The sequence below is a fragment of the Leucoraja erinacea genome, chromosome 10 (assembly GCF_028641065.1).
Source record: "Leucoraja erinacea ecotype New England chromosome 10, Leri_hhj_1, whole genome shotgun sequence".
Classification (NCBI taxonomy): Eukaryota; Metazoa; Chordata; class Chondrichthyes; order Rajiformes; family Rajidae; genus Leucoraja; species Leucoraja erinaceus.
Genome location: NC_073386.1, coordinates 5,167,685 through 5,239,773, shown reverse-complemented (window position 1 = coordinate 5,239,773; position 72,089 = coordinate 5,167,685). Strand labels below are relative to the sequence as shown.

Here is a 72,089-nt window from a genome sequence, read left to right as displayed (position 1 = left end):
TGTCGCATGCTCACCAGTCAGCAGAAAGACAATACATGTTTACAATCGAGTCATCCACGGTGTGCAGATACATGATAAAGGGAATAACATGAATAATGTTTAGTGCAAGACAAAGTCCAATTAAAGATAGTCCAAGGTTCTCCAATGAGCAAGATAGTTGTTCAGGACTGCTCTCTGGTTGTTGGTAGGATGGTTCAGTTGCCTGATAATAGCTGGGGCTATCTCCAAACTAAACAAAAAAAGTGGACTCACCCACTATGCCAGATGAACAGAGTTCTAGTTCAGTTTAGTTTATTGTCAAGTGTACTGAGGTACAGTGAAAAGCTTTGTCTTGACAAGAGCTGTACCAGGGTACAGCACAAGAGCTTATCAGGATAGTCATAGAAATTGCTGTTGATATCTTGCGTTTATTTTGGCCTGAATCAGTCTTGAGGTGATAGGTGGTGGAGAGCAGGACATGCCCGGCATGTGTGGAGATCTCATCATCCATCATCAGGCTGCTGCCAGCAGTGGTGGGACCCCCCACAGGAACAGAGGATAGATTCACTAACGTTCGGAAGAATGGCAGGGGATCTAGTTGAAATTCTGACAACTCAGCAGACTGTATGTGGATCCAGTCTCCAGATAGTCAAGAGACATTATTCTCATATGTCCCAAGAAGGGACAATTAAATTCTAACTTGCAGGAGCACAACAGACATGGAAACATAGTTATATGTTTGGTGGACAGGTAAACATTCTGTAAACATTATAAAAAGCAACAAAAATCGATGGGTGGATGGACAGAGATGGAAAAACAAACAATAATAGTGCAAAGACTAAAACAACACCCCCAGGTCTATGTAGTTTAGAACTTATTTGGAGGTTGTAGTGTTTAATAGCCTGATGGTGTAGTAGATATTATTCTCTGTATTAAATGTATTTAATATCTGTATTTAAAAGTAGTTTGGTAATGTGGCCATTCTCAGGTTACAGGCCATTTGGTCACAGACCACATGCTTTTTCATGAGGACACATTCCTCAGCTCTTCTGTAACACAAAGGGCTCAGCGTTTACGACTGACAACTGTTTATATTAGTCTTAGATAGCAAGGCGTCTCAGGATCTGTGAACTACGTTTAATTATACTTATGTTGAGATAAGAGGAAAGACAGATAAGATGGGTAGAAGTTCATTGGGTGGGGGGTATGTGGATTTCTTTTGTTTATACAAACTGAGGGGACTAAGATGTTGGGAAAGAGATGGGGGTCTGGAAATGTAACAATCCTTTGAATAATGTTGTCAGTATGATGGCAAAGTCGTAAAGAGGCCCAAGAATGAAGCTGGAATGCCAACCCCTAGAGATAACGGGAAGGGGGGAGGGAGTGTAAACTGGCAAGGGACCATTATCATTTGTCACCTGGGACATTTATATGATCCTTGCTATGCTGGCGAAATAGGAGATGTGAGTTTGCAAAGAGTAAATTTCTATTTTAAAGCGTGTAACGTAAGATAAATTAGTTTAAATATGATTTATAAAGAAGATCATCTGGGATATATATATTGTCTTTTAATTAGGGAAATATATATGGTATTTTCATTTTACATTAGATCTTTGTGTTTGGATCTGTGATTGGCTGGTAATAAGGGAATGTTAGCAAATGATTCGATATGGAAATGTAACGGGGTGGGGCATGCTGATTTGAAAATGGTATAGAAAGCGATGATCCTTTGTCTTGGGGGAGAGCGCGGGAGAGAGCTCCATGTGGTTTGATGATGTGGAGAACTCCAGCTTTTATTTGCAAATAAAGTTTGAACTTCTTGAAGAATTATCCATGTGCTCTGAATTAATTTGAGCATTGGAAACCACAACAATGGTTGTTGGAAAGAAGCTGCTCCTGAACCTGGACGTTACAGGTACCTTCTTCCCGATGGCAGGAGTGAAATGAGTGTGTGGCCAAGGTGGGTGGGTCTCCGATGATGCTGGCTGCCTTTTTGAGGCAGCAACTCCTGTAGATCCCTTCGATGGTGGGGAGGTCAGTGCCTGTGATGAACCAGGCAGTGTTCACTGCTTTTTGCAATCTTCTTCATTCCTGGGTGTTCAAATTGTTGAACTGGGCCATGGTACAACTAGTCAATACTGTACACATGTAGAAGTTCAAGAAATTGTTCGTTGACATACCAAATCTCCTAAGTATCTTCAGGCTACTTCTTCTGGATGGGAGTGGTTGGGAAAGGGATCACGATCCGGAACAACACATCACAGTGTCGGGAGACAAGGTATGACATTCGGGGCAGAGATGAAGAGAGATTTCTTCACAGTGTGTGGCAGAACTATGGTATTTGATGCCTCAGAGGACTGAGAGAGCTGGGCGCTATTCAAGATAGGGACAATTTCCAGAAACCAATTAACCCTGTACGTCTTTGGACTGTGGGAGGAAAACAGAGCACCCGGTCGCGGGGACAACGTACAACCTCCATACAGACATCACCCGTTGTCAGGATCGAATCATGGTCATTGCTCAAATCCATGCTGGTTCCCACGTTGTTCATTTTAACATGTTCAGCCACTCTGTCGAGATTTGAAGGCTTGACGTTTTACCATCCACTGAGAGATTCATTCACACTGCCTACCTCCGTTGATATTAAAAGGTTGTGGCACTTTTCCAACTACTGAAAGCGTTCTACACAAGTCATGAAAATTGCCTTTTTTAGTTGTCTGTTCTCATCTTTCATTCAACTTTGTCTTTTATCACAACGACTTAAACCTACATCTTTTGTGATCAATATTCTACAGATGCTCCCCCAACTCTATTTCAGCCACTGCTTACAAAAACTACTGCTGTCAACATTCAGATAGGAGCACGGTGGGTTGGAGTTTCCACTTTAGATGCACTCATCCATCTGAGTGTGAATTGGGACCAGTCATAGAGTCATAGAGTGATACAATGTGGAAGCAGGCCCTTCAGCATATCTTGCCCACACTGGACAACATGTCCCACCTGCCTGCGTTTGGCCAATATCCCTCCAAGCCGGTTCTATCCATGTACCCGTCCAACTGTTTATTTAAAAATGGGATAGTCCCTGCCTCAACCACCTCCTATGGCAGCTTGTTCCATACACCCACCACCCTTTGTGTGAAAAAGTTACCCTTCAGATTCCTATTCAATCTTTTCCCCTTCACCTTAAACCTATGTCCTCTGGTCGATTCATCTATGGGCAAGAGACTCTGTGCGTCTACTCGATCTATTCTGCTCATGATTTTGTACACCTCTATAAGATCAGCGCTCATCTTCCTGCGCTCCAAGGAATAGAGTCCCAGCCTGTTCAACCTCTCCCTATAGCTCAGACCATCTGGCCCTGGCAAAAAAATTACACTCATACTGAAGATACCATAAATTAATGTTTCTCTTGATCTCATCTGCGTCTCACATTTTGATTGTAACCTGACCAGAAGAAATGTAATCAAGCTGCTTTTGAGAGGAAACTTTAATTAGAAGAAATTAATCAAAGTCTCTCCAAATCTTTAAGAGTGGTAACATGACTAATCTTCTGTGGGGCATAAAGAGCTGGAGTAATTCAGTGGGTCAGGCAGCGTTTCTTGAGGGCATGGATAGTTGACGTTTTGAGTTGGCATCCTTCTTCAGACTGATTGTAATAATGGGGAGAAAGCTGGTAAAAGAGGTGGGGGCATGGCAATGATCAATGATAATAAAGAGTAGGTAGCCAAAAATGCTGGAGGAAATCAGCGGCTGAGGTAAAAAGTGTTAAATAATAAATTTACCTGAAACGTTGTGCTTATCACCAAAAAAATGACACAATGTGATGGGTTTTATATGTGAGTTGGCCTCCGCAAAATTGCCCCTAGTGTGTAGGGAGTGGATCAGAAAGAGGGAAAGTGGTGATCGATCATCAGTGTAGACTCGATGGGCTGAATGGCATGTTTCTATGCTGTATCTCCCAACTAAATTAAACAATAATCATTCTACTGGATAGTGATAGTCATTTGTGACTACCACTGTGAGATAGTCATTTTAAATATTTATAATAAAAGATTAGTATGTTTATAGATATGAAATATAGCATCTTTGTTTTTTGTATTGTTTATTGTTTAGTTTAGTTTATTGTCATGTGTACCGGGATACAGTGAAAAGCTTTTGTATTATAATCTGTTTATTAGTTCATTAGAAAAATTCTTTAATAGAATTTAAAGTGACATTATGATTGAAGGAATATTTTATTTTTGGACATTGAAGAAAAGATCTGGCGCCAGAGTCCTTTCCAATGGTTAGTTCTTCTCCCTGCCGGAACCACTGTGATTTATTGTATAACGTTGAACTTTTCTGCACGACAAATATCTGATAGTTTCCAATTATAAGTCCATAGGTACAGAATTAGGCCTTTTGGCCCATCAAGTCTCCTCTGCCATTCAATCATGGCTGATCTATCTTTCCCTCAACCCCATTCTCTTACCTTCTCCCCATAACCTCTGACACCCATACTAATCAAGAACCTATCTATGTCTGCCTTAAAAATATTCATTGACTTGGCCTTCACAGCCGTCTATAGTAATGAATTCCACAGATTCACCACGCTCTGACTAAAGAAATTCCTCCTCATCTCCCTTCTACAGGTCCGTCCCTTTATTCTGAGGCTATGGCCACAGATACGATATGATACGATACGATGACACTTTATTGTCAGACTGAGGTCCGAAATTTGTTTTTGCATACAGCCATACAATAAAATAAAGAACACAACAGAGTCCAACATAAAACATCCCCACACAGCAGAATCAAAAGGTTTCCCACTGTGAGGGAAGGCACCAAAGTCAATCATCTTCCTCTGATGTTCCTGATGTTCACACGTGGACGGGGCCTCCGGAGCCCTCCGCAGTCGTCGCTACGGGTGGCCCGCCGCTCAGGCCCACTCGCCGGGATGTTGGAACTCCGACGTCGGGACAGGAGGACATCCTCGGTGGCTTTGACCTCCGAATTGGCCGCTTCCCACCAGAGTCCGCGGCTCCCGACATCCCCAGGCCGTGCCGGGCGGAGATTCACTCTGGCGGCCCTAAGCAAAGGGCCCCAGGGACTCCGCGATGTCGGTCAGAGACGCCCGTGCTGGGAGCTCCGCGAACCACAGCTCCGTGATGTCGATGCTGCAACGCTCCGGATTTTCATACGGCGATCCAGATAGGTATCACCTGCTCCGCAGTGAGTCCAGCGCCGCGCCGCTGCTGCCAAAGCTCTGGTCCGGTCCCCGGTCTCCGGTGGGAAAGGCCGCTCCGGTCCAGCTGGTAGGCCACGAGGAGAGGGGCGAGGACGCGACTCGGAGAAGTAGTCGCATCCCTGACAGGAAGTGACTGGGAAATGGTTCCCCCCCTTACCCTACCCCCCTCCCCCACATAGAAAAACGAAAGAATCCCCAAAACAAACTGTTTAGACAAACTGAAAAGATAGAGAAAAACGGAGAGGCTGCAGGCAGAGGCTGCTAGCAGTGCAGTGCCCCCTTCTGGACAGTGATCTTGGGCTCCAGATATCTCTGCAGTGTGCTCACATCAGCCGTAGGTGTCAGTGTTGTCCAACTCGTCGCTGCTTCAACTCCTCCAGTCACTGTTCAACAGTGCATTCTCACTCCCTCCCCGTGTAAACTAGATTAGTTCTTTTAAAATTAAAAAACCCTGCCATTACATATACCTGGTCAGCCCAAACCATTATCAGTCAATTAAAAGTAGTGTAGTGGGGAAATAGACAATAGACAATAGGTGCAGGAGTAGGCCATTCGGCCCTTCGAGCCAGCACCGCCATTCAATGTGATCTTGGCTGATCATCCCCAATCAGTACCCAGTTCCTGCCTTCTCCCCATATCCCCTGACTCCGCTATTTTTAAGATCCCTATCTAGCTCTCTCTTGAAAGCATCCAGAGAACCCGCCTCCACCGCCCTCTGAGGCAGAGAATTCCACAGGCTCGCCACTCTGTGAGAAAAAGTGTTTCCTCGTCTCCGTTCTAAATGGCTTACTCCTTATTCTTAAACAGTGCCCCTGGTTCTGGACTCCCCCAACATCGGGAACATGTTTACTGCCTCTAGCATGTCCAAACCCTTAACAATCTTATATGTTTCAATGAGATCCCCTCTCATCCTTCTAAACTCCAGAGTGTACGAGCCCAGCTGCTCCATTCTCTCAGCATATGACAGTACCGCCATCCCGGGGATTAACCTTGTAAGCCTCCGCTGCACTACCTCAATAGCAAGAATGTCGTTCCTCAAATTAGGGGACCAAAACAGCACACAATACTCCAGGTGCGGTCTCACTAGCAGTAGCATGTAACAGTAGCAAATGTAGCAGTCAAATTTTACCTAGGAGTCACGTGAGTGACTACGTGAAGAAGCCCTGCCAGTTCGCTTGCGCGTCATTATCGTCACTCGCATGGCGAAGCACCGGTCTGGCAGGCACGTAAACGCCCCTGCCAGCGGTAAGTTTAAACTACAGGTAATTTCACTATTTCTTACCTGGTTTTGATCCAGTGCAGGAACGCCTCTTTACAAAGGTTTCCTGTTGGTATTTCGCGAAGGCGACGAGGGAACCAGCTACGGGCTGTGGGGAGACCCCGGTTCCGACCGTGGAAGCAGGTAGCTGGCGAATGTCGGGTTCACAATCCCAGTCACTGACAACACGGTCAGTGACTTCCAGACGCTGGGGATCCAGCAGCGATACAGCGCCCAGTCCGCAGTGGTCCCCAGGATATGGGGTAAAAAAACGACCAGAACGGTCAGCCCTAGTGCCGGGGGGGGGGGGGGAGGTTCCCTCTGGTAACGTAGAAAATCTGGAGGTTGGCCAGGATGGAGCTCCTTATGAAGAGGATGCTCCATCTAGATACACTCGCATCAGTTGTGGCAGCGTGGGGCCTATGGCAGAGCCCTCGACAGCAGCGCCTTGGACAGGGCTGCTTAATGTGGATGCCGAGTCTGTGCCAGAATCGGGCCTATGGGAGAGCCCGTGCCAGCAGTGCCTTGGACAGGGCTGCTTCATGTTCATGCCAAGTCTGTGGCAGCGCAGGCCTATGGCAGAGCCCTCGCCAGCAGCGCCTTGGACAGGGCTGCTTCATGTTCATGCCTAGCCTATGGGAGAGCCGACCTATGGGAGAGCCTGCACCAGCAGCACCTTGTAACAGGGCTGCTTAATGTCTCCCTCTTGGAGGAGGAGACCATGCCAGGTCAGTGTAAATCTGACGCCGAGTCTATAGCCGTGGAGCATACCCAAGGGATGAAGGGCACATGTCAGAAGTACCATTCCCGGCAGCAAGGTTTGCCATCCCAACACAACCAGTGAATACCGCTATCAGGGGGACATTGGAGCCAGCCGCCGAATCTTCTATTCAGGTAAGACCTATTCAACAGGCAATACCTGGAGGTCGAAACACAAGCTGTTGGACCAATCAAGGCCAACAACGAGCAAAGTTTCATCGTTTCGGCGACAACACACCCCACGTCTTCATCGGCAGTAAGCGGTTCACTGAATCTGGTGGCAGCATGAAAGTTGGCCAGAGGTTCCACGCACTCTACTAGTTCTATTCTATAACTAAGGGACCACTTACAAGTTGGTAATATTTACACTTGGTTGTACAATACACAAATGATTAAGACATTATTATTTACTTAGAGGCATCTAACCATGAAATGGACAATTCTAGCATTCCAAGCAGGTCGTGAATTGGGCCAGAATTGTGTTTTGAGGCAGGTTCAGTAATTTTGGCCAGGTTTGCCTTCGAGACAGGCTCGGAAATATGGGCAGAGTTGGCTTTCGAGGCAGGCTCAGAATTATGGTCAGAGTTGTCTTTTAAGACAGGTCAGAATTATCAGATAGGCTCAGTATTATGGCCAGGAATGTCTTGCAAGATAGGCTCGGAAATCGGGCCAGAGTTGTCGTGCAGGCACGAAATGATGGCAGGCGTGGCCAGTTCATTATGAAAAATGGCTGATTAACAACTGGTTTCATAAGGTGTTCCCATTTACAGTAATCATCAGAGATATTTGGAGGAGGCAATTGCTATGACGAGGCAATAATAACAGTATGATGTCTTGTCTGGATGATATTTTTAATGCTGTATTTTGCTAAAATCCACTTTCAGTCTCAAACTATATTTGAGAAATTGGGCTCCTCTATCCAGTTAAAATTAAGTTGTTACCAAATAGACTTGGTCATTGGGATTTACCTTTCGCTATTAATTGGCCTATGACTCCGCCCTGGGCAACAGATTGGAGTTATTAGAAACCTGTAACACCCTTGTTGTTATATGCAGTTTTGAGTCCCGATTTGTCGGGAATAATAATACAACCTTATACAGTTATTCTAAATGTAAACTTTGCTGGTTCAGCCTGTGGCTCAGGAAATGCCTGTGCATGATAAAATCAATTTATGTTTGCAGATTCTGAATAGACTGCCCCTACGGCTTGGGTTGTCACACCTATCCTTGTGTGTGTTCACTCCAGAGTGCTGGGATAGAACCGAAAAAGCAGTACATTTCTTTTTCAGGAGATGGGAAGCGTTTAGTTAATGCTCATGTTGCATTTAAAACGGTACAGATTACTGACATCTTGGAGTCTGTTTTAAATGGTGTTTTGACAATAATTGAGTTATAGGGCCATTAACTGTGCCAACGTGCCTTCCCATCATATTTGCTGCAGCAAACGAGACCCACTCTGTCGGTTTCACCCCGGATATCGAGTTTGTAAAGGATATCTTTAGCACAAGTTCTCCCAAGACAAGTACAATGCAGTATGGGATATTGACATTGTGTTAACACTATTTCACCAGGGGACTCCAGCTACATCCTTAGCTTTGGCCGGATCTCATAAGGTAGTTATCCTCCTGGCGCTGGTTTAACACAGCAGGTTCAGTCGCTACATAATTGCGATGGGACAGGATGATTACATTTGTAAATAATATACAATATTTTATGTTTATAATTACTTAAGCAGAGCAGAAGGGGTGTCAGGTCTCAAAATAGTTCAAGGCGTACCCAGGGACTTTTGGTTATGTGAGGGCGCACATATACAACAATACATCAAGGTCACCAAGAGCCATCAAGGCTCTGAACTAACAATGCTTGTTAGTTACAAAAAACTTTGTAAGAACATATCCGGTCAGACCATTTACAGGTGATAAAACGGGATTTGATTTATGCAGGAGTAGATACTGATTTCCAGATCTCACTCCACCAGGGCAGCTACAACATCAGCAGCAAGGGTTCTTTACGTTCCGCTGGACAACATCCTAAAGGCTGCAGCATGGTCAAACAAACAAATTTCCAAACATTTTATAATAACCAATTGCCAGACCAGGGGTATTTGTCAACTCTATTTTACATTTTATTTATAGTTTCCACCCGGATGAGAGATGTTACTATTATTATTACTTAATTTAACAGCATCAGCATGTTTTAAATATATGTCATCACTGTATGCATTATGAATGTTTCCCTCATCTGTCAATGAAGCAGTTGTGGTTGTGTAGACTCGTTTCTCACGGCATGAAATCACAGAGCTTTGAAATCTTCACGTAGTTACTTACGTGACTCCGAAGTAAAATTAAACGAGAACTTACCAGTTTGAAGTTTGATCTTTATTTTATGAGGAGTTGAGGGATTACGTGCCCTCCGCTCCCTACCCTCATAAAGGTAGCTCTAGTCTTCTCTAATCTTACTATGTCACTTCAATTACTGTTATCTGTGATTTCACACTGCTGCTTTGAAGATTGACGCGCAAGCGGGGCTTCTTCACGTAATCCCTCAACGTAACTCCTCATAAAATAAAGATCAAACTTCAAACTGGTAAGTTCTCGTTTAATCTTACTATTATGCACAACGCAGTGGCACAGCTGGCAGAACTGCTGCCTCATAGCGTCTGAGACCTGGGTTCAATCCCGACCTTGGGTGCTGTCTGCGTGGAGATTCAACGTTCTCCTAGTGACCGTATGGGTTACCACTATGATTTAGTTTAGTTTAGTTTACTTTAGTTTAATATAGTAGTTTAGTTTAGTTTAGTTTAGAGATACCGAATGGAAACAGGCCCTTTGGCCCATTGAGTCTGCACCTACCTGCCATCATCTATACACTAGTTCTATCCCACACACCACGAACAATTCACAGAATCCAATTAACCTACAAGCCAATTAACTTTGGAATATGGGTGGAAACTGGAGCACCCAGAAAAAACCCACACCATCATAGGGAGAAGGTACAGACAGCACCAGAGGACAGGATCGGTCCTGGGTCCCAGGCACGGTAATACAGTAGCTCTACCACTGCACCACTGTGCTCCCTGAGTAAGAGAGAGCTAGATAGGGCTCTTAAAGATAGTGGAGTCAGGGGATATGGGGAGAAGGCACGAACGAGGTACTGATTGGGGATGATCAGCCATGATCACATTGAATGGCGGTGCTGGTTCGAAGGGCCAAATGGCCTTCTCCTGCACCTATTGTCTATTGTCTAAAGCATAGTTCCATTCAACATACCAAAAATGTTGATAAATCATAACTTATTTGCCTTTCCATAAGACATATGTGATAGACAATACAGTCTGAAGAAGGGTTTCGGCCCGAAACGTTGCCTATTTCCTTTGCTCCATAGATGCTGCCTCACCCACTGAGTTTCTCCAGCATTTTTGTCCACCAATGAATAATGGATTCGCACTAGGCCCGAAAGGGTGGCACAGTGGCACAGCTTGTGGAGCTGCTACCTCACAGAGCCTGAGACCCGGGTTCGATCCTGACCATGGGTGCTGTGTCTGTGTGGAGTTTGCACGTTCTTCCTGTGACCACATGGGTTTCTTCCCGGGTGCTCAGGTTTCCTCCCACATCCCAAGGTGCGCAGGTCAGGATCAAACCTGAGTCTCCGGCACTGCAAGGCAGCAACTCTACCGCTGCGCCACAGTGCTCTCTGGGTGGATGAATCATGAGTGGTGATGGGTCAGTATACGGGAGAGAGGTAGAACACCAAACCGAAGCTGCAACAATTTCCACAATGCTTGGTCCATTGATTTGGATTATATATGTTTAGGATCTGTAGTGAAACTTAAGGGGTATGATAAAGATGATTGCAAATGATATAAAAGCTGGCTGCGAGGAGCAACGTATTTGACCTGGAGAATAGAGGTGGCTTGACCAGTTGGGCAGAATGCGATGAACGGCATTTACGTCAGAGAAGTGGGAAGTAAGACAATAAACAGAAGAGAGAGATAGATTTAGCTCTTAGGGCTAAGGGAACCAAGGGATATGGGGAACAGGGATGATTTTGGATGATCAGCCATGATCATATTTGTAATTACCTGACTAGCACACAGGTAAAGGTGTAAGCATCTTTCATAAACATTCCAGTGTCAGATCTGCAGTACATTGTACGTTTATCCTGCTGCATCTACTGAATATAATAAATGGGCAATAGGCGGGGTTATTACTACTAGGCATTCTGATTGGCTAACATGCAATAGCCAATCTACATATCTTCTCGTAGAAATGAAAAGCAACTACAGCACTTAAACAATATGCTGTGGGAATATAGTGAGGTTAAACAAAATCGCCGTATCTATTGGGTGGCCTGCTAGCCCGCCTGGCCCTCATGCGGTAGGAAGCCGCATCATCCTCCTTTCCTTCCGAAAAGATGGGGACTGGGGTTGGTGATACCACTTGTCCTTGTACTAGTGGTTTAAGCGGCTTGCTTGTCTTGTCGTAAAGCTTCTTTTGCGTGTCGCAAAATTGCACTCGCTTTTGTATCGCGGCGAGGGAGCGGACGTGCTGCTGCAGCTGTTGCTGGGAGACGGGCAGTGGTGGACGCGTCTGGCGAGACATTAGCCGCTGGGTGGGGGAGCCGAGAACGCTGTCCCTTGAAATGTAGGACAGTAGGTTGAGTAGGTCCAGGATCTCTGGTGCTGTAAGGCAGCAACTCTACCTCTGCGTCACCGTGCTGCCCATGTCCATTATCTTGCCCATTTATCACCTTCAGTCTTGATTAAAATCACCATCCCCTCTCCCCCACCTGACCATCAACCCTTCCTCACCTGAATCCACCAGCCACCTGCCTGGTCTTGCCCCATCCCTTCTCCGCTCCCCTTTCTACCACTATCTTCACTTACCTTCATCAGTCTGTAGAAGGCTCCTGACTCGAAAAGTTGTTTGTCCATTTCCTTCCACTAATGCTGCCTGACCTAAGTTACTCCGCCATTTTGTGGCTTTCCTTGGTAAACCAGCATCTGCTGTTCCTTATTTCTCCGGTAATTTGATTTTCTTTTTGTTGAACACATTCTCTCACCAATGCCCTGTATAATTACAGTAAGACACACTTACTTCCAGTGCAATAATCAATATCAATAATCTTGTAACTGAGACAAGCATACTTCTTGATTTCTTAACTGAATGTCATGCTGGGCTTTCAGTGATTAGTATCTATGTCCATCCAAAACCGTAAGAAATCCCAGAGTTGTGGATGTAGCCCGGACCATCACACAAATCAACCTCTTTTCCATAGACTCCATATACACTTCACGCTGCCTCGACAAGGCCAGCAGCATAATCAAGGACGAGTCTCACCCCAGTCACTCCCTCTTCTCCCCTCTCCCATCAGACAAGAGGCATAGAAGTATGAAAAGGAAATCATCCAAATTCAGCGACAGTTTCTTCCCAGCTGTTATCACTGACCTACCATCTACTCATTGGAGACCCTCGGACTATATTTTATCGGACTTCACTGGACTTTATCTTGCATTAAGCATTATTCTCTTTATCTCATGTCTGCACACTGTGGATGGCTTGATTATAATCATGTATAGTCTTTTCGCTGACAGCTTAAACAAAACATTTCACCGTAACTTTGTACAAATGACAATAATAAACTAAACTAAACTTAAAAAACACTTTGCATTTCTATTATATGCACCAGCGCATTGTGCCACATTGCATTGCATCTGCCACGTTTTAGACAATAGACAATAGGTGCAGGAGTAGGCCATTCGGCCCTTTGAGCCAGCACCGCCATTCAATGTGATCATGGCTGATCATCCCCAATCAGTACCCCGTTCCTGCCTTCTCCCCATATCCCCTGACCGCTATTTTTAAGAGCCCTATCTACCGCTCTCTTGAAAGCATCCAGAGAACCTGCCTCCACCGCCCTCTGAGGCAGAGAATTCCACACTCATCACTCTCTGTGAGAAAAAGTGTTTCCTCGTTCTAAATGGATTACTCCTTATTCTTAAACTGTGGCCCCTGGTTCTGGACTACCCCAACATTGGGAACATGTTTCCTGCCTCCCTGCCTCCCTGCCTCTAGCATGTCCAACCTTAACAATCTTATATGTTTCAATGAACTACCCTCTCATCCTCGTGATGACCATGCTGTGAGTATGTCAAGGGCAAACTCGGCAGAGGTCGTGAATCAGTTTGTGAAAGTGGGACAGGCCCTTTAATTCACTGATCAGAACGATGCAGAGCTGAGCAAAGGTTCATAAAGATGGGAAACAGATTGTATAATTGGTCAGAAAATGAGTTTGGAGAAAGGGCAGACAACGTTCACTTATTTCCCTCGCAAGAAACTTGCAGAACCTGGTTCATGGTTTTCTGTTTTACAGTGCATTGTTGGGTAGCCACAAGAACCTGTTTTTACTTACTTCTAACTATCACCACCACCACCTGTAGAAGCTGGTTCCCTTTTCTTGGAAGACATTCAACTACCTTTTGCAAAATTGACACCGCAATCTGAACCCTTTTGACATTTATATCTTTTATACCTGAGATGGGTATAAATGTAATAGACCTGAGTTTGAACTCGTGCAGAGGAGGTTTACCAGAATGATTAGTCTGAAGAAAGGTTCCAACCTGAAACATCACCTGTTCTTTTTCTCCAGAGATGCTGTTTGACCAGCTGAGTTACTCCAGCATTTTATATCTATCTTTACCAGAATGATGCCTGGATTAGGTGGTATTTACAGTGTATAGATACATGACTAGACTAAGTGGGACCCATTGGGTCCCATGTTCACCCGGGAGGGCTGGTCCCCCAACACAATATTCCACCTCTCCACCAATTCCAATATTGCTGGCCAGTGGGGAGGAGGCTTTCTGGAGCATTAGTATGGGTGTTGTGGGCCGAAGGGACTGGTTTCTAGAGGGCTAGTATGGACATTGTGGGCCGAATGGATTCTTAGGCTGGCAGCTCAGTCACTCAGGTCTGGTGGGCTGGTAGCACAGTCACTCAGGCCTGGTGGGCTGGCAGCTCAGTCACTCAGGCCTGGTGGGCTGGCAGCTCAGTCACTCAGGCCTGGTTGGCTGGCAGCTCAGAAACTGCCAGCAATTCTGCCCAAAACAGGTGTGAGACTGAGAGAGAAGGGGGAGAGGGTGGAGAATCAATTTTAGACATTTTTCATCTTTTTCTGCAGATCACAGCAATGAAGGAGGTAAGTCTATCCTCACCTGGATCTCACAGGGAGTAAATGAAGGGAGGGAGAAAAATACTGGGGTGAGGTTTAATACTTGCAGGGGGAATACTTACTGATGGGCCGAAGGAACTCCTGGGCTATTACAGGCCTGTTGGGCCGAAGGGGCTCTTTAAAAAAAAATCTGAGTGAAATCTCAGTGAAAGACACTTTTTCTGGACTTTTCCTGGTCTGGCACGGGCCTGTATGGCCAAAATGCTCCTCCTTTCAGGCAGGCCAAACAACTCATTTCATTTCATTTCATTTCCAATTGCATTGCAGTTTCAAGCACAGGGCAGGCCAAATAGCTCATTGCATTTTAATTTCACTTCCATTGCCATTGCAATTTCAAGCACAAAGCAGGCCAAGCCAAACAGCTGATTGCATTTTCACTTCATTTCCATTGCCATTGCACTTTCAAGCACAGGACAGGCTCAAGCCAAACAGCCAATTGCATTTTTACTTCAGTTCCATTGCCATTGCAGTTTCAAGCACAGGACAGGCCCAAGCCAAACAGCTCATTGCATTTTCACTTCATTTCCATTGCCATTGCAGTTTCAAGCACAGGGCAGGCCCAAGCCAAACAGCTCATTGCATTTTCACTTCCTTTCCATTGCCATTGCAGTTTCAAGCATAGGGCAGACCAAACAACTCATTTCATTTCCATTAAGGGCTAACAAATCATTTATTCAAATACATTGCATACTCACAGTGTTCTGTAGATTCCCAGCTCAGACAGAGAGTCGTGGCCTCTCCCTCACCATCTTGCAGACAGACTGAGCCACGTTCACACTTCCGGGTTTTATAGTCCCTCCCACCTCCCACCGGAAGGGGCGTGGCCTTCATGGCGGTGATTGCTAGGAGAGAGAACCTCAAGATTTTTTTAACATTAATAAGTCTTTTATTTTTCATCGATGGGAAAAATCATCGGAGGAGGACTCTGAGAAAGATGGCCAAAAAAATCACAGCCATATGTGATAGCGTTTTTTTCTAAAATCAAAGCACAGCGCAAACAGGAAGCGGTCAAGATGAGACTTTTAATAATATAGATAAGGGAATAACGTTTAATGCAAGGTAAAGCCTAGAAAGTCTGACCAATATAAGATTTGAGAAGTTTCCCCTCATGCTACAATCAACAAAACCAAAGAGCTGCATTTTGGACATTTTTCATACGGGACTGGGACTGAGAGAGAGAAAAGCTACGGTCAGTTTTAACAAGGGATGTCACAATCAGTGGGGCCCAAGATGGCCGTGGGACCTCGTGACCACCCACAAAAGCGAAACCCCACAGCCCAGTCTCTGGGTTTCTGTAAAGTCACGGCCTGAACAATAGATGGATATTGGCCGTGCAGAAACCCCCGAAACCAGGTCGAAGTCCAGACACTGGGGCGCTGACATCAGCAGGCATCACAATGCCCCAAGCCGTAGTTAATCTCGTTAAGGGAGCACAATAGCCCATAGAAACCTACCTGGCCGGTGATGGGAAAACCAGTTAAACCCATCACCTCTTATCGAGAAACAAATTAACAGACCGTCTAGCCATCACCGGTACTCCCGGACATAACGCAGAACAAAGAGAGAGCTCGAAACCCATCTTGTAAGCAAAGATATCCCGAGATCTGGCAGGAGATAGGACGGGTCAGGATTAGAATAACTGGCCACGATTTTTGGGTTTAAAAAAGCAAAAGGAGGGAGGCACAGAAGGAGTCACTGAACGAATCTGGAGACTTGCGGAGAGAGAGAGAGAGGACACAGGACAGCGCTTAAAAAAGTACACGGTGTCCGGCTGGAGTCCCCGCTACGTGGAAAGAAAAGGAAAGCAGTATCACCCCTGGGCGAGGTGAACCCCCGGGACCACCCAAAAGACCGAGACGATCGCCGACGACCATTCCACAGCCACCTAGTCGGAGGAAGCAGCACGACCAGCCAGTAACCTCAGTAATCGCTCAGTAAAAATGGTGAGCATGTACCCCGATCCTGCACATCCTGGACATAGTTTAGTGTAGAGGGGAGGGGGAGGGGGTTATATTAACATGGGTGTAAGTGTAGATGTGCTGGCAAATTTTACGATGTGCCGAACGTTCCCCATCGCGCACTCGAGTATTGTATCGTAGTTATTGCGTCTATGATCCCGAAACAAGAACTGTAATTATGCATATGCCTTATAGAACTGTGTCAAAGTATTCATGTACCGTAGTCCCAACCGCTAAATAAAAGTTTTTTTCCTGTTTAAACCCTGGTCTTCAAATCTGGTCTGGTTGAATTTTCTGCACTATCAACGCTCCTGCAACTAAGTCCAGTGTCTAGAACCGTAGGGGGTGAGTGGGTCGAGCCACTCACGGGGAACCAGGGTGCGCGGCCTGGTCGAGGGACCAGAGCAAACCACAGGGACCTTAGGTCGGGCGAAAGCTCGACGCAGAAAACCCTTACACCAAGGATAGTCCAAAGGTCACCAATGAGGAAGATAGTAGTTTGGCACTTCTCGCTTGGATGATTCAGTTGCCTGATAACAGGTAAGTAAAGTAAGTAAAGTATCCTTTATTGTCATTCAGACTTTCCGGTCTAAACAAAACTTCGTGAAGTCGATCACTATCTCCTTTGTCTTGCTGACTTTGAGAGAAAGGTTGTTGTCTCAGCACCAGGACACAAGGTTCTCGATCTCCTTCCAGCACTCAGTTTCATCATTATTTTATATCAGGCCTACAATGGTGGCGCTGCTGCGTATTTGAAAATTGAATTCGATTTTGGACACGGCTGCACAGTGGTGGGTGTACAAGGCGTAAAGAAGGTCGCTACTAATGCATCCTTGCAGGGCACTAGTGTTGAGGATTATCATCGAGGATAATTTATCCCCTACCCTCACTGATTGGGATCTGTTGGTCAGGAAGTCGAGGATCCATTTACAGTGAAATGTTGGACAGCCATAGATTGTTTTCTCTGGAGCGCTGGAGGTTGCGGAGAGATCTGATAGAAGTACATAAAATTATGAGATGCATAGATGGAGCAGACAATCAGAATCTTTTCCCGGGATGGAAAAATCAAATACTCGAGGGCATAGGTTAAAGTGAGAGGGGTAAAGTTTAAAGATGTGCGGGGCAATGTTTTAACACAGTGGAGAGTGCCTAGAACGCGCTGTCTGGGGTGGTGGTTGAGGCAGTTCTGATAACGGCATTTCACAAATTTCTGAACAGGCACTTGGATATGCAGGAAATGGAGGTACAGGTGCACAACCTTTTACCCGAAAGCCTTGGGACCAGACACTTGTCAGATTTCGGACATTTTCGGATTTCCGAATGGAAGATTTTTAGCGTAGATTAGGTAGGTAGCGCGGGCGGCTTGAAAAGTCTGGAGCAGCTGCCTCCTCCCCGGAGACCGGGAGAATCATTGCATAAATGTTAGTCAGTTAGTTTGGAGGGATTTTATGTGGTGGTGGTGGAGTAGGGGTGAAGGGGGAAACTTTAATTCTTAGTCCCCTACCTGGTCGGCGACTCCCAACCTCGCGGAGCTGGGGGCTCCGTCCGGCCGCGGGCGGCGCCGGTTGGAGCTCCGACCCCAGCAACTCTACCCCTGGCTGCGCGGCTCCAAATCCAGCGACGCTCCGCGAATGTTGGGGAGTCGGCGGCCACAGCGCTCCGGAGCTTGCCGCACGGCGACCCGGTAAGGCATTGCCCGCTCCCCGCTGGTGCCCCAGCGCTGCGACGCCGCCGACTCCCAACATTCTCGGAGCTGTGGCGTCCGGCCGCGAGCCGCGCTGGATTTGGAGCGCCTCGCAGCCAGGGGTAGAGTTGCTGGGGTCGGAGCTACAACCGGCGCCGCCCGCAGCCCCACCGGCCACAGCGCTGCGTAGCTTACTGCACGGCGACCCGGTAAGGCATTGACCGCTCCCCGCCTCTCCGACCAGGTAGGGGACTAAGAATTAAAGTTTACCCCTTCTCTCCCCCTTCACATAAAAGCCCTCCAAACTAACTGACTAACATTTAAGCAATGATTTACAGATGTTTAAGCGTCTCCCGGTCTCCGGGGAGGAGGCAGCCGCTACAGTAGTACAGACCTGGGTTGACCGTGGGTCGTTACGGGTCAAGTTTGGCGCCAAACGCGAGTTTTGGTGTGCAGACGACATCCTGGAAAAAATGGCCGGTTTTCGGAGTTTTTCGGTTTCCGGAACACCGGATAAAAGGTTGTGCACCTGTATATGAATTATGTGCAGTTAACTAAGAGATGGTCAGCATCATGTTTCGCCACAGACACTGTGGCCAAAAACGTTTTTCTTGTGCTCTATGTTCTATGTTCTTTCCCAAACCTCATTAAAGTACTCCTATCATTACTATAATGCGAGGCGTTCCTTCAATAACAAACACTCTCTCTATATTTACTTTGACTCTTCCACCATAACCTCAGCATAGACTGGATAAGGGCACATGACTTAATTTGCCCTTATAGGACACCTTACTTTACTAAATGTTCCACGTTTAAAAGAATGATTGTTGATTTGAAGCATTCAGTAGAATTGAAGACAATGAAGTGAATGCACCGTGTCATAAGTGATAGGAGCAGAATTAGGCTATTTGGCCCATCAAGATTACTCCGCCATTCAATTATGGCTGATCTATTTCTCCCTCCTAACCCCATTCTCGTGCCTTCTCTCCATAACACCTGACACCTGTGTCTTGGGTTTAGAGGGATATGGGCCAAACACAGTCAAGTGGAACTCTCGTAAATGGGACATCTTGATTGGCATGGATGAGCCTGTTTCAACTCCATGACTCTCACAATTAAATAAACTACCACTTCTGTATCTTGCTACCAAAATGGATGATGTCACATTTTTCCTCTATATATTTTCTACCATGATCTCACCCAAGCATTTAATGCAGTTTACACTGCTCTGAAGCCTCACGCATCTTCCCAATTTCTCACCCTGCTATTTACCATAAGTAAACTTGGATATATCACTCCCGGTCCTAAACCCAATTTATAGAGGCGTTAGAGATGGTTCAAATTACAATACATAGTTAAAAGATATTTGGATGCGTTCATGGATAGGAAAGGTTTAGAGGGATACTAGACCAAGTGGGACCCATTGAGTCCCTGTCACACGGGAGGGCTGGTCCCCAAACACACTATTCCACCACTCGCCCATAGCCCCCAACTGGTCAAACGTGGGCAATTAAGACTAGCTTAGATAGTCCTCTTGGTCGGCACGAACGAGTTGGATTATAGGACTTGTTTCCCTGTTGTGTAACTATGACTCAAATCACTGGTATAGATATAGTTGGGGTGGACAAGTTGGGTCAGAGGGTCAGTTTCCCTGTTGTATAACTCCAATACTCAAATCACTGGCATGAAATGGCCCCAACACTGACCACAACGATGCCACACTAGTCACAACACTCCCAACTCCTGCTTTCCCTAACCTCTCTAATGAACTTTGTTAAATCATTTTTTTCTGTGGCATATTATCTCAAGTTTTACGAAGGTCAAAATCCACCAAGACCACTGCCTGGTTCCCCTTCACCCTTCCACTTAAAACCTCAACAAACTCTAACCAAATTTACTAAACCCTACTTCCCTTTCAACTTTTCAACTATCACTGATTTCCAGATAACCACTTTACAGTTCCTAATTTTCTCTCTTCCTTTTTTGTGAACAGTAGTGTGAAGTTTGCTGCCTTCTATAACCCATTTTATAACCCATGTAATTCTGGATCACCACAACTAGTGCATCCATTTTTCTATGCGTATCTCTTTCAATCCCTTGAGAAGAAGGCCAACTCTGCAACCAATTTTTCCAAATGTTCCTTTCACAAACTCCATTTTCTTTCTGCTCCACTGTCTCTCCCCACATTGTTTCCCTACTATTTCTGGGGCCTCTTCCATGGAGGCGGCTACAACATATTTGTTTAATTTCTCTGCCATTTCTTATTCCTCAATATAATATCACACATCTCAGACTAAAAAGGTGCCGCCTTCATTTCCATCCATCTTTTTGTGCTTGCATCCTACAGAAGTATTTACAGTCTGTTTTCATGCTTCCCATGGGGTTTGGTAGCTTAAGGATTTATATATTCACTGAAAACCATGTGGTCTTTGCTGGAGGTTGCACTGACGGCACAGAGGTGCAGCAGTAGAGCTGCTGCCTCACAGTGCCAGAGACCCAGGTTCGACCTGACTTTGTGTGCTGTCTGTGCGGAGTTTGTACATTCTCCCTGTGACCTCCGTGTGAGGTTTTTTCGGCGGGTGCTCCAGGATTCCTCCCACATCCCAAAGACGTGCAGGTTTGTAGGTTAATCGGCTTCTGTAAATTGCCCCTGGTGTGTAGGATGTGCAAGTGGGATAACATAGAACTAGAGAATGGTGATCCATGGCCAGCATGATGGGCCAAAGGACTAACATGTATTATTTACTTAAATGCTAGCAATTATTTCTCTACTGCCATGTCTTATTCCCAGTCTACCACAGCCAATTCATGTCTATTCCAATGTTGATATTGGGAACTGCAGATGCTGGTCTACAAAAAAATACACAAAGTGCTGGAGTAACTCAGCGGGTCAGGTAGCATCTCTGGAGAACATGGGTAGATGATGTTTTGGATTGCGACTCTTCTTCAGACTCAGTCCTCAATCCTATAGATAGGTATTAGGATGATGGGCAGATGGAACCAGGTGTTGCAGGCCAGTATGTCTAAGCAACAGGTGGGGGGCAGGGAGAGGAAAGTATGGAAAAGGTGAACAAAAGGAGAGACACATCTGGACGGACTGGTTGGGGTGAAAAAGGAATACAGTGGGAATTAACAGAGAACATAGAACAGTACAGTACAGGAATAGGCCTATAGTCCACAAAGAAGGGTCCTGAAGCAACATGTCACCTATCCATGTTCTCGAGAGATGCTGCCTGACCATTGAGTTTCTCCAGCACTTTGTGTCTTTTACTAATCTAATATTTGTTAAGTTTTAAATTTCAGATTGAACTAAATCACATTACAACTTTGCATTAAATTATTTCAGTTTTATGATTGGAACAATTTTTAAAATCAGTTTAGTCTTCTCAAGGGCAATTGGAGATGATAATAAATAGGTCACAGTGTCATACAGCGGGGAAACAAGCCCCTCGGACCAACTTGCCCACACCGTCCAACATGTCCCGACTACACGAGTCCCACCTGCCTGCGTTTGGCCCATATCCCCCCAAACCTGGCCTATCCATGTACCTGTGTAGGAAGGAACTGCAGATGCTGGTTTAAACCGGAGATAGACACAAAGTGCTGGAGTAACTCAGCGGGACATGCAGCACCTTTGGAGAGAAGGAATGGGTGACGTTTCGGGTCGAGACTTCTTCAGACTGATGTCAGGAGAGAGGGAGATACATAGTGTAAAGTGCAAGGTGTGAAAACAGGACACAGGGAATGGAGATCAAGGAAAATGTAGAAAAGAGCATTGTTAGCTGGGGGAAGGTAACAGCAAAACAAACACACACAGATAATGTAGTTAGAGAGAGTAAAACTGGTCGGAGAACTGGGAAGGAGGAGGGATGGAGAGAGAGGGTATGCAAGGGTTGCCTTATAAATATAGATGAGGTCCTCACTAGGGTCTCCTCGATATCCTGCAGCTCAGCTCTTACTCCCCCTCCCCCCCCCCCAGTCGTGACAGGGACAGTCCACCTATCCTCAACTTCCACCCCATCAGCCGTCGCATACAGCACATAATCCTCCGACATTTTCGCCACCTCCAATGGAATCACACCACTAGCAACATCTTCCCATCTCCACCTCTTTCTGCTTCCCGCAGAGATCATTCCCTCCACAACTCCCAGGTCAACTCATGCCTTCTCACCCACACTGTCCCCTCCCCAGGTACTTTCCCCTGCAACCGCAGGAGATTCAACACCTGTCCCTATACCTCCCCCCTCGACTCCTTTCAAAGACCCCAACAGTCTTTTCTAGTGAGGCAGAGGTTCACGTGCACCTCCTCCAACCTCATCTACTGTATCCGCTGTTCCAGGTGTGGATTCTTGTATATCGGCGAGACCAAGCGTAGGTTCAGCGATCATTTCATTGAACAGCTCCTGCTCAGTCCGCCTAAACTTACTTGATCTCCCGGATGCTAAACACTTTAACTCCCCCTCCAATTCCCACACTGACCTTTCTGCCCTGGGCCTCCTCCATTGTCAGTGTGAGGCCCAGCACTAATTGGAAGAACAGCATCACATAATTCGCTTGGGCAGCTTACACCCCAGTGGTATGAACATTGACTTCTCTTACTTCAAGTAACCCTTGCTTTCCCTCTCTCTCCATCCCTCCCCCTTCCCAGTTCTCCCACCAGTCTTATTATCTCTGACTGCATTTTATCTCTGTCCTATCCATGTGCCTGTCTAACAGTTTCATAAGTGTTTGGATAGTTCCTGCCTCAACTACCGCGACTGGCAGCCCGTTCTTTACACCCACTACCCTTTGTGTAAAAAAGTTAGCCCATAGATTCCTATTAAATCTTTCCTCCTTCATCTTAAACCTATGTCCTCTGGTCCTCAATTCCCCAAATCTGGGCAAGATCATCGTAAAATACTGGCCTTGCACATGCTGAACAAAGGAATATATTAAAGAAAATATTTTTTTTCACACAGAGAGTGGTGAATCTCTGGAATTCTCTGCCACAGAAGGTAGTTGAGGCCAGTTAATTGGCTATATTTAAGAGCGAGTTAGATGTGACCCCTGTGGCTAAAGGGATCAGGGGGTACGGAGAGAAGGCAGGTACAGGATACTGAGTTGGATGATCAGCCATGATCATATTGAATGGCGGTGCCGGCTCGAAGGGCCGAATGGCCTACTTCTGCACCTAATTTCTATGCTTCTATGTTTCTATATTTGCAGTGGACTGGAATTTCTCACTCAGTTCCTCACCGCATCGTACAGCCATCACCAAACTTTTCCGTTCACTCCCAGGAAATGGGTGTCACTAGAGAACCTATTTCTTGCTTTATATGAGGTATCGTTGAGCAGAGTGAGTTTCAGAGCAATGAAAATGTTTCACAGAATCCCAGGCTTCGTGTTGCACTGTCTCCTGAATGTCTGTGTTCTGAACTGCTCCAGAGTTACACTGGTCAACAATGGGTATCGAAACATTGTTATTGCGATAAATCCCAACATCCAATATAACAACAAGCTCATTGAAAACGTTAAGGTGAGGTGATGTCTGAAGCGATCTAATTTCTGCTGTTTTGTTCATTGTAGGTTATTCATCTTGCGTGTGTTTCGGGTTTAATGCGAGTTAATGGCGCATTATCGCGTTCTTACGCTGCCCGCCAGGTGATTAAAAGCCAAGAATTATCTTTTAATCCTGAATTTACCTTGCAGGAGATGATGACTGAAGCCTCGAACTACCTCTCCAAAGCTACAATGCATCAACTTTACTACTCAGATGTAAAAATCGTGCTACCTGCTACCTGGGCACTGAAGTCGAACGTGGTTCAGAGACCAAGTACTGAGTCATACGAGAAGGTAAGTGCAAAGGGGTGAGAGATTTAAATGATTATTAGTCGATTTCCACCAGCGGCACCTCCTAAAAAGCCCATTGTAGGTTGTGAGTGTTATGTTGAGTGATGGAGCTGAGGAAATTGAAGATAAATCAGGCCGAATAGCAACTTACCTAGATATTCTTACAGGTACTATCTCCCTATCCGTTTAGTTTATTTTAGTTTAGAGATACCGTGTGGAAACAGACCTGTTGATCCACTGTGTCCACATCGACGAGCAATCACGCTTTCATACTACTTCTATCCTACACACACGGGACAATTTATAGAATCCAATTCACCTATAAAACTTGCACGTCTTTGGAGTGTGGGAGGAAACCAGAGCAACAGGAGAAAACCCACGCAGTCACGGGGAGAACTACAAACTCCTTCCACACAGTACCCTTGGTCAGGATTGAACTTGGAATTCTGACACTGTTGGGCAGCAACCACCACTACTCCACTATGACATCCTAGTTAATAGCCTCTCAATGAGAGACAAGGTAATTCCCTATAGACAATAAAAAATTGAACTTATTTTTATAAATGAATAAGTATAGTTTAGTTTAGAGATGTAGCATGAAAACAGGCCCTTCAGCCCTCCGAGTCCGCACCGACCATCGACCACTCATTCATACAAGTTCTATGTTATCCTAAAGATAGACACAAAAAGCATTTCTGGAGAAACGGAATAGGTGATGTTTCTAGTCAAGACACTTCTTCAGACCACTAGGGGACAATTTGCAAAGGCGAATTAATACTACAAATAATACTACAATAATACCACTGTTCAGTGGGCGGCACGACTTTCGTCAGCAGCGGCCTCTGCAGCCCGTCTGTCTATTTATTATTTTTCTGTTTCGTTTAAATGTAGTTTTTAATTATTTTTTGTCGGGGTATGTGTGTGGGGGGCGGGGGGTGGGGGAAACTCTAAATTCTTTCCCCTGCACGGGAGACCCGACCTTTTCTTTGTCGGGTCTCCGTTGTCGTTGGGGCTGCTACGTGGAGCGGCCTCCGGCAGGAACGACCTGGGGCTCCAGTCGCGGAGCTGCGGACGACTCACCTTCACGGAGCTGGCCGAGTCCGGAGCGGGTGGAGCTGTGGTGGAGCGCTGCTGTGGCCCGACCCCCGGAGATTCGGAAGCTCCTACCGCAGGTCTGTGGACAGAAATACCGGGAGCCCGCGGGTCCCTGGTTGGAGACCGCTTTTCGGGGCTTCCGCAACGGCGACTTCTCCCGCCCGAGTTGTGGGGTTGAAGATTACCTGGAGCGGGGCCTTACATCCCCGCCCCGCGCGGCTTGGAATTGCCGCGGGATTTTGTGAGCGCCCGCCGGGGCTCCAACACCAAGAGTCCGCCGGGGCTCCAACACCAAGACCCGGTGCTTGGCCTTGCATCACCCGGCGTGGCTTTAATGGCTGCGGGACATTTAACATCGCCAGCCGGGGGCTTTGACTCTGTCTTTGACTCTGACATGGGGGGGAGAGGGGAGTGCAGGGGAGAGATATGTTTTTTTTTGCCTTCCTTCACAGCGAGGAGAAGATGCGCTGTGAAGGATGTTTGTGTAAATTGTGTTGTGTCTTGGGTTTTTTTTTCGTTTTGTATGTATGACTGCAGAAACGACATTTCGTTTGGACCTCAATGGGGTCCAAATGATAAATAAATTGTATTGTATTGTATTGTATTGTATTGTATTGTACAAATGGAAATCTTTTTTGAGATGTGAGAGGAAACCGAAGCATCCTCAGGAAATCCTTGCGGGAGAACGAGCAAATTCCGAACAGACAGGAAGTCAGGATCGAAGCTTGCAGGAATGAGAACCTGGCCCAAAAGGACAATGGGGAATTGTTCAAGCACAAAGAACATTGACAGAATGGAGTCTGGAAAGACTTGGAGTATGATGTACTGGGGCAAATAGGTCAGGCAGAGATGAGGGAAATATAAGCATGATTTACCCCGGATCTCTCAATACTCTGACACTAATGGCCCTGTCCCACGATACAAGTTCATTCCAAGAGCTCTCCCGAGTTTGAAAAAAAATCAAACTCGTGGTAAGCGGAGAATGAACGTAGCGGGTATGTCGGAGATCTTAGCTCGTAACGCTAATGGCAGGTACTCGGGAAGACTCGCTAACGGCAGGTAAGCTCGGGAAGACTCGTGAAGATTTTTCAACATGTCGAAAAATGTCCACGAGAGCCCCGAGAGCCGACGAGCGGCCATTACTGTAAATCTCCGAGTTCAAATCAGGGCAAACTCAGAAGAACTCTTGGAATGAACTCGTACCGTGGGACATGGCCATAAGTTCTCAAACATAGCATATTAAAATTCACAATTTACAAGGAGATTACTAACAGTGATGGACACAGCCCATCTTGGGTACTGAGCTGCCCACCATTGAAGATATCTAAGGGAGGTACTGCCTCAAAAAGGTAGCCAGCATTACAAAGATTCACACCTGCCATCGGGAAGAAAGTGTTAGGAGCAAAGATCTTATAGCGAAGCAAGATGGGTTACTCTCACGCAATAGTGAGGTACGCTCATGGGCGGATTCATGGGTGATTATAGGACATATTTTAGCAACCTGACTCCGCAATCTTGCTCCGCTTTCTTGCTCCCGCCTTCTTGCTTCCGGCCAAAGATTGGATCCGCAGCGAGGAGAAGGAGTGTGGGGCCTGGGGCAGCGGGGAGCGGGGAGAGAGAGTGCGGGGCCCGGGGCAGCGGGGAGAGAGAGTGCCCCAAGACAATGTTTCTTATTTACAATGTTTCTTATTTAATGTCCCTTGTCTAGTCTGAAATAAAGTTCATTATTGGATTAGAAGAAATATAATTGTGTGTGTTATATACATTTATATAATTTTCATGTATGTGTGTTTATAAACATTTTATTCTTTAACAAGAATCAACAGAATTATGAACTAACAGAATTATGAATCTAACCCTATATCACGCACAAAAAGTCCCCCCCTGTCAATCACCCTGCGAGTCGGGTCGGTTCCGGTTACTACAAAATCAACTCAAACACTGCTTGTGAGCCATTTAAAAAGAAATGATTTAAAAAACATTAGAAAAGACAATTACCAGAATCAAATTTTATTCTTGACAAGAAGTTTGAACTGACAGATTTATGAATCTGACCCACACAAACTGTTGCCCCGCAACATTGATTACAGTGCGAGTCGGGTCGGGTTAGGTAGGCTCAGGTTGCTAAAATGGGCGTGGAAAATGCCCATGATCCCCTCCATAGCGTACTACACGTCAGTCCATTGCATTTAGCAGGAGTAGCCTATCTTGCTTCGCTATAAGATCTTTGGTTAGGAGTCTGCAAACTGTGACCTCCAGGTTCAGGAACAGATTCTTCCTAACAATTAGGCTATGGAACAGTACAAACAGCAACTAAATTCCAAACTACGATGTGTCTTGTTTGCTCTTTTGCTTTGTTTTGCACTAATATTGTTTTTGGTTAATTTATGTTTCAGTATATATGACAATTAAATGCTCTTGAATTCCCCTCTTGGCAGTGTTTTCTGTTTGTGCGGAGGGACTTTCACCTAGGAATGTGCAATTTTCATTCATAGGCGAGTGTAATCATTGCTGAACCATATCTTAAACAAGGAGATACTCCATACACCCTGCAGTATGGCGGGTGTGGCGAGAAGGGACGGTATATTCACTTCACCCCAAACTTCATTCTAAACGACAAAATGACCACCATTTACTGTCCGAAAGGTAAATTACATTAGATTAATTTGCACTGCTATTTCATGTATTGTATGTACTGCTTAAAACTAAATTGGGGTAACATGATATTTTGTCAAACACCCAAGTGTATCATTTAATAACTTTAGTTTCAGTTTAGTTTAGAGATACAGTGCGGAAGCAGACCCTACAATCCGCGCCGACCAGTAATCCCCATACACTAAAGTTAGCCTACATACACTATCGCTCCATGGATGTGTATGTAGAAGGGTCTCTACCCAAAACGTCACCTATTCCTTCGCCCAATAGATGCTGCCTCACCCGCTGAATTTCTCCAGCATTTTTGTCTACATACACTCGGGACAATTTACTATTTTTCCAAGCCAATTAACCTACAAACCTGTACGTCTTTGGAGTGTGGGAGGAAACCGGAGATCCTGGAGAAAATCCACGCAGGTCACGGGGAGAACGTGCAAACTACGTACAGACAGCACCCGTGGTCAGGATCAAACCCAGGTCTCTGGAGCTGTAAGGCAGCAACTCTACCACAGCTCCACCGTGCCGTCCAACCTATTGTTCCTTCTTTGTATGCTTCTTCCTTCTCCAATGTGTGGCTTCCTGGGCAAATTCAACACGTCAATGTGGGTGCATAACCAGAGTGACTCAGATGCTCTTGGTTGCTATTTGGACCTCTGTGAATGCGAAAGAACTGAATTCACCATTGCAAAAATAATTATTTTCACAGGTAGGGTATTTGTTCATGAATGGGCCCATCTTCGCTGGGGTGTGTTTGACGAATATAATGATGCAGTTCCATTTTACATATCTGACAGCGAAACTGCTGAAGCAACAAGGTACGGCAAGGCTAAGTGCATAATCTGAATTGCTCTTTGCGATTTCTAGCTGAAAGAAAACAGGGAGGAATTATATTTCTACAGCAACTTCCAATTATTTAGTGTCCAACCTCCACTAGTATTTGCTGCAACTTAGATTGTTTTCTCTGGAACTCCGGTGATTGAGGGGAGACCTGGCAGAATTATATAAAATGATGAGAGAGTGGACAGTCAACACCTTTTTCCAAGAGTAGAAATATCAAAGTATAGCTTTAAAATGTGAGGGGCAAAGTTTAAAGGAGAGGTTTGAGGCGAGTTTTTTATACAGAGGGTGGTGTGTTTCTGCAACAAAATGCCAGGGGCTGTTTAATTTAGTTTAGTGACACAGTGAGGAAACAGGCCCTTCGGCCCACCGAGTCCATGCCTACCACCGATCCCCATACACGAGCACTATCCTACCCACACTAGGGGGAATTTACAGGCAACTGATCAGAATTGAAGACTAGACTGTAAATGAGAGGACCAGTATATTTAAGAAAGAGCTGCAGATGCTGGAAAGATCGAAGGTAGACGAAAATGCTGGAGAAACTCAGCGGGTGAGGCAGCATCTATGGAGCATCTATGGTTCCATAGATGCTGCCTCACCCGCTGAGTTTCTCCAGCATTTTTTTCTGGACTGGTAAATTTGATCACTCCTCATCTGTTCTGATGAAATTGTCAAGTGTACAAATACGTATGAACGCAAGTGCAGATTTCTAATTATTATTTTGACTTGCAGATGTTCTCTCAGCATAAGAGGAAAGACTGTTGAATGTAAGGGCAGTGTGTGTTCTTCATGTACCATTGATGAAAGCACAGGATTACCAAACAAGCAATGCCAATTCTTCCCAGAGAAAAATCAGAGGTCATCATCTTCAATAATGTACTTACAGGGATTGCCGAATGTAAGTAAAGCCACAGGAAACTTGTTATTTGCCCAGATTGTTGGTTGTTGTTGCTGGCTCTAAATGGAGCTGCCAAACTTACTAATTAGGACTTAAGTGGACACTCTGAGAGTCTGAGGACTTACTTATGGATTTGAGAGGCCAACTGTCAATTTTCATTCCACCCGCTGGATTATTGTCTATTGGTGGACCTTTGGTCAATGGTCCAACGTTGGGGGCCAGAGGAGGGAGAAGGAAAGGGGCGGGAGAGAGAGAGGGAGGAGGAAGAGAGTAAGGAGCAGGGAGAGAGAAAGAAGGTGGAGAGAGGGGGAGAGAGTTTGGAGGATGAGAGAGAGAGGGAGAGAGAGTGGGAGAGGGGAGAGAGAAACAGAGGGTAGGAAGAGAGTTAGCTGAGAGAGAAAAGGGGGAGGGGGGGGAGAGAGAGGGGGAGAGAGACAGGGGGGTCTGAGGGAGAGAGTGAGAGAGGTGAAGAGAGAGACGTGGAGAGACTGAGGGTAGGAGAGGGGAGAGGGAGACAGAGAGAATGGGGGGGAGAGAGGGAAGGAGAGATAGAGAAGGAGGAGGGAGGGGGAGGGAGAGGGAGGAGAGAGGGGGTGAAAGAGGACAAGAAAGAAACGGGAGAGAGAGTGTTGGGAGTGAGCGAGAGAGAGGGGAGAGTATGGAGAATCCATGGTCTTGACTGGATTCCGGAACAGCATGCTGGGGTACTATTCTCAATATATTGTAGTTTTACATTTAGCGGCATATTGTTGAGTGCTTTTTGAGCGGTTCTAGCCTCTTTCACCTCAGTTCTGTTTCTGCAAACTTCCAGGTGGATAAATTCTGTGATAACAAGACTCACAATGCTGAAGCGCCCAACATGCAGAACAGAATGTGCAATTACAGGAGCACTTGGGACGTGATCAGCAAGTCGGAAGATTTCAGAAACATTTCCTCGCCCCACACTGGTTCGGTCGAACCAACATTCACGCTCCTTCAGGCCAAGGATCGTGTGCTTTGCTTAGTCCTTGATGTCTCAGGAAGCATGGTAAGGTTTTTACAATATTCCATCGTGATGTTTTGCTGAATTCGCTGTTAGTATTGGCAATGCTTTATTATTGTCATATACACCGAGATACAGTAAAAGGTTTTGACTGATGAAGGTTAATGTACTGAAAGCCCGCTTGACCTTCCTATCTACCTGTGATGCCATGTTCAGGGAAATATGTACCTCCACTCCTGGATCCCTCTGCCCTCTATAACGCTCCCCATGGCCCTGCCACGTTTTTTGTTTCTGGACACTAATCGGTGCCTTTTTGATATACAGGAGAATCGCATTGGCAGGCTCCGACAAGCAGCTGAGATATTCTTGCTGCAGATCGCTGAGACCGGATCATATGCGGGAATGGTCACTTTTAACAGCGGTGCAAGCATTCAAACGCGTTTAAAAAGGATCAATAATAATAAAGTGAGAGAGGATCTTGTAAAGCTGTTACCAATATTAGCTGATGGGGGTACAAACATTTGTGAAGGAATTCGGTCTGGCTTTGAGGTAAGGCTGTGAAGTTTGTCCAATTCTATTCATTTTAATTAATACCTGTAAGTTCATATGTACGAGGAGCAGGATTAGGCTATTCGTCCACAGAATCTACTCCATTCAATCATAGCTGACTAATCTTTCCATCTCAACCCCATTTTCCTGCCTTCTCCCCATAACCCCCGATACCTGTACTAATTAAGAATCTGGCAATCTTCACCTTTAAAATAAATTCCACAGATTTACCACCCTCTGACAAAATAAATTTCTCCTCATCTCCCTTCTAAAGGTACTTCCATTAATTCTGAGGCTATGGCCTCTGGTCCTAGACTCTCCCACTATTGGAAACATCCTCTCCATATCCACTATCTATGCTTTTCAGTATTTGGTAAGTTTCAATGAGGTCCCCCCTCATCTTTCTAAACTCCAGCGAGTACAGGCCCAGTGCCTTCAAACATTCATCATATGTTAACCCAACCATTCCTGGGATCATTCTTGTAAACCTCCTACAGACCCTCTCCAGCACCAGCATTTTCTTCCTCAGATGTGAGGCCCAAAACTGTTCACAATACTCCAAATGTGGTCTGACCAGTGCCTTATAAAGCCTCAGCATTATATCCCTGTTTTTGTATTCTCACCCTTTTATTTAGTTTAAAGATACAGTGCGGAAACTGGCCCTTCGGCCCACCGGGTCTGCACTGACCGCAATCCCCGCGCATTACCGTACATATACTGGGGACAATTTACATTTATACCAAGCCTATTAACCTATAAACCTGTATGCTTTGGGAGTATGGGATGAAATCGAAGATCTCGGAGAAAACTCCGTACAGTCAAGCACTCGTAGTCAGGATCGAACTTGGGTCTCTGGCGCTGTAAGGCAGTAGCTAAACCGCTACGTCACCATGCTAACCTCTCAAAATAAATGCTGGCATTGCATTTACCTTCCTTACTACCAATGCGACTTGCAAATTAAAAGTTGCATTTTTTCCCATGTTGATAATTCATTGTTGCAGGTACTTCGTGGAGATGACAGTGCCACCCAGGGGGATGAAATCATTTTACTGACAGATGGAATAGATCACTCTATGGGTAATTGCTTCCCGGAAGTGGAACAAAGTGGAGCTGTAATCCACACTATTGCATTGGGGCCATCTGCAGCTGAAGAGCTAGAAGAGCTCTCAACTATGACAGGTATCTAGTACTCAAAGGAAGTGGCTGAATATATTGTGTTAGGATAACGATTATCCCACTGACTGACAGAGAAGACTAAAGGGCCTGTCCCACTTAGGCGACTTTTTAGGAGAGTGCAGGAGTCTGCGCTCGCCCTATGATCGCCATATGTTTGCTGGTGGTCTCTGGTGAGTCTCCTTCATGGTCGCGAGGAGTTCCCGCATTCTGGGAACTAGTCGCGGCTTCAGTATGGTCAACATGTTGAAAAATTTTCTGCAACAAAAAATTGGTCGCCATGGAGAAAATCGATAATCCTGTAGTCGTAAGTGCAGTTGTAGTGGGGTCGCCATGTAGTTATGGATAGTCGAGGTAGTCGTAGGTAGTTTTAGTTAATATGTGGGCGGCGCGACTCTCGTCAGCAGCGGCCTCTGCAGTCCGTCTGTCTTTTTATTATTTTCTGTTTCGTTTCAATGTAGTTTTTAATTATTTTTGTTCGGGTATGTGTGTGGGGGTCGGGGGGTGATGAAACTCTAAAATCTTTCCCCTGCACGGGAGACCCGACCTTTTCTTTGTTGGGTCTCCGTTGTCGTTGGGGCTGCTCCGTGTAGCGGCCTCCAACAGGAACGACCTGGGGCTCCAGTCGCGGAGCTGCGGACTTACCCACCATCGTGGAGTCCGATTCCGGAGCGGGTGGAACTGTGGTGGTGCGCTGCTGTGACCCGACCCCCGGAGATTCGGAAGCTCCTACCGCAGTTCTGTGGACAGTAATACCGGAAGCCCGCGGGTCCCTGGTGGGGGACCGCTTTTCGGGGCTTCCGCAACGGCGACTTCTCCCGCCCGAGGTGCGGGGTTGAAGATTACCTGGAGCGGGGCCTTACATCACCGCCCCGCGCGGCTTGGAATGGCCGCCCGACTTTGTGAGCGCCCGCCGGGGCTCCAACACCAAGAGCCCACCGGGGCTCCAACACCAAGACCCGGTGCTTGGCCTTGCATCACCCAGCGTGGCTTTAATGGCTGCGGGACATTTAACATCGCCCGCCGGGAGCTTTGACTCTGTCTTTGACTCTGACATGGGGAGAGAGGGGAGTGCAGGGGAGAGATATGTTTTTTTTTGCCTTCCTTCACAGCGAGGAGAAGATGCGCTGTGAAGGATGTTTGTGTAAATTGTGTTGTGTCTTGGGTCTTTTTCGTTTTGTATGTATGACTGCAGAAACGACATTTCGTTTGGACCTCAACGGGGTCTAAATGTCAAATAAATTGTATTGTATTGTATTGTATTAATCGCTTTTCCTGTTCGGTCATTTTCATTGGCTCATTGGGGAAAAAAAACGTAAGCACGAGTTTTCAGAACCAAGGATAACTGACAAATGTTAAATGTCCGCCGAACTTCTCAGCTGTGTATCTGTGGCTTATTAAAAGTTGCCTGGCTTCTTAAAAGTGGCTCCACTCCTTCTCCTCCCTTCCCCCTCCCTTCTCCCCCTTTCTCCCCTTCCCCCTCTCCCCCCTCTTTTAAAGGACTCACCGTACACTGTGCTAGCCGTCTTAACCTTCCTGTTCATCACGGTGTGTGTCTGTATCACCTTGGCTTTGCACCGTGTGAATTTCAGACAGTGCTCCCCCCCGCTTTCCCCAGCCCCCGCCTTTGCGGTGTGTGTGTGTGTGTGTGTGTGTGTGTGTGTGTGTGTGTGTGTGTGTGTGTGTGTGTGTGTGTGTGTGTGTGCGTGCGTGCGTGCGTGTTCCACTCTGAGAGTCGCAGTTCAAGCTCCCGGTTTTTCAGGCGACTGCCAGAAACTTGACAGTCGCTGGCAGTCTGCTGGAAAATCGCCTAAGTGGGACAGGCCCTTCTGCTTCATGAGTATAGATCTTAATTGATTTTTTTGGATTTTAGAGATACAACACAGAAACGGGCCCTTCAGCCCACCGAGTCCGCGCTGACAAGCGATCACCCAAACACTAGTTTTATTCTACACATTAGGAGCAATTTACACCATACACCCCACACACTAGCACTATCCTACACACTAGGGACCACATAATTTTACCAAATCCAATTAACCTACAAAGCCGTACATCTTTGGAGTGTGGGAGGAAACCCATGTGGTCACGGCGAGAATGTACAAACTCTGTACAGACAGCATCCGGATCTCTGGCACTGTAAGGCAGCAACTTTATCTCTGTGCCACTTTGCCGCCCCAGTAAAATTCTGTTCATCTGGATTCTGGGCACAAGCTTTACCCAAAATGTCCTGTTAGGGCTGTGGATAATGCCAACAACGACACATACACCTGTTTGTCATTTTAGATCCAACATCTCATATCTATTCATGTTGGTCGCTTCAGCAGAGCAAGGTTAGTCGGGATTAAAGGGGTGAACAATTTTAGTCCAAGTTGGCTGAAGATAGTAGGGCGGTTGTTGCGTTAATGAGTCTTGTTGCATTAATAGTTCATAGAGTGGTATAGCATGGAAACTGGCCTTTTAGCTCAATTTGTCCATGCTGATCTAGATGCCCCATCTAATATTAGTCCCATTTTCTGCATTTGACCCATATCCTTCCAAAGAGGAGAGGAGATGCAGAGGAGGTTTACCTGAATGCTGCCTGAATTAGAGGGTTTCATCAACAGGGTGACTGGATGGACTTGAATTGTTTTCTCTGAAACATCAGAGCTTGAGGGGAGACCTGATAGAAGTATATCAAATGATGAGAGGCATAGTGAACACTCAGAACCTTTTCCCAGGGTAGAGATGTCCAACACAGGAAGGCATAGCCATCAGGCGAGATGAGGAAAATTTAATGGAGATGTGCAGGGCACGTTTGTTACACAGAGGATGGTGGGGGTCTGGAACGCACTCAGGGGTTGCAGCGGAGGCAGATAAAATAGTGGTGTTTAAGAGGCTTTTAGATAGGCACGTGGAAGTGCAGGAAGTGGAGGGATATGGATCATGTGCAGGCAGATGAGATCAGTTCAGGTAGCCATCATGTTCAGCACAATATTGTGGGCTGAAGGGCCTGTTCCTATGCTGTACTCTTCTATATTCTACGTTAAATCTTTCCTATTCATGTACCTGTCCAAGTATCTTTTAAATGCTGTTATAGTACCTGCCTCAACTACCTCCTCTGTTAGCTTGTTCCGCATATACCCACCATCCTCTGAGTGAATAGCCAGCCTCTGAGTGAATGTCTGTAAAACTGCAGCAAGTATTCCCATTGTTTTGTTCCCAGTGCATACGGCAATTAAACTCTCTTGGTCTTCTTGGATAGGTCTTGCCACATTGGCTGCATTTCACAGAGTTTACTTAACTTCTTAATTAGGATAGGTGATGGATATTAGCCAAGTCAATCATAAAATGTACCATTTTCCCTCTGCAGGAGGCTTACAGTTTGCGGCAACTGATGACCTGAGTACCAGTGGATTAATTGATTCATTCACCGGGTTAATATCAGGAAGTGGTGACAGCAGCCAGCAGTCCATTCAGGTTTGGTTATCTTCCATAAGTTCATAAGTTGTAGGACCAGAAATAGGCCATTCGGCCCGTCAACTCTACTCTGCCATTCAGTCATGACTGATCTATCTCTCCCTCTCAACCCCATTCTCCTGCCTTCTCCTCATAACCCATGACACCCCGTACTAATCAAGAATCGGTCAATCACTGCCTTTAACATGTCAATAGACAATAGACAAAAGGTGCAGGAGTAGGCCATTTGGCCCTACGAGCCAACATCGCTATTCAATGTGATCATGTCTGATCATCCCCAATCAGTATCCCGTTCCTGCCTTCTCCCCATATCCCCTGACTCCGCTATCTTTAAGAGCCCTATCTAGCTCTCTGTTGAAAGTATCTAGAGAACCGGCCTCCACCGTCCTCTGAGGCAGAGAATTCCACAGACTCACAACTCTCTGTGTGAAAAAATGTTTCCTCATCTCCGTTCTAAATGGCTTACCCCTTATTCTTAAACTGTGGCCCCTGGTTCTGGACTCCCCCAACATCGGAAACATGTTTCCTGCCTCTAGCATGTCCAAACCCTTAATAATAATATATGTTTCAATAAGAATCCCTTTCATCCTTCTAAATTCCAGAGTATACAAGCCCAGCCGCTCCATTCTCTCAGCATATGACAGTCCGCCATCGCGGGAATTAACCTTGTAAACCTACGCTGCACCTATCCATTGACTCGGCCTGCAACAGTCATGACTTTACGAAGTTCATCAAATAACTCTGCCGGGGACCTACGACATAAGTCCGTATATTCTCACTAAGTGATTGTATTACAGTAAAATAATGATCCTGTTTTTTTGGTTTCAGCTTGAAAGTTCAGGAACAAGCATTGGGAGCAATAGATGGTTAAATGGTACAGTTGTTATCGACAAGACTATTGGCAATGATACATTTTTCGTGGTGAACTGGGAATCAGTGATTCCGACGATGTCTGTACGTGATCCCAATGGAAACATTTATAATAACACTTACTTTAAGATAGATCAGTCTACCAAATCAGCTCGTCTTATGATTAAAGGCACTGCACAGGTATGGAACAAAACATTTGCTATATAGTCTGAAATGTCAACTGTTCCACTCTTCACAGATGCTGCCTAACTTGTTGAGTTTGTTGAAATTTAGAGTCTTTGCTGAGATCAATTCAGTCAGCATAGGCAATAATTAATATTTGGGCAATGCTGGACGACACAGAGCAAGTCTTGAGAAAGCTCTTATACACCTCGCGAATATAAATAACACTGACTCTCTGTTTCCTAGAGTGGAACCTGGTTCTACAGCATCCTGAACGGCAGAGGTAACCAGGTTATAACAATCATCGTCACTTCCCGAGCAGCAGATGCACAAGTTCCGCCAATCAAGGTTAACGGGTACATCAGCAGGAAAGACTCCACTAGCCCAATGATATCCTATGTGGAAGTTAGTCATGGATTTCTACCAGTCCTGAATGCGATCGTGACAGCTATTATTGAACGTCCCAATGATCCTCCAATTCAACTGAAGCTTTCTGATGATGGTTTAGGTAGGATACATTAACCAATCCATTGATTTTAGCTTAGTTTAGGATAGAGATACATCATGGAAACAGGCCCTTCAGCCCACTGGGTCCATACTGACCAATGACTGCCCCTACAGCAGTCCTAACCTACACACTAGGGAGAATTTACAGTTTAACCAAATCCAATGCATCTACAAACCTGCATGTCTTTGGAATGTGGGAGGAAACTGGAGCACCCGGGGGAAATCCACGCGGTTACAGGGAGAACATAGAAACTCCGTACAGACAGCACCCGAGGTCAGGATCAAACCCGAGACTCTGTCACTGTCAGGCAGCAGCTTTTCCGCTGCGTCACTGTGCCATCCATGATCCATCCAGGTCACTAATGATCAGCAGGCAAGGACATCCTTACTTGGTCTAATCCATCGATGTTATGATTCCAGATTGCAAGCCGGATGTTAGCTTTGGCTGTGATGACCACATTCTGAGAAAAATAATAAATGAAAGATTATAAGAGCTTGTCGAAGCATTAGTCTTGGTTTGCAAATATTACTTAGTCATTAATGAATATCCTATTGGTGAGGTTATCAACCTCCATTATACCATTTAGCATGTAAATGCTAATGTTTTTGCATTATTAATATTCCTTTCATCGTTCGTCAACAATCATTTATTTAGATTTTTAATTTAGTTTAATTTATTATTGTCACGTGCACCGAGGTGCAGTGAAAAGCTTTTGTTTGCGTGTTATCCTGTCAAAGAAAAGACTGCACATGAATACAATCAAGCCTATTGTCAGAACACATTTCTTTGATTTTCATTTACCTTTCCTTGCCCTCAGGTGCTGATATTGTTAAGAATGACGGTGTTTACTCAAAGTATTTCATCGACTTCCGCGGAAAGGGGAGATACAGCGTTAAAGTGCGCGTGCTGGGAATCGAAGGCACCACAAGTGTAACGGTCAGAAGAGGAGGACAGGCCCTGTGCCTGCCAGGATACGTGGAGAACGGTAATGAAGATTCAGCAAAATAGAGGTGGAATCGCTAATACAGTCATGGAGCTACACAGCAGAGAAACAGGCTCTTTGGCCCTACTCGCCCATGCTGACCAGTTGCTTAACAGAGCTAGTCGCCCTTGACTGCCCTTGGACCACATACCTCCAAACCCATCTGTACACTTGTCCAAATGCTTTTCAAATGTAGTAACTGTACCGGCCTCTACCACTTCCCCAGACAGCTCATTTCATGTACGCACCATCCTATGTGTGAGTAAATTGCCCCTCAGATCACTTTTTAATCTTTCCCCCTCATCTTAAACCTATGCCTCTATTTTTAGTCTTACCTCCTCTGGGGAAAAAAACTGTGACTTTTCACCTCATCTATACACCTCACACCTCAACTGTGACTTATCACCTCATCATCACCTCACCTCATCTGTGGAATTTTCTCCCTCAGATGGCGGTGGAGGCCGGTTCTCTGGATACTTTCAAGAGAGAGTTAGATAAGGCTCTGAAAGATAGCGGATTCAGAGGGTATGGGGAGAAGGCAGGAATTGGGGATGATCAGCCATGATTTCATTGAATGGTGGTGCTGGCTCAAAGGGCCGAATGGCCTGTTCCTGCACCTATTGTCGATTGTCTGTTGTATACCGTTCAGGATCTTATTAGCCTCTATAAGTTCACACTTCAGCCGCCAATGTTCCTGGAATCAAAGACACAGTTTATCAAACATCTCCTCACAACTCAAACCTCCCAGTCCTGATAACATCCTGGAAAATCCTTTCTGCACCCTTTCCAGTTTAATAACATCCTTCCTGTAGCAGGGTGACCAGAACTGTCCACAGCCCTCCAATGATAGACACAAAATGCTGGGGCCTGAAGAAGGGCCTCGACCCGAAATGTCACCTATTCCTTCGCTCCATAGATGCTGCTTTACCCGCTGAGTTACTCCAGCATTTTGTGTAGACAAATCACCGGGCCAGGCAGCATCTCTGGAGAAAAGGAATAGGTGACATTTCAGGTTGAGACTCTTCTTATGACTGAAACCCGACCCTAACCGTCATCTATTCCTTTTCTCCAGAGACGCTGCCTGACCTGCTGAGTTACTCCAACATTTTGTGTTTATCTTCGGTGTAAACCAGCATCTGCAGTTCCTTCCTACACACAGTCCTCCAAACGTAGCCTTATCAACATTCTATGCAACTGTAACATAAGATCCCAATTTGTGTACTCAATACCCTGACCAATGAAGGCAAGAATGTCTGAAGTATTCATATATATGGGAGAATAAGTTGATCTAATTGTCAATTAGGAGTGACCTGAACGTCACCTAACCATGTACTCCAGAGATGATGCCTGACCCCGAGTTACTTTAGCACTTTGTGTCCTTCTGTGCATTCACCCTATCCAATCTGTGATCTTATACACCTCTATTCTGCTATTCAAGGAATAAAGTCCTAGCCTGCTCATTCTCACTGTAGTTTAGCTCCTCGAGTCCTGGCAACATTCTTGTAAATGTCCTTTGCACTGGTTATGGAGGCAGGATCTAAGCAGTGCATTACTTTCTTTCCTTTTAGGAAATATTGAGGTCAATCCATTCAAATCCGACATTAGTGAGGAAGATCTACACGATGAATTAGGAGACTTCAACAGGGTTCAAGCAGGAGGGTCGATCTCACTGCCATCGGCGACATCCCTTATTAACTTTCCACCATCTACAATCACAGATCTGCTGGCAACAATAGTTAAAAATAAAATTAAGCTGGAATGGACCGCACCAGGAGGAAACTATGATAAAGGATCAGGTAATTCTGACTGTGATTATAAATTACCTATGAGGAATTATTTTTTCGAGGTGTGAATTGATCCAATGACTGACGAGTTCTTATTACAGCAGGGATATAGTTGTCCCATATACATGAATTTAGTGTTAATCCATTTTAGTGGATTAAATTAAGTCAAACACAAAGAGCAGCACAATGCAGAAATAGTTTAAGAAATGTATTACAAGTGTAAAGACAATGGTTATTATTATATAAAACATTACAATTGATATAAAATATTGCACAAAACGAAAGGATTTATAGTTTAGTCTAGCTTAGTCTACTTGGTTAGTTTAGAACAGTTTATTTTTGTCACGTGTGCCAAAGTCTAATGAAATGCTTTTTTTTGTTGCGTTCTATCCAGTCAGCGGAAAGACTACACGTGATTACTATCAAGCCATTACATTGTATAGATAGAGGATAAAGGGAATAATGTTTAATGCAAGATAAAGTGCAGTCAATTCCGCTAAAGATAGTCCGAGCATCTAGAAAGAGGTAGATGATAAGTCTTTACCACTCTACAGTTGATGATAAGATGGTTCAGCTATTTATATAAAATTAAATGATCCAAAATGCCATATGCATATTATGGCATTTAAGAGATCTTTCAATAGGTACATGGGTATGCTGGGAATGTAGGGATATGGATTATGTAGAGGTAGATAAGAGTTGGTCTTGGCATCAATTTCACTTTGCGACAATTAAATTGAATCTTGAATCTTGATGACTCAAGAAGGGTTCCTGAAATAATGACTGAAATGTTGCCTATCCATGTCTTTCAGAGATGCTAACTGATCTGCTGTGTTACTGCAGCACTGTGTTTATTTTTATAAACCAACACCTGCAGTTCCTTGGTGTCTCTATATTTATTGAAGGTTGCGCACAACCTGTCTACTTTCTTGACCTCTTTTCATAAAGCCATAGTAACTGTCTGCTTTATCCAATAGTCAATAGTCAATAGTCAATAGTCAATAGTCTATTTAATTGTCATTTGGACCCCTGGAGGTCCAAACGAAATGCCGTTTCTGCAGCCATACATTACACACAAATAGACCCCAGACACAACATAATTTACATTTTACATAAACATCCATCACATAGCTGTGATGGAAGGCCAAAAAAACCTTATCTCTCCACTGCACTCTCACCCCCCCCCCCGATGTCAGAGTCAAAGTCAAAGCCCCCGGCTGGCGATGGTGATTGTCCCGCGGCCATTAAAGCCACGCCGGATGGTGCGAGGTCGCACACCGGGTCTTGGTGTTAGAGACCCCGGCGTGCGCTCGCAGAGTCCCGCGGCCATTCCAAGCCGCGCGGGGCAGTGATGTAGGCCCCGCTGCAGGAGCTCTTCAACCCCGCAACTCGGGCGGGAGAAGTCGCCGTTGCAGGAGCCCTGAAAAGCGGTCTCCCTCCAGGGATCCGCGGGCTCCCGGTGCCGCCGTCCGCAGACCCGCAGTAGCAGCCTCCGCATCAGCAGCAGCAGCGGCAGCGGCAGCGGCAGCGCTCCACCACCGCTCCACCCGCTCCGGACTCGGCCAGCTCCGCGACGGTGAGGTGAGTCGGCACCAGAGTCCCCGGCTTCTTCCGTTGGAGGCCGCTCCTCGTTGCAGCCCCAACGACAACTGGGACCCGACGAGAAAAGGTCGGGTCTCCAGTGCAGGGAGAGATTTAAAAGTTTCCCCCTCCCTCCCACCCCCCCCCCCACCCCCCCCACACGCACACACCCAACATAAAATAACAAAACTACATATAAACATAGACAAAAATAATAAAAACGCGGACAAACAATTGTGTATTAAAAAATTTTGCATCCAATCTCCTCTATGCCTTTTTTTTAGCATCTCGCTACGAAATGAGAATGAGTGACAAACTTCTGCAACTAAGAGACCATTTTTTCAGAGCTCTGTTGATTAATACGACTACCATATATCCACAACCCTATGGTTCCAAGGAAACGGTGACGATTTACTCCGAGCATCCAAACATGCAAAATGGTGCAGCGATCTACTTTGCTGTGCGTGCGTATGATAAAAGCAATCTTACCTCTAAACTGTCAAACATAGCCAGGGCATCTTTCTTTGAGCCTTTGTCTAAGTCCAAGTGGTGGATTTGTGAAAACCAGAAGATGTGGTTCCCAATATTGATCGTAGTTATTGGGTGTCTTATTGTTGGGATCACTGTTTATATTGTGTGCCAAAAAAAAAAAAAAAGTGGGCTCCTGAGAGTGTACCATTGTAATAAATGGATAGTTAATAATGAACTTCCAGCCATTTAGCTGCCTTTCAATTTTACAGAATAGGTTAGAAAGGGAGAGATAATGTGAAGATCCGTTGGGAATTTTGCAATTTTTGCTCCATCTTCCAACATTTACTCATCCTAAGATTACCACAATTGGGGAGATTTCCCGACCAATGTTATCCATGGCTATTCTTTCATTCTCCTGCGTATAAACTGACTTGAAAAACACAAAGTGCTGGAGGAACTCAATGGGTCAGACGGAATCTCCTGTTGGATAGGGATAGGTGATGATTTGGGTCGGGACTCTTCTTCAGACCGTGAGGTCCTGAACCAAATCGTCGCCTATCCATGTTGTCCAGAGATGCTGCCTGACCCACTGAGTTAATCCAGAACTATATTTTTTGTAACTCAGGGTCTGCAGTTCCTTGTGTTTCCATAACCTGAAGATCTGGTTTCACTTCAGGATGCTGCAGTCCAGACTTGCACCAACACGTCTCACTTATTTGCATTTGAGCAAATTTATTTCTCTTTACAAGTGTGGAATTTATAAAACTGAATAATTTTGTTGCTATTTCCATTGCTGTACACTGATAAAAAATATCCTTGCAATGAAACTATTGTCTCCTTTTTGTGACAGTCATACAGTACGGGAATAGGCCCTTTTGCCCAACTCGTCCGTTGACCAAGATGCTCCATCTAAGCTAGTCTCATTTAGCTGAGGGGTGATCTTACAGAGGTGTGTAAAATCATGATGGGAATAGATATGGTGAATGCACAGTCCTTTACCCAGGGTAGGTGAATCAACAAACAAAGGACATAGGTTTAAGGTGAGAGAGTCAAGATTTAATATGAACCTGAGGGGCAACGTTTTCACACAGAGGGCAGTGGGGAGGAACGAGCTGCAGAGGAATTAGTTGAGGCAGGTACCATAACATTTAAAATATATTTGGACAAGTACACGGATAAGAAAAGCTTAGAGGGATATGGGGCAAATGCAGGCAAATGGGACATGTAGATGGGGCATCTTGGTTGGGATGGACTAGTTGGGCCGAAGGTCCTGTTTCCATGCTGTATGAAGGTATGACTCTATGATTACATAGTTTAGTTTAGAGATACAGTTCGGAAACAGGCTCTTTCGGCCCGCTGGGTCCGCACCGACCAGCGATCCCCGCACATCAACACTATCCTATACCCACTAGGGACAATTTTTTTTACATTTACCAAGCCAATTAACCCACATACCTGTACGCCTGTGGAGTGTGGGAGGAAACCGAAGATCTCGGAGAAAACCCACGCAGGTCACAGAGAGAATGTACAAACACTGTACAGACAGCACCCGTAGTCGGGATCGAACTCGGGTCTCCAGCGCTGCATTTGCTGGAAGGCAGCGACTCTACCACTGCATCACCGTGCCGCCCAAAGGAACAGCAGAACATGTGAGAATTCATACTCAATCCATAATTCTTCTCTTGCAGCCAGTTTAATGTACAGTGGCATCACGGAATTCCAGGAAGATTACTGTAAGGAGGGGAGTATTTGGCCTGACTCTGTGCCTACTCTCTGCAAGAGGAACCCAGCTGGTCTCATTCCCCCACCCTTGGCCCAGTTACATGCAATTCTCATTTCACATACTTGCCCTGCAACCCGTTGAATGCCAGTGCAACCCACATCATATATCGTTCACCCGTGAAGCAAATACAACCGTTTAGATCACCAATCCAAAGAAACGCTGGTCTTAGAGCTACCCATGTGAATAACAATTATAATTCCCTGACAGCTATACTAATAAAGCAACAAGACACACAACTACATAAAAGTTAATATAAACATCCACCACAGCAGATTCCCCATGTTCCTCACTGTGATGGAAGGCAATAAAGTCGAATCCTCCTCTTCTCTCTTTATTCTGCCGTGGTCGGGTGAGTCGAACCATCCGCAGTCGGGACGATCCGAAGCCGGCGATTAAAGCTCACGCGTCGGGGCAATCGATGCTCCCACGTTGGGGCGGTCGAAGCTCCTGCGGCTTGGAGCTCCCAAAGTCGGTCCCTAATCAGGGACCATGAGCTCCGCGATGTTAAGTCTGCAGGCTCCCACTTCCGAGGTCGATAACAGGCAGAGGGATTGCCAGCTCCACGATGTTAGGCCACAGTGCGGACGTAGATGCAATACGTAGATGCATCTCCGTCAAGCTAAGAGATTAAAACCCAAACCCTCCCCCCACCACCCCCCACATAAAAAAATCTAAAGTACACTACAAGATGCATTTGAACACATACTAGAAAACAAAAAACGAAGGAAAAGGACGAGATAGACTGTTGGCGAGGCAGCCATTGCGGGCGCCACCTGATGAAGTCCCTCACTGTCTCTCTATTTTACCCCCTCATAAAACGCCTTCAGTTTACTGTATATAAACTCATTCTGCCTTTAACAAATCGATGCTATGTCCAAGTCATAAAGTCATAGAGAATGGAAATAGGTCCTTTGGGCCAACTTGTCCATGCCTACCAAGATGCTCCATTTACACTAGTTGCACCCAACCACGTTTGGCCCGTATCCCTCTAAATCTCTCCAAATGGACCTGTCCAAATGTTTTTTAAATATTGTTATAGTAACAACAATTATTGTTTCTAGAAATACCGTCATCACTGAGATCAACCTGAATGGTCTGTAGTTGCTGGATTTATCCATGCACCCTTCTTTGAACAAGAGCATTAAAAAATAGGCTCCTTCAGACTCTAGGCAAGACTACCAATACCCCGATCTACCACCCACCACTACGGTATCTACAGATGTTTGCAAAGCTATGGGCAACACCTCTGCAATCACTACTATTTCTCTCAGCAATCTTGGCTGGAGATGTGGCTTAGTAGCTAAATATCAGGTTTGGTTTAGGTTTACCAAGGTACAATGAAAAATTCTTGTTGTGTGCTAACCAGTCAGTGGAATGACAATACATGATTACAATCGAGCCATTCACATTGTACAGATACATGACAAAAGGGAACAACATTTAGTGTAAGATAAAGCCAGTAAAGTCCAAACAAAGATAGTCCCAGGGTCACCAAAGTGGTAGATAGTAGTTCAACACCGCTCTCTTGTTGTGGTAGGATGATTCAGATGCCTGACAACAGCTGAAAAGAAACTGTCCCTGAATCTGGAGGTGTGCATTTTCACACTTCTATACCTTTTGCCCAATGGAAGAGGGGAGAAGAGGTAGTGACCAGGGTATGATTCATCCTTGATTATGCTGCTGGCCTTGCCCGATATGTGCACTATTTTGTGTTCAGATCCCAATGTTCCATCCTATTGACTTCATTGTGAGCAGAAAGTGATTGTCACCGATGGCCAATATGCTCGCAAACATTTAGTGCCTGGAGGCAGAAGCTGTCTTAATTAAAGCGACGAGGCTCTGAAATCAGACTTTCCTTCATTTGCAAAGAAGCTCTCCTTACAATTGATGCAAGTTGACTACGCATTGGCTTGGCGGCATCAGCCGCAGCATATGCTAACAGTTCACGTAATGCCCCTTTCAATCTCACTTCCAAATTAGAAAAGGCAATGGTTTCATTGAACCAAGCTGCTGGTTGAAAACAATTCAAGAAAAGAGGAAATGGCACTCAGTAAATGCCCGTGTGGTAAGCCGCAGGTCTAAGAGTAACACTGAAACATGAAAATGTCTGCTGACACAGCTAGAGTAGACTGTGTGATTCCTCTTGCTGTGAACTTCCAGGAAAGACCATGCCAATTAAATCAGTTGATCAGTCAGGAGGAGGGTTCCCAGCTAATGGAATAGATAGGGTTAATGCAGTCCTTTACACAAGGTGGGGGAATCATGAACCAGAGGGCATAGGTTTAAGGTGAGATGGGCAAGATTTAATGTTAAGGTCTCAACCGGAAACACCAGTCTGAAGAAGGGTCTCGACCCGAAACATCACCCATTCTTTCTCTCCAGAGATGCTGCCTGTCCCGCTGAGTTACTCCAACTTTTGATTTCCCAGTATTTATGGGTGGTTTTAGGTGAATTCTGTGAAAACAAATGCATGTTTTAACACTACTGCCAGTTCCTTATAAGGAAGGAATGCAATTCTCTTGCCAGCCTTTTTCCATTTTAAATCTGTGCCACAAACGATGCAGTTTGCTTTTATGCTCTTCTTATAACCTACTTTCTCTTTTCTTATCAACTTCCTCGTCAACAATTATCTGGTACTGGGAACCGAGCGCGCTATCTGCTTGCACCAAGTTGTTTAACATACGTCGTGGAGCAACAACAGGCTTCCCACAGGAACGGCAGGCATCATGAAATGGTTCAGTTTCCTGCAGATGTTGCATGTTTTACCCAAGGCAGGGCACACATTGAATTGATGAGTGGAAAAGTTGCAATTGGGGCACCGCTGCGGGGTGCCTCCTCCTGGAGCAGTGCCGGACCCCCATTGTCGTGGCGGGGCCGTGTACCGCCGACGGCTAGCAACGCTGGCAAAGTTAATATCGTGATCAGCCGGTGACACCGCCGAGGTGACAGCTTCGGCCAGACGGCAGGCGTGCATAGCCTCGTCAAAAGACAGGTCGGGCTTCCGCAAAAGTTCAGCCCTCAGCTTTTCGTCGCATAGACCATGAACCATAATGTCCCTGGTCAGTTCATCGGGGGTCAGCGTGGCAAGGCGGCAACGCCTGGCCAGGTGTCGCAGCGCAGCAACGTAATTCTCAATAGATTCACCCGAGTCCTGACGCCGACCGAACAGTTTAAAACGCTCTAAGATGCAGTTAAAGGGGATGTCGCACATCGCGGTAAACTTAGCCAATAAACATACTGGCGTGGGGTCGTATCCCACTTCTGACACCATGTAAAGAAGTGTCATCAACACACTGTAACTTTATTTCCTTTATTCATACTGTCACATATGGTAACATTACAACGAGCACTAGCTGTATGTGGTCTGTCACGGGAACTAGAGAGAGAACAGTGGGTGGGGAGGTTGTAATTATACTTGTGATATGGGGAGTAGTTAGTAGTGGTGAGGTAACTATATTAAAGGTACATGCACACATCATCTATACATCATCTACAACAATGTGCTAAAGTGAACTTTGACCTCACAACTCTGGATTTTATACCCTCGATTACGAGTCCACTAACCTATCACAATGCCACCCTGAAAATAATGTCCAAGGAGAATGATTGCAGCATAAATTGACTTGCTTGGAGCTTGAGAGACCATTTTAAGAGTGAAATTGATAAAGAAGAATGTAATTCTACTCCATCAAGATTGTGTAGAAGACGCTTACGTGGTTTTGTTTCCATTACTTGCTTCATTAAAGGTGATGTTTACCTCTTGGAACACAAAACTCCGGAGTCATTATATTTTAAACAGTGAACTCTGGTTAGTACAATTATTCTGATAGTCCCACACAAAGTTTATAATGATCATGATTTTTTAAGACTTTCTAATGAGTGCCAAACTACCCACCATTGACTCCACATACACTTCAAGTTGCCTCGAAAAACCATCAAACATAATCAAAGACTTGTCCCACCCCAGTCATTCCTTCTTCTTCCTGCTCCCATTGGCCAAATATTCTGCAATCTGTATCTTCCCCTTTGCTCCTCTTATTGTACTTGAGTGTGACTTGATTGTATTTATGTATGGTATTATATAATTTGATCAGAAAGCATGCAAAACCTTCACTGTACCTCGGTACATGTGACAAAAGTAAACCAAAACCTAAATCCCTAGTTAGACATAAAGTGCTGTAGTGGGTCAGGGAGCATCTCTCTCCAGAGATACGTTACTCTGGCACTTTGTGTCCATCTTCGGTATGAACCAATTTCTGCAGTTCCTTTCTACACCCTAAACCCTTGGCACCTGATGGCTCTGTAATGAAGACCCACTCCAAGAAATAAGCAAGTTCCAAGCACCTCCGTAATTAATTCTGAAAGGTGATATCTGAAAATGAATAAAACAATGAGACCATACCAGAAGGTTTTGTTTATTTGTACAGAACTGCATCAAATTTATTCAATTGCACAGATTCCAGCCTGGTAGAAAACGTAAAGTCCCCCAAAAACATTGGATATGGAGTTAGATTGGTGAGGTTAGATTGGTTTGAGCCTCGGAATTGGTCACTGTGATTTCTCACCATGGTTTCGCTAGTCAAAACTATACAAACTTCCTACTCATCCCGAGGATGGGCAAACTAATTAGGGCAGAATTTCCAAGGGATTGCTCCTAGTTATTGGGAAAGGACCATTGAACCCCTCGAAAATATGTTGGAGAATCCCAATAATCTTTGCCGCCAACACCCGTAATTAAATCAGATTAAAGTAAATGCTCGGATTAATAACCTAAATAAATGCATTCTGTTTGTATACTCCCACTGCTTCTACAAATGTCCTTATCTTGTACTTCCGCGCAACGTGATCAGTAACCCTAACAATCAAACATATAATAACTGCGACTAGTACTGCACTCCAAATGCTCTTTGATACGCAGTTACAGTCTGGTTCCTCATGCAAAGGCACAAAGACAGAAATCACAGCTATATTGGACACCTCGGCAGACGTATGCTTCTCATGATAAGCACAGATGACAAAGTAGTGGTTTGTACTGTACTTCAGTTCTGTATTTTCAGTGGGAATTGTAAATGTTTCCTTGGAGCCAAATGGCTGTGGTTTCAAATTTGTCAAATTAACTAGTTCAACTACGGAGAAACTGTCCCGTGGCAGCATCAATTTTCCACTCAATCTTATCTCAGAGGAGGATGCTGATAAAGAAAAGAAACAAATGAATGCACTGATATATGACAAATATGCAGATATACCAAAAAAAAATGTTGCTATACCATAACTGTACACTGACTCTAATAATTTTACTATTTTTAAGATGTTCTGTTGTTGCAACATTATTCATAGATCCCAACATTTTCCCCACGGTTGACATTATTATCTTCCTAGGGCGGTACTGTGACACAGCTAGTAAAACAGCACCACAGACCAGAGTTCAATCCCCACCTTGGGTGCTATCTGTGTGAATGGAACGGCCTTTCCCGGAGTCAGGCCCGGAGCTTCAGCAGCGGGTGCAGCATAGAATTTTCCATCCGGCGATCCCTTGCCGGGGATCGCCGGAGAAGAGCCCCGATCGTCCTCCTGCGGCCTATAACATCCTAAAGCCGCAGTCTCCGGTAGGAAAGTGCCGATTCGGGCACTCCAAGCCGCGGAGTGTGTTTGACCGTACCGACGTCAGAGTTTTCTTCCCAACAAGAGGGCCTATACATCGGGCCGTCCGTAGCGGCGATTATGGAGGGTTTATGGCCACGACCACGGATGAACAAAGGATGAGGAGTGACAGAACTTTGTTGCCTTCCACCACAGTGAAGAATGCTATGGTGGATGTTTGTGTTAAATTCTATTGTGTATTGTGTGTTTCTTTAAAGTGTATCGCTGCTGGCAAATTCATTTCACTGCACCTTTGGGTGCATGTGATGAATAAAATTGACTTTGACTGACTTTTTGGAGTGGATCTCTTCCGTAACAGATCATTTAATTTAGATGAGTTCTATAGCAGAACTACGTTTCCTTTAGATTTTACTCAATAGTATTCTCAGGACTAATAATACTGTTTTGGTTGCAAAATTCTGATTATAGAAATTGAACAAAACACAATGGCATAACAGTAGAGTTGTTGCCTCACAGTACCAGAGACCCAGGTTCAATCCTGACCTCGGTTTGGGTGGAGTTTGCACGTTCTCCCTGGGACTGCCTGGGTTTGCTCGGGTTTCTTCCCACATCCCAAAGACGTGCAGGTTTGCAGGTTAATTGGGCTTTGTAAATTGATCCTAGTGTGTAGGATAGACTAGTATATGAGTGACCACTGGTCGATGTGGACGATTCCACGCTGTATCTCTAAACTAAACTAACTTAAATTGAACTAAAGTAACGTAAATTAAACTTGTCAGGCTTTGGCCTGCCCCACCTGTTTTCACCTCTTCCTCTCCCCCTACTACAATCAGTCTGAAGGAGGATCCTGACACTTTCTCTATGCCCTCCTGAGACCGCCTGACCTGCTGAGTTCCTCCAGCACTTTGTGTCTTTTGTTTTCTCCACAGAAACCTTGGGTACTGAGGGATTGTACATTAAATGTTCCATTTTTGACACCACTAATAGCAATAACTCAGGATTAAGTGCAACCACTTAATTTAACAAGATGTACCGGTGAGATTCAAGAAGAATGGTGTAGGTGGACAGGAATGTTGAGCAGCGAACAGAGAGAGGATGTGTCCTCAAGTCTGGTCAATGCGTAGGATTTTGAGAAGCTTTACAGCAAAAAACACGAATAAACTAGCAATAACTGAATGAAGGAGAAATGAATCTGAGACCGAAAGTATGAAGTTTAGTTTAGTCTCGAGATACAGCGCGGAAACAGGCCCTTCGGCACACCGAGCCCGTGCCGACCAATGATCCCCACACACTAGTACTATCCTACACACCAAGGACAATTTACCATTAGTACCGAATCCAAATTAACCTACAATCCTGTATGTCTTTGGAGTGTGGAAGGCACCTGAAGAAAACCCACATGGTCACGGGAAGGTGTTCCAAACTTCGTATAGACAGCACCCATAGTCAGGAACGAACACAGGTCTGTGGCGCTGCAAGGCAACAACTCAACTGCTGCGCCACCATGCCGCCCTAAGTAGATTGGAGGAGATTGGAAAAGAAAATAAACTTGCCTATTGTATATTTAAAACACTAAGGAATATCTTGCCCACTGAGAAATTGTCAGAATTTTGCTTTATAGAGCATAAATCGCTTTTCGATCAAAATAGTCCCCCTGCAACACAATAGTTCACATGCTCAGTTCATAAACACTCCAGCATTGAGAACGGGTAATTATAGCCTGTGGGAGATATTTTTCTGAATTTTGTAATCTAGGTGTGGTCATTGAACATTCATTAATAACATATATGAAAAAGTCCTGGGGGAATTAAGTTACTTCAGCAAAGCAATCAGATGCTTTGCATACTCAAAGGGCCGAATGGCCTACTCCTGCAACTATTGTCTATTGTCTATTGACAGGTTACGGAGGTCTCCAGAAATAACAAGATAGATAGTTTGAAAAGGGAGAAGAGAGTAACACGATGTTGTAGGCATTACGGAGATGTGGCTGCAAGAGTATCAGAGCTGGGAGCCGAATATTTAGGGTTATACGTCCTATCGGAAAGACAGAAAGGTGGGCAGAGTTGGTGGGGTAGCTCTGTGGTTAGTAATGAAATTCAGTCCTTAGCGAAGGGTGATATAGGATCAGAAGATGTAGAGTCATTGTGGATAGAGTTGATTATAAGGGTAAAGGATATTATAAGGTTTAATTATAAGGGTTAAAAAGTCTCTAATGGAAGTTATTTACAGGCCCTAAATTCTAGCGAGTACAAGCAAACATACCATTTAGCAAAATTGCGTAATTCAACATGAATGAACATTAATCAAAAATTAGTGCTGAGCATGTGGTCAGGATCAAACCTGGGTCTCTGGTGCTGTAAGGCAGCAGCTCTACCAGCTGCACCACCGTACTATCCAAGACAATTGGTTTGGTAAAACATTTTTCTAAAGTTAGGCAGAACTTTTGTAAACACACCATTTAGCAAAATTGCATAACTCAATATAAATATTAATCAAAAATTAGTGCTGAGCATAAATGGCTTTACATTGAAAAGAAAATCCTGGAGGATTTTCTCATACAAACACCAGCTGTTTTCTGGACTCTTGCCATGACAATGTCACCAAGCATTAACAATGATTTCACAGTGGCGTGACTGGTAGGGCCACTGCTTTAGTGCTGTGAGGGGCAGCTGCTCCACCAGCTGTGCCACAGTGCCGCCCATTATTTTTACAAACAGTAAGGGCCGCATTGTGGCGTAGCGTTAGAGGTGCTGCCTTACTGTGCCAGAGACCCGGGTTCATTCCTGACCTCAGGTGCTGCCTGTGTGTGAAGTTTATACGTTCTCCCTTTGACTTTGTGGGTTTCTCTGGTTTCCTCTGAAGACCTGCAGGTTTGTAGGTTAATTGGTTTCTTAAATTGTCCCTAGGGTGTAGGTTAGAACTAGTGTTTGGGTGATTGTGATGGGTGGTCAGTGCGGACTTGGTGGGCCAAAGTGCCTGTATCCACACTGTATTTCGTTTATTGTCACGTGTACCGATGTAGAGTGAAAAGCTTTAGTTGCGTGCCAACCAGTCAGCATAAGGACAATACATGATTACAAACGAGCTATCCAAGGTGTGCAGATACATGATAAATGGAATAACGTGAATAATGTTTAGTGCAAGATAAAGTCCAATAAAGTCCAATTAAAGATAGTCCAAGGTTCTCCAATGAGCAAGATAGTTCAGGACTGCCCTCTGTTGGTAGGTTGGTTCAGTTGCCTGATAATAGCTGGGGCGAAAAAACTGAACGAAAAAAGTGGACTCACCCACTATGACAGATGAACAGAGTTTAGTTCAGTTTAGTTTATAGTCAAGTGTACTGAGGTACAGTCAAAAACTATGCATTGACAAGAGCTGAACCAGGGTACAGCACAAGAGCTTATCAGGATAGTCATGGAAAATGCTGTTGATATCCTTGTGTTTATTATTTTTTTATTATTAAAGCTTTATTTCAGACACAGGTCCATATACACATCAAACAGTACAAAGAATTACAAAGATACATTAAGAAATTGCATATTAGCCTAAAATATATATAAGCTATTGCACCAGTGCCATCTTAGCCTAGAAGTGAATCTATAGTAGCTTTTCAGAGGGCTGACTAAGGCTTCAATTATGTGGTTCTCTGACTTGTCCAGGCGACACATAAAACTAAACATCAGCTGTCTTAAGAGTGCCTCACAGGTTGGCACTCTAGTGGACACAAACAACTGACTGGCACTATGCCACCTAGGGACACGAAGTAGGAACCCCATTGCATCATTGTACGCTACCTTAATCCTCTGCATACTCTTTTTCTTATACTTAGACCACAATTGAGCAGTATATAACGGTGTGATGTAGGTTCTGAACAGGGAACACTTCACATGGTCAGAGCACATATAAAACTTCCTTATAAGCATGTTGGCTTGAAGATAAATTTTACAGCGCTGTCGGTAGAGGTCTTTGTCATCCTTCCAGTCATCAGATACGAGATGACCTAAGTATTTAATTTCCTCACACACTGCAAGAGGACTGTCTGACAAATAAAAGGTTGGAAAAGTTGATTCCCTGTCCTCAGCGCTTCTAACTACCATTATGCGGCTTTTCTTAGCGTTATACTTTATGTCATAATCAAGGCCATACTGAGAGCACACCTTCAGCATCTGCTGCAGCCCAGCACTATATGGACAGAGCAGGACCAGGTCGTCTGCATACATCAGATGATTAACAATAGTGTTGCCCACAAGACAGCCAGTTTTTAACCTATTTAACTGATTTGACAATTCGTCCATATAAACATTAAATAAAATAGGAGACAAAATTCCTCCTTGCCGCACTCCGTTACTAACACTGAATGGAGCAGATACAACATTGTCCCATTTAACCTGAAACGTTTGATGGGCATACCAAAACACTAAAATTCTCACTAAGAATTTAGGGGCACCTCTATTTAGCAATTTTACAAACAATTGTTCATGATTAATTCTATCAAATGCCTTGGACGCATCAATAAAACATAAAAATACAGATGAATTCAGGCTCGAGTACCTGAACACAATCTCTTTAAGAGCATAGATACACAGGTCAGTTCCATGCTTTCTTTTGAACCCAAACTGATTGTCATTAGTAAGGACATACATTTCTAGCTTTGTCAACAGTATTCTCTCCAGTACTTTAGATAAGATACTGGCTAATGCAATAGGTCGGTAATTATCAATACTGTTGAGCCTACCAGCCTTATCTTTAATCACAGGCACTAACATTAAAGCACATGGAAAGCAACAGCTTATACATATTTTAGACATAATATCATTTGTTATCCAACATGTTAATGGCATCATAGACATCAACTGCCCCAACTACCATATCTACAGAGAGATTAATATGTTCATGATTGATTCTAACTGGGTTACTTTTAACACAGTTAAAAAGGTTACAGTAGTGCTCACGCCAACTCTCAGCTATTTTTTCTGGGCTACTAACACCTTCAATGTCAGACGGTAGGGGTGTTTTGCTGTTATTCATTACTCTGACCTCTTTCCAGAAGTTAGTAAGGTTGTTATTCTGTAGCTTCCTGGCAAGCGAGTCTGCTCTCATTGTGTTTTCATTTTTCTTAATAAAACGAAGTGCATATTTAGCTCTAGCATTTGTGCGTTTTTTCATATCTAGCAATGCCCCCTGTCTAGGCCTACCTGCCTCTGACCAGAGTCTAAAGGCCTCTCTTGCCTCAGCGTACTGCTCAGCCACAAACTCATTCCACCCAGGTCTGATGTTGGGTACCTTACATCTGCTTTTACAAAAGGGATCACTGGAGGCATTGAGACATTTCACAATAACATCATACATGGCACAGAGTTTTTCAGCATGTTGCACGTCCTTACAATTCATATCTGAGCACATTAGGGCCTCTTGAGGCAATTCAATATTATTAAAAAAAACTGTCCGTTCGCAGTGAATATCCAGCCATAACCTCTCTGCTCAGTTTTGACCAGTCCAGTTTACTTGAGGGAGCAGCATTATTATTACTGGACAGCAGGGGGACATTCTCAACATTTAACCGTGCAGCAATAGGTATGTGATCAGAGGTGGCAAGTTCATAACAAATCTCCACCTTTTCGAGTGTGGCATGAGCATCGGCTGTGCCACGCCTCACTAACATAGGTAAAACTTGTGTCAGGCAACAGAGCTTTACTCAATAGAATTATTCTGTTTATTTTGGCCTGAATCAGTCTTGGGGTTATAGGTGGTGGAGAGCAGAACATGCCCGGCATGTGTGGAGATCTCATCATCCATCATGTGGAGCATTAGGCCGCTGCCAGTGTTGGTGGGACCCCCCTACGGGAACAGAGGGTAGATTCACTAATGGCAGAGGATCGAGTTGAAATTTTGACAACTCAGGGCTCAGCAGACTGTATGTGGATCCAGTCTCCAGACAGTCAAGAGTGTTTTATTCTCATATGTCCCAAAAAGGAACAATGAAATTCTAACTTGCAGAAGTACAACAGATATGTAAACATAGTTATATGTTTGATGGACAGGTAAACATTCTGTAAACAATAGACAATAGACAATAGACAATTGGTGCAGGAGTATGCTATATTAATGATCTGGATGAGGATATTAATGATCTGGATCAGGGAATTGAAGGCAATATCTCCAAGTTTGCGGATGACACTAAGCTGGGGGGCAGTGTTAGGTGTGAGGAGGATGCTAGGAGACTGCAAGGTGACTTGGATAGGCTGGGTGAGTGGGCAAATGTTTGGCAGATGCAGTATAATGTGGATAAATGTGAGGTTATCCATTTTGGTGGCAAAAACGGGAAAGCAGATTATTATCTAAATGGTGGCAGATTGGGAAAGGGGGAGATACAGCGAGACCTGGGTGTCATGGTACACCAGTCATTGAAGGTAGGCATGCAGGTGCAGCAGGCAGTAAAGAAAGCAAATGGTATGTTGGCTTTCATAGCAAGAGGATTTGAGTATAGGAGCAGGGAGGTTCTACTGCAGTTGTACAGGGTCTTGGTGAGACCACACCTGGAGTATTGCGTGCAGTTTTGGTCTCCAAATCTGAGGAAGGACATTATTGCCATAGAGGGAGTGCAGAGAAGGTTCACCAGACTGATTCCTGGGATGTCAGGACTGTCTTATGAAGAAAGACTGGATAGACTTGGTTTATACTCTCTAGAATTTAGGAGATTGAGAGGGGATCTTATAGAAACTTACAAAATTCTTAAGGGGTTGGACAGGCTAGATGCAGGAAGATTGTTCCCGATGTTGGGGAAGTCCAGGACAAGGGGTCACAGCTTAAAGATAAGGGGGAAATCCTTTAGAACCGAGATGAGGAGAACTTTTTTCACACAGAGAGTGGTGAATCTCTGGAACTCTCTGCCACAGAGGGTAGTTGAGGCCAGTTCATTGGCTATATTTAAGAGGGAGTTAGATGTGGCCCTTGTGGCCAAGGGGGATCAGAGGGTATGGAGAGAAGGCAGGTACGGGATACTGAGTTGGATGATCAGCCATGATCATATTGAATGGCGGTGCAGGCTCGAAGGGCCGAATGGCCTACTCCTGCACCTAATTTCTATGTTTCTATGTTTCTATGCCATTCGGCTCTTCGAGCCAGCACCACCATTCAATGTGATTATGGCTGATCATCCACAATGATTAGAGCTCTAGGAGCTAGCGGAATCAAGGGATATGGTGAGAAGGTGAGCATGGGTTACTGATTGTGGATGATCAGCCATGATTACAATGAATGGCGGTGCTGGCTCGGAGGGCCATATGGCCTCCTCCTGCACCTATTTTCTATGTTTCTATGCTGCCTGCCCCGGTGAGTTACTCCAGCATTTGTGTCAATCTTTGGTGTAAACCAGCATCTGTAATTCCTTCCTACACAAAATTTTCTGTTTATCTGTCTAATTAGTTTTTCCAAGTATAATCATAATCATACTTTATTAGCCAAGTATGTTTTGCAACAAACAAGGAATTTCATTTGCCTTACAGTCATCCCAATAAAAAGCACCAGAACACACAAAATACATTTTAACATAAACAACCAACACAGTGACTCCTCAATATTCCTCACTATGATGGAACGCAAAGAAAAGTTCAATCTCTTACCTTCTTTGTTCTCCCGTGGTCGGGGGCCTCGAGCCTTCCGTTGACGGGGTGATCGTGGCTCCCGTAGCCGAAAGTTGGGCCCGCCGCGTTGGGGCAATCATGCTCCTGCATCGGGGGGGGGGGGGGGAGGAGGGGAGGAATCTCAGCTTTCCTGCACCAGGTTGGGGCTGATCGAAACCTTCTGCGTCGTTTGGAGCTTCCCGGCATCGGTCTCTACCCGAGACTGCGAGCTCCTCGATGGTGAAATACACAGACCACAGTTGGAGCTTCGATCCCAGGCAAGGGATGATAAGTCCATGTCCCCGCGGTGGGGCTCAAAGGCAGTCCCGAGCAAGGCCGCCAGCTACATGATGTTGGGCCGCAGAGCGACCGGAGATACGATCCTGAAAACAATCGCGTCAAGATAAGAAATTGAGAGAAGTTTCCCCGACCCCCTCGCCCACTCCCCACGTAAAACAAACCAGAGAACGTTAACACACACTTTTAAAACACACTAAAAATAACAAAAAAAACAGAAAGACAGACAGACTGTTGGCGAGGCTGCCATCGTGTGGCGCCCACTGGATGTAACTCTCTTTTATCTAACTCTCTTTTCAATTCATCCAGTGAATTGGCCTCCACTGCCTTCTGTGACAGAGAATTCCACAAATTCACAACACTCTGGGTGAAAAAGTTTTTTTCTCATCTCAGTTTTAAATGACCTCCCCTTTATTCTTAGACTGTGGTCCCTGGTTCTGAACTCACCCAATATTGGAGCTGGCTTACTCCTGCACCTATTTTCTATATTTTGATGTTTCTATTTCACAGGGAGAACGTACAAACTCCGTAAAGACAGCACCCGTAGTCAGGATTAAAACGGATCTCTGGTGCTGTAAGGCAGCAACTCTACCTCTGCGTCACCGTGCTGCCCATGTCCATTATCTTGCCCATTTATCACCTTCAGTCTTGATTAAAATCACCATCCCCTCTCCCCCACCTGACCCACCTGCCCATCAACCCTTCCTCACCTGAATCCACCAGCCACCTGCCTGGTCTTGCCCCATCCCTTCTCCCCTCCCCTTTCTACCACTATCTTCACTCACCTTCATCAGTCTGTAGAAGGCTCCTGACTCGAAAAGTTGTTTGTCCATTTCCTTCCTAATGCTGCCTGACCTGAGTTACTCCGCCATTTTGTGGCTTTCCTTGGTAAACCAGCATCTGCTGTTCCTTATTTCTCCGGTAATTTGATTTTCTTTTTGTTGAACAGATTCTCTCACCAATGCCCTGTATAATTACAGTAAGACACACTTACTTCCAGTGCAATAATCAATATCAATAATCTTGTAACTGAGACAAGCATACTTCTTGATTTCTTAACTGAATGTCATGCTGGACTTTCAGTGATTAGTATCTATGTTCATCCAAAACCGTAAGAAATCCCAGAGTTGTGGATGTAGCCCGGACCATCACACAAATCAACCTCTTTTCCATAGACTCCATATACACTTCACGCTGCCTCGACAAGGCCAGCAGCATAATCAAGGACGAGTCTCACCCCAGTCACTCCCTCTTCTCCCCTCTCCCATCAGACAAGAGGCATAGAAGTATGAAAAGGAAATCATCCAAATTCAGCGACAGTTTCTTCCCAGCTGTTATCACTGACCTACCATCTACTCATTGGAGACCCTCGGACTATATTTTATCGGACTTCACTGGACTTTATCTTGCATTAAACATTATTCTCTTTATCTCATGTCTGCACACTGTGGATGGCTTGATTATAATCATGTATAGTCTTTTCGCTGACAGTTTAAACAAAACATTTCACCGTAACTTTGTACAAATGACAATAATAAACTAAACTAAACTTAAAAAACACTTTGCATTTCTATTATATGCACCAGCGCATTGTGCCACATTGTATTGCATCTGCCACGTTTTAGACAATAGACAATAGGTGCAGGAGTAGGCCACTCGGCCCTTCGAGCCAGCACCGCCATTCAATGTGATCATGGCTGATCATCCCCAATCAGTACCCCATTCCTGCCTTCTCCCCATATCCCCTGGCTCCGCTATTTTTAAGAGCCCTATCTACCGCTCTCTTGAAAGCATCCAGAGAACCTGCCTCCACCGCCCTCTGAGGCAGAGAATTCCACACTCACCACTCTCTGTGAGAAAAAGTGTTTCCTCGTTCTAAATGGCTTACTCCTTATTCTTAAACTGTGGCCCCTGGTTCTGGACTACCCCAACATTGGGAACATGTTTCCTGCCTCCCTGCCTCTAGCGTGTCCAAACCCTTAACAATCTTATATGTTTCAATGAGCTACCCTCTCATCCTTCTAAACTCCAGAGTATACAAGCCCAGCTGCTCCATTCTCTCAGCATATGACAGTCCCGCCATCATGGGACTTAACCTTGTAAACCTACGCTGCACTCCCTCAATAGCAAGAATGTCCTTCCTCAAATTAGGGGACCAAAACTGCATATACTCCAATACTCCAGGTGCAGTCTCACTAGGGCTCTGTACAACTGCAGAAGGACCTCTTTGCTCCTATGTTCGATTACTCTTGTTTTAAAGGCAGCATGCCATTCGCTTTCTTCTCTGCCTGCTGTACCTGCATGCTTACCTGCATGGACCCCCAGCTCCCATTGCACTTCCCCTTTTCCCAACTTGACGTCATTTAGATAGTAATCTGCCTTTCTGTTTTTGCTACCAAAGTGGATAACCTCACATATATCCGCATTAAACTTCATCTGCCATGCATCTGCTCAATCCCCTAACCTGTCCAAGTCACCCTGCATTCTCATAGCATCCTCCTCACAGTTCACACTGCCACCCAGCTTTGTGTAATCTGCAAATTTGCTAATGTTTCTTTGAATCCCTTCAACCAAATCATTGATGTATATTGTAAATAGCTGCGGTCCCAGCACCGAGCCTTGCGGTACCACACTAGTCACTGCCTGTCATTCTGAAACTGACCCGTTAATCCCTACCCTTTGTTTCCTGTCTACCAACCACTTCTCTATTCATGTCAGCATTCTACCCCCAATACCATGTGCCCTAAGTTTTGCCATGTACTCAATGTCCATTTCCCCTTGAAGTCTCTCTTAATCCTCCTCCCTACTCATAATCTCACCTGGGTTTGTACTGTCAGCACATGTATAAATCTGACAACTGTGGTCCAAGCATTGATCACTGTAGTAGCCAAATAGCTACAGCCTGCTCTCTGGAGAAATGTTGGTTTAATACTGATTGCTCAGCACTTTAACTCCCCCTCCCATTCCCAATCTGACTTTTCTGTTCTGGGCCTCCTCCATTGACTGAGTGAGGCCCAGTGCAAATAGGAACAGCACTTCATATTTTGCTTGGGTAGCTTACACCCCAGCGGCGTGAACATTGACTTCTCTCACTTCAAGTAGCCCTTGCTTTCCCTTTCTCTCCATCCCCTCCCCCTTTCCAGTTCTCTCGCTAGTCTATGTCTCTGACGACATTCTATCTCTGTCCTGCCCACAATTAAACGCTCTTGGCTCTTCTTGATTCTTGACTCATGAGAATTTATCAGTTTCCATGTTCACTCGGATTCTTATTCTGGAAAGACCCATCTGTTTTTGTTATTTCTGGCAGATTTTACGTCATCACACAAGACATGGTTATTTCCTTGTAAATTCCCCCATCTGTGTGGGCATCTGCACATTTGCCTTTCCAACTCTTTTCCTTGTTAAATAATTGCAGAAGGTCTTACAGTTTATTTTCATGTTTCCTGTCTTGTGGGCAACACTTGTTGGGCCACAGTTTGAGGGTTGTGTACAGTTCTGGTAACTGCATTGTAGGAGAGATGCAACTGAGCTGGACACGGGCGGCAAGGTGGCGCAGCGGTAGAGCTGCTGCACAACAGCACCAGAGACCCAGGTTCGAACCCGACTACGGGTGCTCTCTGTACGAAATTTACCCATTCTCTCGATGACCATGTGGGTTTCCTCCGGGTGCTCCTGTTTCCTCTCACATCCCAAAGATGTGCAGGTTTGTAGGTTAATTGGCTTCTGTAAAATTGTCCCTAGTGTGTAGGATAGATGACTAAGTACAGGTCGCTGGTCAGCGGCGACGGTGGGACAAATGACCTGTTTCCATGGTGCATCTCGAAACTAGACTAAACTAAGAAGGACTCTCTAACCCGGCGATGAATCTTCCTGAATGCAACCTTTTCGAAAGCACCTCTACTAGTTTGGTAAAGCGCCTCTGCTCTCTAGGCCTAAGAGCCAGTTTCCACGCTGTATCTCTAAAGTCTAAAAAGCTTAGGAGATTTTCGAAGAAGCTAAAGGGCTTAAACTGCTGGAGTATCTCAGCGTGTCAGACAGTATCCCTGGAGAACATTGATAGGTGACGTTTCAGGTCGAGACACTTCTTTAGACTTCATGAAGATTCATCCAGATCCAGAAAATTGGAGCATTAGGAAATGTTTACAATCTAGAGATGTTTGCCTTGAATCAAATGAGGCTGTGGAGAGATTCATAGAAACATAGAAAATAGGTGCAGGAGGAGGCCATTCGGCCCTTTTAGCCAGCACCGCCATTCATTGCGATCATGGCTGATCGTCCCCAATCAATAACCCGTGCCTGCCTTCTCCCCATATCCCTTGATTCCACTAGCCCCTAGAGCTCTATCTAATTCAAGTGAGGATTATAAACATGAGGAACCCAGTGGAGTAAATAGGCAAGAAATTGTCTTTCTTGGAAGTCCCGCAGCTGTATCCATCTATCACAACAGGCCTTGTCCTTCCTCTCCTCCGCTTTAGCTTTCTCCCCGCAGCTAGCCCCCACTACAATCAGTCTGAGGAAGAGTCCCAGCCCAAAGCATCACCAATCCATGTTCTCCAAAAGATGCTGCCTGACCCGCTGAGTTACTCCAGCACTTTGTATCTTCTGTTTGTAAACCAGCATCTGCAATTTCTTGTGTGTCTGTAAAACAGGCGGCATAGATTCAACTAACTGAAAGGAGGTTTGGAGGGGAAATGTGGAAAAAATATTTTCACTCAGTTTAGTTTAGAGATACAGTGTGGAAACAGGCCCTTCATCCCACTGAGTCCACACCGAACAACGATCACCCGTACACACGTTCTGTGTTATCTCAGTTTCGCAACCTATGCACTCAGGCAATTTATAGAAGGCAATTAACCTACAAACCTGTAAGTATTTGGAGTATGGAAGAGAAAGCCCACACAGTTACAGGGAGAACATACAAATTCCACACAGACAGCACCTTTAGTCTACCCTGGAAGGTTAGATTGCATGAGATTCAGGGAGAGCTGGCCGACTGGATACAGAATTGACTTCATGGAAGGAACAGAGGGTAGTGATGGAAGGTTGGTTTTCAGACTGGAGGTCTGTAACTAGTGGTTTGCTTCTGGAATTGGTGCTGAGCCCTTTGTTGTTTGTAGTTTATATCAACGATTTAACTAATTGATGTAAGATGCATGGGGACTCTTGCCCAGAGTAGGTGAATTAAGGACCAGAGGACATAGGTTTAAGATGAAGGGGAAAAGATTTAACAGGAATTTGAGGGGTAACGTTTTCACACAAAAGGTGGTGGGGTGTAAGGAACAAGCTGCCAGGTGAGGTAGTTGAGACAGGGACTATCCCAACATTTAGAAACAGTTAGACAGGTGCACGGATAGAACAGGTATGGAGGTATATGGGCCTAACGTGGGTAGGTGGGACTAGTGTAGCTGGTACATGTTGGGCGGTGTGGGCAAGTTGGACCAAAGGGCCTATTTCCACATTGTATCACTCTATGACTATGATTTGGATGAGAATGTAATAGGCATGATTAGCAAAAATGACAGCAGGATCTTAATCAGCTGGGAACGTGTGCTGGGGAATGGTTGATGGAGATTAAAGCAGATAAATTCTAGGTGTTGAATCTTCACAGTGAATGGCTGGGCTCTGGGGAGTGTTGTGGAGCAGAGGGATGGACTGGGCAGTGTTCACCAATTGCTGCAATCCTCCCCATTCCAGGCGATAGATTGGTCCTGTTTAGTCCTGCTGTCTCCGTCCCTCCCCCACCCTAGTGGTCCTTCTAGTTTCACTGTCGTCCTGTTTAGTTTCACTGTTGTATCCTCTCATTATCACTTTCACCACAGCCAATAATGGATTATTGTGAGCTCCACCAATCCTTGATCATCTGGGAAGTTTTGATTTGCTCTTTTCATGCCTTTCATTCATTTGTTCTTTATACCTTTTCATATCTTGTTCCCCTCTCCCTTGACTCTCAGTTCGATGAAGGTTCTCGACCCAAAACGACACCTATTCCTTTTCTCCAGAGATGCTGCCTGACCCGCTGAGTTACTCCAGAATTTTGTTGTCTCTACTGATAAGCTTGTATGGTAGAGAATCGGGAGGGGTTAAAGTGTCACAATTTCACAACCTAATTCACGACCTTTTTTACTCGTGGACATTTTTCATCAGGCTAGAAAAAACATCGCAACGTACTTGATGCCACGAGTACCTACGACTAGCATCACAGCCTGCTACGACCTACCTACGACCTCGTGATGACCATGCTGCGAGTATGTCAAGGGCAAACTCGGCAGAGGTCGTGAATCAGTTTGTGAAAGTGGGACAGGCCCTTTAATTCACTGATCAGAACGATGCAGAGCTGAGCAAAGGTTCATAAAGATGGGAAACAGATTGTATAATTGGTCAGAAAATGAGTTTGGAGAAAAGGCAGACAACGTTCACTTATTTCCCTCGCAAGAAACTTGCAGAACCTGGTTCATGGTTTTCTGTTTTACAGTGCATTGTTGGGTAGCCACAAGAACCTGTTTTTACTTACTTCTAACTATCACCACCACTACCTGTAGAAGCTGGTTCCCTTTTTTTGGAAGACATTCAACTACCTTTTGCAAAATTGACACCGCAATCTGAACCCTTTTGACATTTATACCTTTTATACCTGAGATGGGTATAAATGTAATAGACCTGAGTTTGAACGCGTGCAGAGGAGGTTTACCAGAATGATTAGTCTGAAGAAAGGTTCCAACCTGAAACATCACCTGTTCTTTTTCTCCAGAGATGCTGTTTGACCAGCTGAGTTACTCCAGCATTTTATATCTATCTTTACCAGAATGATGCCTGGATTAGGTGGTATTTACAGTGTATAGATACATGACTAGACTAAGTGGGACCCATTGGGTCCCATGTTCACCCGGGAGGGCTGGTCCCCCAACGCAATATTCCACCTCTCCACCAATTCCAATATTGCTGGCCAGTGGGGAGGAGGCTTTCTGGAGCGTTAGTATGGGTGTTGTGGGCCGAAGGGACTGGTTTCCAGAGGGCAAGTATGGACATTGTGGGCCGAATGGATTCTTAGGCTGGCAGCTCAGTCACTCAGGTCTGGTGGGCTGGTAGCACAGTCACTCAGGCCTGGTGGGCTGGCAGCTCAGTCACTCAGGCCTGGTGGGCTGGCAGCTCAGTCACTCAGGCCTGGTTGGCTGGCAGCTCAGAAACTGCCAGAAATTCTGCCCAAAACAGGTGCGAGACTGTGAGAGAGAAGGGGGAGAGGGTGGAGAATCAATTTTAGACATTTTCATCTTTTTCTGCAGATCACAGCGATGAAGGAGGTAAGTCTATCCTCACCTGGATCTCACAGGGAGTAAATGAAGGGAGGGAGAAAAATACCGGGGTGAGGTTTAATACTTGCAGGGGGAATACTTACTGATGGGCCGAAGGAACTCCTGGGCTATTACAGGCCTGTTGGGCCGAAGGGGCACTTTAAAAAAAAATCTGAGTGAAATCTCAGTGAAAGACACTTTTTCTGGACTTTTCCTGGTCTGGCACGGGCCTTTATGGCCAAAATGCTCCTCCTGGGCTAATACTGGCATTTTCAGCAAAAGGGACAAGGCTAATAGGGGCCTTGTGGGCCGAAATTCGTGATTTCAGGCAGGCCAAACAACTCATTTCATTTCATTTCATTTCCAATTGCATTGCAGTTTCAAGCACAGGGCAGGCCAAATAGCTCATTGCATTTTAATTTCACTTCCATTGCCATGGCAATTTCAAGCACAAAGCAGGCCAAGCCAAACAGCTGATTGCATTTTCACTTCATTTCCATTGCCATTGCACTTTCAAGCACAGGACAGGCTCAAGCCAAACAGCCGATTGCATTTTCACTTCAGTTCCATTGCCATTGCAGTTTCAAGCACAGGACAGGCCCAAGCCAAACAGCTCATTGCATTTTCACTTCATTTCCATTGCCATTGCAGTTTCAAGCACAGGGCAGGCCCAAGCCAAACAGCTCATTGCATTTTCACTTCCTTTCCATTACCATTGCAGTTTCAAGCATAGGGCAGACCAAACAACTCATTTCATTTCCATTAAGGGCTAACAAATCATTTATTCAAATACATTGCATACTCAGTGTTCTGTAGATTCCCAGCTCAGACAGAGAGTCGTGGCCTCTCCCTCACCATCTTGCAGACAGACTGAGCCACGTCCACACTTCCGGGTTTTATAGTCCCTCCCCCCTCCCACCGGAAGGGGCGTGGACTTCATGGCGGTGATTGATAGGAGAGAGAACCTCAAGATTTTTTTAACATTAATAAGTCTTTTATTTTTCATCGATGGGAAAAATCATTGGAGGAGGACTCTGAGAAAGATGGCCAAAAAAATCACAGCCATATGTTATAGCGTTTTTTTCTAAAATCAAAGCACAGCGCAAACAGGAAGCGGTCAAGATGAGACTTTTAATAATATAGATAAGGGAATAACGTTTAATGCAAGGTAAAGCCTGCAAAGTCTGACCAATATAAGATTTGAGAAGTTTTCCCTCATGCTACAATCAACAAAACCAAAGAGCTGCATTTTGGACATTTTTTATACGGGACTGGGACTGAGAGAGAGAAAAGCTGTGGTCAGTTTTAACAAGGGATGTCACAATCAGTGGGGCCCAAGATGGCCGCGGGACCTCGTGACCAGCCACAAAAGCGAAACCCCACAGCCCAGTCTCTGGGTTTCTGCAAAGTCACGGCCTGAACAATAGATAGATATTGGCCGTGCAGAAACCCCCGAAACCAGGTCGAAGTCCAGACACTGCGGCGCTGACATCAGCAGGCATCACAATGCCCCAAGCCGTAGTTAATCTCGTTAAGGGAGCACAATAGCCCATAGAAACCTACCTGGCCGGTGATGGGAAAACCAGTTAAACGCATCACCTCTTATCGAGAAACAAATTGACAGACCGTCTAGCCATCACCGGTACTACCGGACATAACGCAGAACAAAGAGAGAGCTCGAAACCCATCTTGTAAGCAAAGATATCCCGAGATCTGGCGGGAGATAGGACGGGTCAGGATTAGAATAACTGGCCACGATTTTTGGGTTTAAAAAAGCAAAAGGAGGGAGGCACAGAAGGAGTCACTGAACGAATCTGGAGACTTGCGGAGGGAGAGAGAAAGGACACAGGAGAGCGCTTAAAAAAGTACACGGTGTCCGGCTGGAGTCCCCGCTACGTGGAAAGAAAAGGAAAGCCGTACGACCCCTGGGCGAGGTGAACCCCCGGGACCACCCGAAAGACCGAGACAACCGCCCACGACCCTTCCACAGGCACCTAATCGGAGGAAGCAGCACGACCAGCCAGTAACCTCAGTAATTGCCCCATGGTGAGCATGTACCCCGATCCTGCACATCCTGGACATAGTTTAGTGTAGAGGAGAGGGGGAGGGGGTTATATTAACGTGGGTGTAGGTGTAATGTGCTGGCAAATTTTACGATGTGCCGTACGTTCCCCATCCCGCACTCGAGTATTGTATCGTAGTTATTGCGTCTATGATCCCGAAACAAGAACTGTAATTATGCATATGCCTTATAGAACTGTGTCAAAGTATTCATGTACCGTAGTCCCAACCGCTAAATAAAAGTTTTTTTCCTGTTTAAATCCTGGTCTTCAAATCTGGTCTGGTTGAATTTTCTGCAATATCAACGCTCCTGCAACTAAGTCCAGTGTCTAGAACCGTAGGGGGTGAGTGGGTCGAGCCACTCACGGGGAACCAGGGTGCGCGGCCTGGTCGAGGGACCAGAGCAAACCACAGGGACCTTAGGTCGGGCGAAAGCTCGACGCAGAAAACCCTTACACCAAGGATAGTCCAAAGGTCACCAATGAGGAAGATAGTAGTTTGGCACTTCTCGCTTGGATGATTCAGTTGCCTGATAACAGGTAAGTAAAGTAAGTAAAGTATCCTTTATTGTCATTCAGACCTTCTGGTCTGAACAAAACTTCGTGCCTTGCAGTCATACATATAATAAAATAACAAAAACACACAATAAACACAAATTTAACATCTACCACAGGGAGTTCACCAGGCACCTCCTCACTGTGATGGAAGGCAAAAGTCTTAAAGTCTTTGTGGGAAGATGGGAAGAAACTGGTGTCTTCGAATCTGGTGGTGTGTGTTTTCACACATCTATACCTTTTGCCTGATGGGAGAGGGGAGAAGAGGGAGTGGCCATCCTTGACTGTGCTGCTGGCCATACCGAGGCAGCATGAGATGTAAATAGAGTCAATGGAATGGAGGATGGTTTTTGTGATGATCTGGGTTGCGTCCACAATACGGTGCAATTTCTTGCGGTCTTGGATGGAGCTGTTCCCAAACCAAGCTGTGATGCATCCTAATAAAATGCTTTCTATGGTGCATCTATAGAAGTTGGTGAGAGTTGTTGGAGACATGTCAAATCTCCTAAACCTTCTAAGGAAGTAGAGGCGTTGGTGTGCTTTCTTAGTCATTGCTTAAATATGGGTGGTCCAGGAAAAATTGTTGGTGACATTGACTACTAAGAATTTGAAGTTTTCAACCGTCTCTACTTCGGCGCCGTCAATGCAAACTGAGGTATGCGCACTGCTTCGCTTCCTGAAGTCGATCACTATCTCCTTTGTCTTGCTGACTTTGAGAGAAAGGTTGTTGTCTCAACACCAGGACACAGGGTCCTCGATCTCCTTCCAGCACTCAGTTTCATCATTATTTTATATCAGGCCTACAATGGTGGCGCTGAAAATTGAATTCGATTTGGACACGGCTGCACAGTGGTGGGTGTACAAGGCGTAAAGAAGGTCGCTACTAACGCATCCTTGCAGGGCACTAGTGTTGAGGATTATCATCGAGGATAATATATCCCCTACCCTCACTGATTGGGATCTGTTGGTCAGGAAGTCGAGGATCCATTTACAGTGAAATGTTGGACAGCCATAGATTGTTTTCTCTGGAGCGCTGGAGGTTGCGGAAAGATCTGATAGAAGTACATAAAATTATGAGATGCATAGATGGAGCAGACAATCAGAATCTTTTCCCGGGATGGAAAAATCAAATACTCGAGGGCATAGGTTAAAGTGAGAGGGGCAAAGTTTAAAGATGTGCGGGGCAATGTTTTAACGCAGTGGAGAGTGCCTAGAACGCGCTGTCTGGGGTGGTGGTTGAGGCAGTTCTGATAACGGCATTTCACAAATTTCTGAACAGGCACTTGGATATGCAGGAAATGGAGGTATATGAATTATGTGCAATTAACTAAGAGATTGTCAGCATCATGTTCGGCACAGACACTGTGGCCAAAAACGTTTTTCTTGTGCTCTATGTTCTATGCTCTTTCCCAAACCTCATTAAAGTATCCCTATCATTACTATAATGCGAGGCGTTCCTTCAATAACAAACACTCTCTTCTATATTTACTTTGACTCTTCCACCATATCCTCAGCATAGACTGGATAAGGGCACATGACTTAATTTCCCCTTATAGGACACCTTACTTTACTAAATGTTCCACGTTTAAAAGAATGATTGTTGATTTGAAGCATTCAGTAGAATTGAAGACAATGAAGTGAATGCACCGTGTCATAAGTGATAGGAGCAGAATTAGGCTATTTGGCCCATCAAGATTACTCCGCCATTCAATTATGGCTGATCTATTTCTCCCTCCTAAACCCATTCTCGTGCCTTCTCTCCATAACACCTGACACCTGTGTCTTGGGTTTAGAGGGATATGGGCCAAACACTGTCAAGTGGAACTCTCGTAAATGGGACATCTTGATTGGCATGGATGAGCCTGTTTCAACTCCATGACTCTCACAATTAAATAAACTACCACTTCTGTATCTTGCTACCAAAATGGATGATGTCACATTTTTCCTCTATATATTTTCTATCATGATCTCACCCAAGCATCTAATGCAGTTTACACTGCTCTGAAGCCTCACGCATCTTCCCAATTTCTCACCCTGCTATTTACCATAAGTAAACTTGGATATATCACTCCTGGTCCCAAATCCAATTTATAGAGGCGTTAGAGATGGTTCAAATTACAATACATAGTTAAAAGATATTTGGATGTGTTCATGGATAGGAAAGGTTTAGAGGGATGCTAGACCAAGTGGGACCCATTGAGTCCCTGTCACAAGGGAGGGCTGGTCCCCAAACACACTATTCCACCACTCGCCCATAGCCCCCAACTGGTCAAACGTGGGCAATTAAGACTAGCTTAGATAGTCCTCTTGGTCGGCACGAACGAGTTGGATTATAGGGCCTGTTTCCCTGTTGTGTAACTATGACTCAAATCACTGGCATAGATATAGTTGGGATGGACAAGTTGGGTCAGAGGGTCAGTTTCCCTGTTGTATAACTCCAATACTCAAATCACTGGCATGAAATGGCCCCAACACTGACCACAACGATGCCACACTAGTCACAACACTCCCAACTCCTGCTTTCCCTAACCTCTCTAATGAACTTTGTTAAATCATTTTTTTCTGTGGCATATTATCTCAAGTTTTATGAAGGTCAAAATCCACCAAGACCACTGCCTGGTTCCCCTTCACCCTTCCACTTAAAACCTCAACAAACTCTAACCAAATTTACTAAACCCTACTTCCCTTTCAACTTCTCAACTATCACTGATTTCCAGATGACCACTTTACAGTTCCTTATTTTCTCTCTTCCTTTTTTGTAAACAGTAGTGTGAAGTTTGCTGCCTTCTATAACCCATTTTATAACCCATGTAATTCTGGATCACCACAACTAGTGCATCCATTTTTCTCTGCGTATCTCTTTCAATCCCTTGAGAAGAAGGCCAACTCTGCAACTAATTTTTCCAAATGTTTCTTTCACAAACTCCATTTTCTTTCTGCTCCACTGTCTCTCCCCACATTGTTTCCCTACTATTTCTGGGGCCTCTTCCATGGAGGCGGCTACAACATATTTATTTAATTTCTCTGCCCTTTCCTTATTCCTCAATATAATATCACACATCTCAGACTAAAAAGGTGCCGCCTTCATTTCCATCCATCTTTTTGTGCTTGCATACTACAGAAGTATTTACAGTCTGTTTTCATGCTTCCCATGGGGTTTGGTAGCTTAAGGATTTATATATTCACTGAAAACCATGTGGTCTTTGCTGGAGGTTGCACCGACGGCACAGTGGTGCAGCAATAGAGCTGCTGCCTCACAGCGCCAGAGACCCAGGTTCGATCATGACTACAGATGTTGTCTGTGCGGAGTTTGTACATTCTCCCTGTGACCTCCCTGTGAGGTTTTCTGCGGGTGCTCCAGGATTCCTCCCACATCCCAAAGACGTGCAGGTTTGTAGGTTAATCAGCTTCTGTAAATTGCCCCTGGTGTGTAGGATGTGCAAGTGGGATAACATAGAACTAGAGAATGGTGATCCATGGCCAGCATGATGGGCCAAAGGACTAACATGTATTATTTACTTAAATGCTAGCAATTATTTCTCTACTGCCATGTCTTATTCCCAGTCTACCACAGCCAATTCATGTCTATTCCAATGTTGATATTGGGAACTGCAGTTGCTGGTCTACAAAAAAATACACAAAGTGCTGGAGTAACTCAGCGGGTCAGGTGGCATCTCTGGAGAACATGGGTAGATGATGTTTTGGATTGCGACTCTTCTTCAGACTCAGTCCTCAATCCTATAGATAGGTATTAGGATGATGGGCAGATGGAACCAGGTGTTGCAGGCCGGTATGTCTAAGCAACAGGTGGGGGGCAGGGAGAGGAAAGTATGGAAAAGGTGAACAAAAGGAGAGACACATCTGTACAGACTGGTGGGGGTGAAAAAGGAATACAGTGGGAATTAACAGAGAACATAGAACAGTACAGTACAGGAATAGGCCTATAGTCCACAAAGAAGGGTCCTGAAGCAAAATGTCACCTATCCATGTTCTCGAGAGATGCTGCCTGACCATTGAGTTTCTCCAGCACTTTGTGTCTTTTACTAATCTAATATTTGTTAAGTTTTAAATTTCAGATTGAACTAAATCACATTACAACTTTGCATTAAATTATTTCAGTTTTATGATTGGAACAATTTTCAAAATCAGTTTAGTCTTCTCAAGGGCAATTGGAGATGATAATAAATAGGTCACAGTGTCATACAGCGGGGAAACAAGCCCCTCAGACCAACTTGCCCACACCGTCCAACATGTCCCGACTATACGAGTCCCACCTGCCTGCATTTGGCCCATATCCCCCCAAACCTGGCCTATCCATGTACCTGTGTAGGAAGGAACTGCAGATGCTGGTTTAAACCGGAGATAGACACAAAGTGCTGGAGTAACTCAGCGGGACATGCAGCACCTTTGGAGAGAAGGAATGGGTGACGTTTCGGGTCGAGACTTCTTCAGACTGATGTCAGGAGAGAGGGAGATACATAGTGTAAAGTGCAAGGTGTGAAAACAGGACAAAGGGAATGGAGATCAAGGAAAATGTAGAAAAGAGCATTGTTAGCTGGGGGAAGGTAACAGCAAAACAAACACACACAGATAATGTAGTCAGAGAGAGTAAAACTGGTCGGAGAACTGGGAAGGAGGAGGGATGGAGAGAGAGGGTATGCAAGGGTTGCCTTATAAATATAGATGAGGTCCTCACTAGGGTCTCCTCGATATCCTGCAGCTCAGCTCTTACTCCCCCTCCCCCCCCAGTCGTGACAGGGACAGTCCACCTATCCTCAACTTCCACCCCATCAGCCGTCGCATACAGCACATAATCCTCCGACATTTTTGCCACCTCCAATGGAATCACACCACTAGCAACATCTTCCCATCTCCACCTCTTTCTGCTTCCCGCAGAGATCATTCCCTCCACAACTCCCAGGTCAACTCATACCTTCTCACCCACACTGT

General features: G+C 45.1%; 1 protein-coding gene across 1 annotated transcript; it reads left to right on the top strand.

Moving 5' to 3' along the window:
• The first annotated feature begins 23,437 nt into the window (after positions 1–23,437).
• Positions 23,438–42,718, top strand: LOC129700719 (calcium-activated chloride channel regulator 1-like). Its single transcript, XM_055641326.1, has 14 exons — positions 23,438–23,609; positions 23,783–23,926; positions 27,514–27,664; positions 28,380–28,488; positions 29,246–29,411; positions 30,223–30,438; positions 30,718–30,942; positions 31,944–32,121; positions 35,468–35,574; positions 36,403–36,624; positions 36,853–37,114; positions 37,932–38,099; positions 39,665–39,892; positions 41,746–42,718. Exons 1-14 carry the CDS (start codon positions 23,445–23,447, stop codon positions 42,180–42,182), a joined length of 2,778 nt encoding a protein of 925 aa, XP_055497301.1. The 5' UTR covers positions 23,438–23,444; the 3' UTR covers positions 42,183–42,718.
• Positions 42,719–72,089: the final 29,371 nt, after the last annotated feature.

Coding starts and splice junctions, on each gene's coding strand:
- LOC129700719 (XM_055641326.1), top strand. CDS start 23,445: ATGAAAATGTTTCACAGAATCCCAGGCTTCGTGTTGCACTGTCTCCTG. Junction 30,439..30,717: donor TTGATGTCTCAGGAAGCATG/GTAAGGTTTTTA, acceptor TTTGATATACAG/GAGAATCGCATTGGCAGGCT. Junction 38,100..39,664: donor GCCAGGATACGTGGAGAACG/GTAATGAAGATT, acceptor CTTTCCTTTTAG/GAAATATTGAGGTCAATCCA.